The sequence below is a fragment of the Rutidosis leptorrhynchoides genome, chromosome 9 (assembly GCF_046630445.1).
Source record: "Rutidosis leptorrhynchoides isolate AG116_Rl617_1_P2 chromosome 9, CSIRO_AGI_Rlap_v1, whole genome shotgun sequence".
NCBI classification, from domain to species: Eukaryota; Viridiplantae; Streptophyta; class Magnoliopsida; order Asterales; family Asteraceae; genus Rutidosis; species Rutidosis leptorrhynchoides.
In genome coordinates this window covers 63,059,493-63,131,581 of record NC_092341.1, presented here as the reverse complement: position 1 = coordinate 63,131,581, position 72,089 = coordinate 63,059,493, and positions in this window count along the sequence as shown.

Genomic DNA, 72,089 nt, shown 5'->3' with positions numbered 1-72,089 from the left:
AAATGTCTTTACAACGATAATCGTTACATATATGTCTCGTTTAAAAATCATTAAGTTAGTAGTCTTGTTTTTACATATGTAGTTCATTGTTAATATACTTAATGATATGTTTACTTATCATAGTATCATGTTAACTATATATATATATCCATATATATGTCATCATATAGTTTTTACAAGTTTTAACGTTCGTGAATCACCGGTCAACTTGGGTGGTCAATTGTCTATATGAAACATATTTCAATTAATCAAGTCTTAACAAGTTTGATTGCTTAACATGTTGGAAACATTTAATCATGTAAATATCAATCTCAATTAATATATATAAACATGGAAAAGTTTGGGTCACTACAGAATGGTAATGGGAAAACATTACCATGGATTTCATCACTAAATTGCCAAGGACTGCAAGTGGTTTTGATACTATTTGGGTAATAGTTGATCGTCTCACCAAATCAGCACACTTCCTGCCAATAAGAGAAGATGACAAGATGGAGAAGTTAGCACGACTGTATTTGAAGGAAGTCGTCTCCAGACATGGAATACCAATCTCTATTATCTCTGATAGGGATGTCAGATTTATTTCAAGATTCTGGCAGACATTACAGCAAGCATTAGGAACTCGTCTAGACATGAGTACTGTCTATCATCCACAAACTGATGGGCAGAGTGAAAGGATGATACAAACACTTGAAGACATGCTACGAGCATGTGTTATTGATTTCAAAAACAGTTGGGATCGACACCTACCGTTAACAGAATTTTCCTACAACAACAGTTATCATTCTAGTATTGAGATGGCGCCGTTTGAGGCACTTTATGGTAGAAAGTGCAGGTCTCCGATTTGTTGGAATGAAGTGGGGGATAGACAGATTACGGGTTCGGAGATAATACAAGAAACTACCGAGAAAATCATCCAAATTCAACAAAGATTGAAAATCGCCCAGAGTCGACAAAAGAGCTATGCGGACAGTAAAAGAAAAGATATAGAGTTTGAAATTGGAGAAATGGTCATGTTTAAGGTTTCACCTTGGAAAGGCGTTGTTCGATTTGGTAAATGGGGAAAACTAAATCCAAGGTACATTGGACCATTCAAGATTATAGATCGTGTCGGACCAGTAGCTTACCAACTGGAGCTACCTCAACAACTCGCGGCTGTACATAACACTTTCCACGTCTCAAATTTTAAGAAATGTTTTGCTAAAGAAGATCTTGTAGTGACCCGAACTTTTCCATGTTTATATATATTAATTGAGATTGATATTTACATGATTAAATGTTTCTAACATGTTAAGCAATCAAACTTGTTAAGACTTGATTAATTGAACTATGTTTCATATAGACAATTGACCACCCAAGTTGACCGGGGATTCACGAACGTTAAAACTTGTAAAAACTATATGATGACATATATATGGATATATATATAGTTAACATGATACTATGATAAGTAAACATATCATTAAGTATATTAACAATGAACTACATATGTAAAAACAAGACTACTAACTTAATGATTTTTAAACGAGACATATATGTAACGATTATCGTTGTAAAGACATTTAATGTATATATATCATATTAAGAGATATTCATACATGATAATATCATGATAATATAATAATTTAAAATCTCAATTGATATTATAAACATTGGGCTAACAACATTTAACAAGATCGTTAACCTAAAGGTTTCAAAACAACACTTACATGTAACGACTAACGATGACTTAACGACTCAGTTAAAATGTATATACATGTAGTGTTTTAATATGTATTTATATACTTTTGAAAGACTTCAATACACTTATCAAAATACTTCTACTTAACAAAAATGCTTACAATTACATCCTCGTTCAGTTTCATCAACAATTCTACTCGTATGCACCCGTATTCGTACTCGTACAATACACGGCTTTTAGATGTATGTACTATTGGTATATACACTCCAATGATCAGCTCTTAGCAACCCATGTGAGTCACCTAACATATGTGGGAACCATCATTTGGCAACTAGCATGAAATATCTCATAAAATTACAAAAATATGAGTAATCATTCATGACTTATTTACATGAAAAAAAAATTACATATCCTTTATATCTAATCCATACACCAACGACCAAAAACACCTACAAACACTTTCATTCTTCAATTTTCTTCATCTAATTGATCTCTCTCAAGTTCTATCTTCAAGTTCTAAGTGTTCTTCATAAATTCCAAAAGTTCTAGTTTCATAAAATCAAGAATACTTTCAAGTTTGCTAGCTCACTTCCAATCTTGTAAGGTGATCATTCAACCTCAAGAAATCTTTGTTTCTTACAGTAGGTTATCATTCTAATACAAGGTAATAATCATATTCAAACTTTGGTTCAATTTCTATAACTATAACAATCTTATTTCAAGTGATGATCTTACTTGAACTTGTTTTCGTGTCATGATTCTGCTTCAAGAACTTCGAGCCATCCAAGGATCCATTGAAGCTAGATCCACTTTTCTCTTTTCCAGTAGGTTTATCCAAGCAACTTAAGGTGGTAATGATGTTCATAACATCATTTGATTCATACATATAAAGCTATCTTATTCGAAGGTTTAAAATTGTAATCACTAGAACATAGTTTAGTTAATTCTAAACTTGTTCGCAAATAAAAGTTAATCCTTCTAACTTGACTTTTAAAATCAACTAAACACATGTTCTATATCTATATGATATGCTAACTTAATGATTTAAAACCTGGAAACACGAAAAACACCGTAAAACCGGATTTACGCCGTCGTAGTAATACCGCGGGCTGTTTTGGGTTAGTTAACTAAAAACTATGATAAACTTTGATTTAAAAGTTGTTATTCTGAGAAAATGATTTTTATTATGAACATGAAACTATATCCAAAAATTATGGTTAAACTCAAAGTGGAAGTATGTTTTCTAAAATGGTCATCTAGACGTCGTTCTTTCGACTGAAATGACTACCTTTACAAAAAATGACTAGTAACTTATTTTTCCGACTATAAACCTATACTTTCTCTGTTTATATTCATAAAATAGAGTTCAATATGAAACCATAGCAATTTGATTCACTCAAAACGGATTTAAAATGAAGAAGTTATGGGTAAAACAAGATTGGATAATTTTTCTCATTTTAGCTACGTGAAAATTGGTAACAAATCTATTCCAACCATAACTTAATCAACTTGAATTGTATATTATGTAATCTTGAGATACCATAGACACGTATACAATGTTTCGACCTATCATGTCGACACATCTATATATATTTCGGAACAACCATAAACACTCTATATGTGAATGTTGGAGTTAGCTATACAGGGTTGAGGTTGATTCCAAAATATATATAGTTTGAGTTGTGATCAATACTAAGATACGTATACACTGGGTCGTGGATTGATTCAAGATAATATTTATCGATTTATTTCTGTACATCTAACTGTGGACAACTAGTTGTAGGTTACTAACGACGACAACTGACTTAATAAATTTAAAACATCAAAATATATTAAAAGTGTTGTAAATATATTTTGAACATACTTTGATATATATGTATATATTGTTATAGGTTCGTGAATCAACCAGTGGCCAAGTCTTACTTCCCGACGAAGTAAAAATATGTGAAAGTGAGTTATAGTCCCACTTTTAAAATCTAATATTTTTAGGATGAGAATACATGCAGGTTTTATAAATGATTTACAAAATAGACACAAGTACGTGAAACTACATTCTATTGTTGAATTATCGAAATCGAATATGCCCCTTTTTATTAAGTCTGGTAATCTAAGAATTAGGGAACAGACACCCTAATTGACGCGAATCCTAATGATAGATCTATCGGGCCCAACAAGCCCCATCCAAAGTACCGGATGCTTTAGTACTTCGAAATTTATATCATATCCGAAGGGTGTCCCGGAATGATGGGGATATTCTTATATATGCATCTTGTTAATGTCGGTTACCAGGTGTTCACCATATGAATGATTTTTATCTCTATGTATGGGATGTGTATTGAAATATGAAATCTTGTGGTCTATTATTTTTATTTGATATATATAGGTTAAACCTATAACTCACCAACATTTTTTGTTGACGTTTTAAGCATGTTTATTCTCAGGTGATTATTAAGAGCTTCCGCTATCGCATACTTAAATAAGGATGAGATTTGGAGTCCATGCTTGTATGATATTGTGTAAAAACTGCATTCAAGAAACTTATTTTGTTGTAACATATTTGTATTGTAAACCATTATGTAATGGTCGTGTGTAAACAGGATATTTTAGATTATCATTATTTGATAATCTACGTAAAGCTTTTTAAACCTTTATTGATGAAATAAAGGTTATGGTTTATTTTAAAAAGAATGCAGTCTTTGAAAAACGTCTCATATAGAGGTCAAAACCTCGCAACGAAATCAATTAATATGGAACGTTTTTAATCAATAAGAACGGGACATTTCAGTTGGTATCCGAGCGTTGGTCTTAGAGAACCAGAATTTTGCATTAGTGTGTCTTATCGAGTTTGTTAGGATGCATTAGTAAGTCTGGACTTCGACCGTGTTTACTTGAAAAATGATTGCTTAACAAATTTTGTTGGAAACTATATATTTTTAACATGTGAATATTAAGTGATATATTAATCTCTTAACGTGTTTGATGTTATGTGATAGATGTCTACCTCTAGAACAAGTCCCATTGACTCACCTAATAATAATGAAGAGTCAAATGTAAATTGGAATGATTCGTGGACTGATTCACAAGTTCCCGAAGAGGAACCGGAAGAAGAGTCGGAACCGGAAGAAGAATCGGAACCGGAAGAAGAATCGGAACCGGATGAAGAAATAGAACTGGTGGGGGAAATAATAAAACGGTTAAGTAAAAGAAAATCCTCAACCAACCGACCAAGGTTAATTATGGTCAATGGTGTTTCCGCCAAGGAAGCAAAATATTGGGAGGATTACCAATTCTCCGATGAATCTGATTCCGACGAGAATTCCGATGATGTTATAGAAATTACCCCAACTGAATTTAAAAAGGCAAAAGAAAATAATAAGGGAAAGGGCATAAAAATAGAGAAATCTAATTCCAACCCCGATGAACTTTATATGTATCGTCAACCCCCGAAGTCCTTAAGTTGTAACAATGACCCGGGAACCTCTAAACCACCAGGTTTTTCTAAACCAATGTGGAAAATGACGGCTCGTATTAGGGGAACATCATATATCCCTAGAAATTTGGCAAAACGAACCAAAACCGAAGAAGAAGAAACAAGTGAGTCGAAATAAGATAGTTGTATTCGTGTGGTGTAATATATGTAATATAGTGTGCTTATGCTTTATGATATATGTAAAAATTGCTTGTATTAATAAGTATTTTTTTTTTATGAATCTAACTCTTGTCTATTTTACAGTATAAAAACACAAAATGGATAGACAACCCAATATTTTAAGAGACCTACCCGGAGACATGATTGATGAAATCTTGTCTAGAGTCGGTCAGAATTCTTCGGCACAACTATTTAAGGCGAGATCAGTTTGTAAGACATTCGAGGAACGTTCCAAGAATGCCTTGGTTTATAAAAGGCTTTCGTTCGGAAGATGGGGGATATCACATTGGGAAATCCATAAGTTACGATGTGTTTACTTTGACGCATATATTTCGGGGAACCCAAATGCTATTTTACGCAACGGGTTAAGAAATTATTTTGACTCAGTATATCCGAATATAGGACTTCGTGATTTAGAAAAAGCGGCTAACATGCAACATAAAGAAGCATGTTATGCTTACGGGTTAGTAATGTTCGCTTCTCACCAAAGTGAGAACAAGAACATCGGGCTACAACTATTAAATAAAACATTCCCACAAGTGACGGAGTCGGTAATTGGGGTAAGAAATGAGGTTTTTAGGTTATTACGAGACTGTTGGTCATTACGTAACCCTCGTCCCTTTGACGACATTACAACACGCTGTCTTATCAACGGCCATAACGGTTATGTTCCACAAGACCAAGGATGGGAAGTAGTCCTAGTAAAACCAGAATGCATGACTTGTTTCTGGACGTATGAATTACGTGTCTTTATTGCCTTTGCTGAACGACTTGTGTACTAGCTAGAATTATCTTCACAACTATCTTGTATCAAAGTTATTGTGTGCTATATTTCATGCTTTATGTAAAATAAGCGGTATTGTAAGTTTGTAAAATATTGTATAAAAGTTTGAATGCGAAATATTATTACAATCAGTTTTTCATATAGAATTGTAGTAGTTGAATTGTATATTAGCTACTAAGTATGAACTTAACGGGTAGGTACTATCCGAATTTAAACTTATAAAACGCTAATATGAAGAAAAAGCTTTTATAAATGAGTTCATATTATGCTACGAAATACTATTAACTACTCTTAATATTTTGTATGATTAACTTGTTCCATTTGACTATTTTGAAGGAAATGGCACCGACTACTCGACACACCGTGAATATGAATGAAGAGGAATTCCGTACTTTTCTAGCTTCAAACATAGCCGCAGTACAGGCTACACTACATACCAACAATAACCTTGGATCTGGCAGAACAGGAAATCGTGTAGGATGCACCTACAAAGAATTCACTGCCTGCAAACCTTTAGAATTTGATGGAATCGAAGGACCGATCGGATTGAAACGGTGGACCGAGAAGGTCGAATCGGTGTTTGCCATAAGTAAGTGTACTGAAGAGGACAAAGTGAAGTACGCTACGCATACCTTCACAGGTTCTGCGTTAACATGGTGGAATACCTATCTAGAGCAAGTGGGACAAGATGATGCGTACGCACTAGCGTGGTCAGCATTCAAGCACTTGATGAACGAGAAGTACCGTCCCAGAACCGAGGTCAATAAGCTCAAGACAGAACTTAGAGGGTTACGAACCCAAGGATTTGATATTACCACGTACGAAAGACGATTCACAGAATTGTGCCTATTGTGTCCGGGAGCATTCGAAGATGAGGAAGAGAAGATCGATGCGTTTGTGAAAGGATTACCGGAAAGAATCCAAGAAGATATAAGTTCACACGAGCCTGCCTCCATACAACAGGCATGTAGAATGGCTCACAAACTAGTGAACCAGATTGAAGAAAGAATTAAAGAACAGACTGCTGAAGAGGCCAATGTGAAGCAAGTCAAAAGAAAGTGGGAGGAAAATGGTGATAAGAATCACCAATACAACAACAACAGCAATTACAACAATAATCGCAACAATTATCCCAACAATCGCAACATCAATCGCAACTACAACAAACGGCCCAACAACAACAACAACAACAACAGCAACTACAACAATCATCCCAACAATAATAATAACCGCAACAACAACAACAATCAGAAGCAGCTATGCCAAAGGTGTGAAAAGTATCACTCGGGGTTCTGCACCAAATTTTGCAACAAGTGTAAAAGAAATGGTCATAGCGCGGCGAAGTGTGAGGTCTACGGACCAGGGGTTAATAGAACGAAAGGAACAAATGGTGTCGGAACGAGTAATGGCGGAGCAAGTAGTGTCGGAGCAAGTTATGCCAATGTAGTTTGTTATAAATGTGGAAAACCGGGCCACATTATTAGAAATTGCCCGAACCAGGAGAACACGAATGGACAAGGCCGCGGAAGAGTTTTCAATATTAATGCGGCAGAGGCACAGGAAGACCCGGAGCTTGTTACGGGTACGTTTCTTATTGACAATAAATCTGCTTACGTTTTATTTGATTCGGGTGCGGATAGAAGCTATATGAGTAGAGATTTTTGTGCTAAATTAAGTTGTCCATTGACGCCTTTGGATAGTAAATTTTTACTCGAATTAGCAAATGGTAAATTAATTTCAGCAGATAATATATGTCGGAATCGAGAAATTAAACTGGTTAGCGAAACATTTAAGATTGATTTGATACCAGTAGAGTTAGGGAGTTTTGATGTGATAATCGGTATGGACTGGTTGAAAGAAGTGAAAGCAGAGATCGTTTGTTACAAAAATGCAATTCGCATTATACGAGAAAAAGGAAAACCCTTAATGGTGTACGGAGAAAAGGGCAACACGAAGCTACATCTTATTAGTAATTTGAAGGCACAAAAACTAATAAGAAAAGGTTGCTATGCTGTTCTAGCACACGTCGAGAAAGTACAAACTGAAGAAAAGAGCATCAATGATGTTCCCATTGCAAAAGAATTTCCCGATGTATTTCCGAAAGAATTACCGGGATTACCCCCACATCGATCCGTAGAATTTCAAATAGATCTTGTACCAGGAGCTGCACCAATAGCTCGTGCTCCTTACAGACTCGCACCCAGCGATATGAAAGAACTGCAAAGCCAATTACAAGAACTTTTAGAGCGTGGTTTCATTCGACCAAGCACATCACCGTGGGGAGCTCCTGTTTTGTTTGTCAAGAAGAAAGATGGTACATTCAGGTTGTGTATCGACTACCGAGAGTTGAACAAACTTACCATCAAGAACCACTACCCACTACCGAGAATCAACGACTTATTTGATCAACTACAAGGCTCATCTGTTTATTCAAAGATTGACTTACGTTTCGGGTATCATCAAATGCGGGTGAAAGAAGATGATATTCCAAAGACTGCTTTCAGAACACGTTACGGTCATTACGAGTTTATGGTCATGCCGTTTGGTTTAACTAATGCACCAGCTGTGTTCATGGACCTTATGAACCGAGTGTGTGGAGCATACCTTGACAAGTTTGTCATTGTTTTCATTGATGACATACTTATTTACTCAAAGAATGACCAAGAACACGGTGAACATTTGAGAAAGGTGTTAGAAGTATTGAGGAAGGAAGAATTGCACGCTAAGTTTTCAAAGTGTGCATTTTGGTTGGAAGAAGTTCAATTCCTCGGTCACATAGTGAACAAAGAAGGTATTAAGGTGGATCCGGCAAAGATAGAAACTGTTGAAAAGTGGGAAACCCCGAAAACTCCGAAACACATACGCCAGTTTTTAGGACTAGCTGGTTACTACAGAAGGTTCATCCAAGAGTTTTCCAGAATAGCAAAACCCTTGACTGCATTAACGCATAAAGGGAAGAAATTTGAATGGAATGATGAACAAGAGAAAGCGTTTCAGTTATTGAAGAAAAAGCTAACTACGGCACCTATATTGTCATTGCCTGAAGGGAATGATGATTTTGTGATTTATTGTGACGCATCAAAGCAAGGTCTCGGTTGTGTATTAATGCAACGAACGAAGGTGATTGCTTATGCTTCTAGACAATTGAAGATTCACGAACAAAATTATACGACGCATGATTTGGAATTAGGCGCGGTTGTTTTTGCATTAAAGACTTGGAGGCACAACTTATATGGGGTCAAAAGTATTATATATACCGACCACAAAAGTCTTCAACACATATTTAATCAGAAACAACTGAATATGAGGCAGCGTAGGTGGATTGAATTATTGAATGATTACGACTTTGAGATTCGTTACCACCCGGGGAAGGCAAATGTGGTAGCCGATGCCTTGAGCAGGAAGGACAAAGAACCCATTCGAGTAAAATCTATGAATATAATGATTCATAATAACATTACTACTCAAATAAAGGAGGCGCAACAAGGAGTTTTAAAAGAGGGAAATTTAAAGGATGAAATACCCAAAGGATCGGAGAAGCATGTTAATATTCGGGAAGACGGAACCCGGTATAGGGCTGAAAGGATTTGGGTACCAAAATTTGGAGATATGAGAGAAATGGTACTTAGAGAAGCTCATAAAACCAGATACTCAATACATCCTGGAACGGGGAAGATGTACAAGGATCTCAAGAAACATTTTTGGTGGCCGGGTATGAAAGCCGATGTTGCTAAATACGTAGGAGAATGTTTGACGTGTTCTAAGGTCAAAGCTGAGCATCAGAAACCATCAGGTCTACTTCAACAACCCGAAATCCCGGAATGGAAATGGGAAAACATTACCATGGATTTCATCACTAAATTGCCAAGGACTGTAAGTGGTTTTGATACTATTTGGGTAATAGTTGATCGTCTCACCAAATCAGCACACTTCCTACCAATAAGAGAAGATGACAAGATGGAGAAGTTAGCACGACTGTATTTGAAGGAAGTCATCTCCAGACATGGAATACCAATCTCTATTATCTCTGATAGGGATGGTAGATTTATTTCAAGATTCTGGCAGACATTACAGCAAGCATTAGGAACTCGTCTAGACATGAGTACTGCCTATCATCCACAAACTGATGGGCAGAGTGAAAGGATGATACAAACGCTTGAAGACATGCTACGAGCATGTGTTATTGATTTCGGAAACAGTTGGGATCGACATCTACCGTTAGCAGAATTTTCCTACAACAACAGCTACCATTCAAGCATTGAGATGGCGCCGTTTGAAGCACTTTATGGTAGAAAGTGCAGGTCTCCGATTTGTTGGAGTGAAGTGGGGGATAGACAGATTACGGGTCCGGAGATTATACAAGAAACTACCGAGAAGATCATCCAAATTCAACAACGGTTGAAAACCGCCCAAAGTCGACAAAAGAGCTACGCTGACATTAAAAGAAAAGATATAGAATTTGAAATTGGAGAGATGGTCATGCTTAAAGTTGCACCTTGGAAAGGCGTTGTTCGATTTGGTAAACGAGGGAAATTAAATCCAAGGTATATTGGACCATTCAAGATTATTGATCGTGTCGGACCAGTAGCTTACCGACTTGAGTTACCTCAACAACTCGCGGCTGTACATAACACTTTCCACGTCTCGAATTTGAAGAAATTTTTTGCTAAAGAAGATCTCACTATTCCGTTAGATGAAATCCAAATCAACGAAAAACTTCAATTCATCGAAGAACCCGTCGAAATAATGGATCGTGAGGTTAAAAGACTTAAGCAAAACAAGATACCAATTGTTAAGGTTCGATGGAATGCTCGTAGAGGACCCGAGTTCACCTGGGAGCGTGAAGATCAGATGAAGAAGAAATACCCGCATCTATTTCCAGAAGATTCGTCAACACCTCCAACAGCTTAAAATTTCGGGACGAAATTTATTTAACGGGTAGGTACTGTAGTGACCCGAACTTTTCCATGTTGATATATATTAATTGAGATTGATATTTACATGATTAAATGTTTCCAACATGTTAAGCAATCAAACTTGTTAAGACTTGATTAATTGAAATTGGTTTCATATGGACAATTGACCACCCAAGTTGACCGGTGATTCACGAACGTTAAAACTTGTAAAAACTATATGATGACATATATATGGATATATATATATATAGTTAACATAATATTATGATAAGTAAACATATCATTAAGTATATTAACAATGAACTACATATGTAAAAGCAAGACTACTAACTTAATGATTTTGAAACGAGACATATATGTAACGATTATCGTTGTAACGACATTTAATGTATATATATATATCATATTAAGAGATATTCATACATCATATTATCATGATAACATAATAATTTAAAATCTCATTTGATATTATAAACATTGGGTTAACAACATTTAACAAGATCGTTAACCTAAAGGTTTCAAAACAACACTTACATGTAACGACTAACGATGACTTAACGACTCAGTTAAAATGTATATACATGTAGTGTTTTAATATGTATTCATACACTTTTGAAAGACTTCAAGACACTTATCAAAATACTTCTACTTAACAAAAATGCTTACAATTACATCCTCGTTCAGTTTCATCAACAATTCTACTCGTATGCACCCGTATTCGTACTCGTACAATACACAGCTTTTAGATGTATGTACTATTGGTATATACACTCCAATGATCAGCTCTTAGCAGCCCATGTGAGTCACCTAACATATATGGGAACCATCATTAGGCAACTAGCATGAAATATCTCATAAAATTACAAAAATATGAGTAATCATTCATGACTTATTTACATGAAAACAAAATTACATATCCTTTATATCTAATCCATACACCAACGACCAAAAACACCTACAAACACTTTCATTCTTCAATTTTCTTCATCTAATCGATCTCTCTCAAGTTCTATCTTCAAGTTCTAAGTGTTCTTCATAAATTCCAAAAGTTCTAGTTTCATAAAATCAAGAATACTTTCAAGTTTGCTAGCTCACTTCCAATCTTGTAAGGTGATCATCCAACCTCAAGAAATCTTTGTTTCTTACAGTAGGTTATCATTCTAATACAAGGTAATAATCATATTCAAACTTTGGTTCAATTTCTATAACTATAACAATCTTATTTCAAGTGATGATCTTACTTGAACTTGTTTTCGTGTCATTATTCTGCTTCAAGAACTTCGAGCCATCCAAGGATCCATTGAAGCTAGATCCACTTTTCTCTTTTCCAGTAGGTTTATCCAAGCCACTTAAGGTAGTAATGATGTTCATAACATCATTCGATTCATACATATAAAGCTATCTTATTCGAAGGTTTAAACTTGTAATCACTAGAACATAGTTTAGTTAATTCTAAACTTGTTCGCAAATAAAAGTTAATCCTTCTAACTTGACTTTTAAAATCAACTAAACACATGTTCTATATCTATATGATATGCTAAATTAATGATTTAAAACCTGGAAACACGAAAAACACCGTAAAACCGGATTTACGCCGTCGTAGTAACACCGCGGGCTGTTTTGGGTTAGTTAACTAAAAACTATGATAAACTTTGATTTAAAAGTTGTTATTCTGAGAAAATGATTTTTATTATGAACATGAAACTATATCCAAAAATTATGGTTAAACTCAAAGTGGAAGTATGTTTTCTAAAATGGTCATCTAGACGTCGTTCTTTCGACTGAAATGACTACCTTTACAAAAAAACGACTTGTAACTTATTTTTCTGACTATAAACCTATACATTTTCTGTTTAGATTCATAAAATAAAGTTCAATATGAAACCATAGCAATTTGATTCACTCAAAACGGATTTAAAATGAAGAAGTTATGGGTAAAACAAGATTGGATAATTTTTCTCATTTTAGCTACGTGAAAATTGGTAACAAATCTATTCCAACCATAACTTAATCAACTTGAATTGTATATTATGTAATCTTGAGATACCATAGACACGTATACAATGTTTCGACCTATCATGTCGACACATCTATATATATTTCGGAACAACCATAGACACTCTATATGTGAATGTTGGAGTTAGCTATACAGGGTTGAGGTTGATTCCAAAATATATATAGTTTGAGTTGTGATCAATACTGAGATACGTATACACTGGGTCGTGGATTGATTCAAGATAATATTTATCGATTTATTTCTGTACATCTAACTGTGGACAACTAGTTGTAGGTTACTAACGACGACAGCTGACTTAATAAATTTAAAACATCAAAATATATTAAAAGTGTTGTAAATATATTTTGAACATACTTTGATATATATGTATATATTGTTATAGGTTCGTGAATCAACCAGTGGCCAAGTCTTACTTCCCGACGAAGTAAAAATATGTGAAAGTGAGTTATAGTCCCACTTTTAAAATCTAATATTTTTGGGATGAGAATACATGCAGGTTTTATAAATGATTTACAAAATAGACACAAGTACGTGAAACTACATTCTATGGTTGAATTATCGAAATCGAATATGTCCCTTTTTATTAAGTCTGGTAATCTAAGAATTAGGGAACAGACACCCTAATTGACGCGAATCCTAATGATAGATCTATAGGGCCCAACAAGCCCCATCTAAAGTACCGAATGCTTTAGTACTTCGAAATTTATATCATATCCGAAGGGTGTCCCGGAATGATGGGGATATTCTTATATATGCATCTTGTTAATGTCGGTTACCAGGTGTTCACCATATGAATGATTTTTATCTCTATGTATGGGATGTGTATTGAAATATGAAATCTTGTGGTCTATTATTTTTATTTGATATATATAGGTTAAACCTATAACTCACCAACATTTTTTGTTGACGTTTTAAGCATGTTTATTCTCAGGTGATTATTAAGAGCTTCCGCTGTCGCATACTTAAATAAGGACGAGATTTGGAGTCCATGCTTGTATGATATTGTGTAAAAACTGCATTCAAGAAACTTATTTTGTTGTAACATATTTGTATTGTAAACCATTATGTAATGGTCGTGTGTAAACAGGATATTTTAGATTATCATTATTTGATAATCTACGTAAAGCTTTTTAAACCTTTATTGATGAAATAAAGGTTATGGTTTGTTTTAAAAAGAATGCAGTCTTTGAAAAATGTCTCATATAGAGGTCAAAACCTCGCAACGAAATCAATTAATATGGAACGTTTTTAATCAATAAGAATGGGACATTTCAGTTGGTATCCGAGCGTTGGTCTTAGAGAACCATAATTTTGCATTAGTGTGTCTTATCGAGTTTGTTAGGATGCATTAGTAAGTCTGGACTTCGACCGTGTTTACTTGAAAAATGATTGCTTAACAAATTTTGTTGGAAACTATATATTTTTAACATGTGAATATTATGTGATATATTAATCTCTTAACGTGTTTGATATTATGTGATAGATGTCTACCTCTAGAACAAGTCCCATTGACTCACCTAATAATAATGAAGAGTCAAATGTAAATTGGAATGATTCGTGGACTGATTCACAAGTTCCCGAAGAGGAACCGGAAGAAGAGTCGGAACCGGAAGAAGAATCGGAACCGGAAGAAGAATCGGAACCGGATGAAGAAATAGAACCGGTGGGGGAAATAATAAAACGGTTAAGTAAAAGAAAATCCTCAACCAACCGACCAAGGTTAATTATGGTCAATGGTGTTTCCGCCAAGGAAGAAAAATATTGGGAGGATTACCAATTCTCCGATGAATCGGATTCCGACGAGAATTCCGATGATGTTATAGAAATTACCCCAACTGAATTTAAAAAGGCAAAAGAAAATAATAAGGGAAAGGGCATAAAAATAGAGAAATCTAATTCCAACCCCGATGAACTTTATATGTATCGTCAACCCCCGAAGTCCTTAAGTTGTAACAATGACCCGGGAACCTCTAAACCACCAGGTTTTTCTAAACCAATGTGGAAAATGACGGCTCTAAACCACCAGATCTCACTATTCCATTGGACGAAATCCAAATCAATGAAAAACTTCAATTCATTGAAGAACCCGTCGAAATAATGGATCGTGAGGTTAAGAGACTTAAACAAAACAAGATACCGATTGTTAAGGTTCGATGGAATGCTCGTAGAGGATCTGAGTTCACCTGGGAGCATGAAGATCAGATGAGGAAGAAATACCCGAATCTATTTCCAGAAGATTCGTCAACGCTTTCGATAGCTTAAAATTTCGGGACAAAATTTATTTAACGGGTAGGTAATGTAGTGACCCGAACATTTCCATGTTTATATATATTAAATGAAATTGATATTTACATGATTAAGTGTTTCTAACATGTTAAGCAATCAAACTTGTTAAGACTTGATTAATTGGAATAGGTTTCATATAGACAAATGACCACCCAAGTTGACCGGTGATTCACGAACGTTAAAACTTGTAAAAACTTTACAATGACATATATATGGTTATATATATAATTAACATGATTTTATTATAAGTATGTATCTCATTAGGTATTTTAACAATGAGTTATATACATAAAAATGAGACTATTAAATTAAGAAACTCGAAAACGATATATATAACGATTATCGTTATAACAACGTCTTACTAGGTACATATGAATCATATTAAGATATTGATACACTTGGTTATTTATGTTAAATGATAAGTGAATATATCATTAAGTGTATTAACAATGAACTACATATGTAAAAATAAGACTACTAACTTAATGATTTCGAAACGAGACATATATGTATCGATTATCGTTGTAACGACATTTAACTGTATATATATCATACTAAGATATATTATATATCATAATATCATGATAATATAACAATTTAACATCTCATTTGATATAATAAACATTGGGTTAACAACATTTAACAAGATCGTTAACCTAAAGGTTTCAAAACAACACTTACATGTAACGACTAACGATGACTTAACGACTCAGTTAAAATGTATATACATGTAGTGTTTTAATATGTATTCATACACTTTTGAAAGACTTCAATACACTTATCAAAATACTTCTACTTAACAAAAATGCTTACAATTACATCCTCGTTCAGTTTCATCAACAATTCTACTCGTATGCACCCGTATTCTTACCCGTACAATACACAGCTTTTAGATGTATGTACTATTGGTATATACACTCCAATGATCAGATCTTAGCAGCCCATGTGAGTCACCTAACACATGTGGGAACCATCATTTGGCAACTAGCATGAAATATCTCATAAAATTACAAAAATATGAGTAATCATTCATGACTTATTTACATGAAAACAAAATTACATATCCTTTATATCTAATCCATACACCAACGACCAAAAACACCTAAAAACACTTTAATTCTTCAATTTTCTTCATCTAATTGATCTCTCTCAAGTTCTATCTTCATGTTCTAAGTGTTCTTCATAAATTCTACAAGTTCTAGTTTCATAAAATCAAGAATACTTCCAAGTTTGCTAGCTTACTTCCAATCTTGTAGAGTGATCATCCAAATTCAAGAAATCTTTCTTATTTACAGTAAGATATCTTTCTAATACAAGTTAATACTCATATTCAAACTTTGATTCAATTTCTATAACTATAACAATCTTATTTCGAGTGAAAATCTTACTTGAACTGTTTTCGTGTCATGATTCTGCTTCAAGAACTTTCAAGCCATCCAAGGATCCTTTGAAGCTAGATTCATTTTTCTCATTTCCAGTAGCTTTATCCAGAAAACTTGAGGTAGTAATGATGTTCATAACATCATTCGATTCATACATATAAAGCTATCTTATTCGAAGGTTTAAACTTGTAATCACTAGAACATAGTTTAGTTAATTCTAAACTTGTTCGCAAACAAAAGTTAATCCTTCTAACTTGACTTTTAAAATTAGCTAAACACATGTTCTATATCTATATTATATGCTAACTTAATTATTTAAAACCTGGAAACACGATGAACACCATAAAATCGGATATACGCCGTCGTAGTAAAACCGGGGGCTGTTTTGGTTTGGATAATTAAAAACTATGATAAACTTTGATTAAAAAGTTGTTCTTTTGAGAAAATGATTTTTCTTATGAACATGAAACTATATCCAAAAATCATGGTTAAACTCAAAGTGGAAGTATGTTTTCTAAAATGGTCATCTAGACGTCGTTCTTTCGACTGAAATGACTACCTTTACAAAAATGACTTGTAACTTATATTTCCAACTATAAACCTATACTTTTTCTGTTTATATTCATAAAATACATTTCAATATGAAACCATAGCAATTTGATTCACTCAAAACGGATTTAAAATGAAGAAGTTATGGGTAAAACAAGATTGGATAATTTTTCTTGTTGTAGCTACGTGAAAATTGGTAACAAATCTATATTAATCATATCCTAGCTAACTTATATTGTATTATACATGTATTCTAATATATTATGTAATCTTGGGATACCATAGACACGTATGCAAATGTTTTGACATATCATATCGACCCATGTGTATATATTATTTGGAACAACCATATACACTCTATATGTAGTAATGTGGGAGTTAGCTATACAGGGTTGAGGTTGATTCCAAAAATATATATACTTTGAGTTGTGATCTAGCCTGAGACATGTATACACTGGGTCGTGGATTGATTCAAGATAATATATATCGATTTATTTCTTTACATTCAACTGTGGACAACTAGTTGTAGGTTACTAACGAGGACAGCTGACTTAATACACTCAAATCTTTAAACATAATAAAAATGGTTGTAATTATATTTTTATCATACTTTGATATATATGTACATATTTGTTATAGGTTCGTGAATCGACCAGTGGCCAATTCTTACTTCCCGACGAAGTAAAAATCTGTGAAAGTGAGTTATAGTCCCACTTTTAAAATCTAATATTTTTGGGATGAGAATACATGCTGGTTTTATAAATGAATTACAAAATAGACACAAGTACGTGAAACTACATTCTATGGTTGAATTATCGAAATCGAATATTCCCCTTTTTATTAAAGTCTGGTAATCTAAGAATTAGGGAACAGACACCCTAATTGACGCGAATCCTAAAGATAGATCTATTGGGCCTAACAAACCCCATCCAAAGTACCGGATTCTTTAGTACTTCGAAATTTATATCATGTCTGAAGGAGGATCCCGGAATGATGGGGATATTCTTATATATGCATCTTGTTAATGTCGGTTACCAGGTGTTCACCATATGAATGATTTTTATCTCTATGTATGGGATGTGTATTGAAATATGAAATCTTGTGGTCTATTGTTACGATTTGATATATATAGGTTAAACCTATAACTCACCAACATTTTTTTGTTGACGTTTTAAGCATGTTTATTCTCAAGTGATTATTAAGAGCTTCCGCTGTCGCATACTTAAATAAGGACAAGATTTGGAGTCCATGCTTGCATGATATTGTGTAAAAACTGCATTCAAGAAACTTATTTCGTTGCAACATATTTGTATTGTAAACCATTATGTAATAGTCGTGTGTAAACAGGATATTTTAGATTATCATTATTTGATAATCTACGTAAAGCTTTTTAAACCTTTATTGATGAAATAAAGGTTATGGTTTGTTTTAAAATGAATGCAGTCTTTGAAAAACGTCTCATATAGAGGTCAAAACCTCGCAACGAAATCAATTAATATGGAACGTTTTTAATCAACAAGAATGGGACATTTCAGGGGTGATTGTCGGTTCGGACGAGCGGATAAATAAAATCTAGAATTTGATGTAGTATATAATCGTGATGAGATACTCTTGAAATGAGAGAGAAAATGGTGTTTCGGACAGGTTCGCCAGTAAGTGCTTCAGGTTCTTCGCCAATAGGGTAATGTGGTGGATGGAAAGGATCGCCTTCTTCTTGTCTCCAATGATTGAGGAGGCTACGAACCCACCCCAATTCATCCAAAATAGATGATGGCTGATTGGTTGATCCATTCCAATCACACTGCTTTCGGAGCTTGAGTGGGATTCCATATCGGAATTCGAGGGACTTGAACTAATGAAGAATTCCATTTTGTTCAATTGAATAAAGGATTTTTCGATATGAAATGATTTTCTGGCTATCAGGTGGTATTCTAATTACATAGAATATCTATATCTATAGCGCAAAAGATTTCGTAGATTACGGAGGAATTTACGGGATATGTCAGGCAAAGTTTACAGTAACAGATACGCTAAGATATGAATTTTGTCTATACACTATTCATGCAATGAATGTAGTAAGACGTGTCTAGACTAAGAATGATAAGCAGGCAATTTCCGACAAAAATGATAAGCAAAACTTTTGACATGCAGACACGATCGAAGTCTATAGTCACTAATGCATCCTAACGACTATCAGTTAGACACATTAATTCAGACCTGGTTCGCTAAGACCGCCGCTCTGATACCAACTGAAAGGACCCGTTCATATACATTATAAACGATTCACAATAGTTGATTACATCGCGAGGTATTTGACCTCTATATGATACATTTTACAAACATTGCATTTGTTTTTAAAAGACAAACTTTCTTTGCATCTAAAGTTGACGGCATGCATACCATTTCATAATACATCCAACTATAATTGACTTAATAATAATCTTGATGAACTCAATGACTCGAATGCAACGTCATTCGAAATATACCATGAATGAGCTAATGCACAGAGGAAGATTTCTTTAATACTTGAGAATAAACATGCTTTAAAGTGTCAATCAAAAGGTTGGTGAGTTCATTAGTTTATCATAATCCATCAATTCCATAATTTTAATAGAACACAAGATTTAAATTCCATCTTTCATAAACATAATCTCGTATCAGGCATTTCGCATGGCTTAGAGATAAAAGTCATTCATACGAACTATAAACACCTGGTAATGGACCTTAACAAAATGCATCTAGAATATCCCCCGCATACCGGCATTTCGCACGGTCATGCAAAAAACATACAATCAGGCCACCCTTTTAAATATGATGGCTGTGTAGACCTCACAAACAGATCATATCTTTTAAAGTTGGCGGTTGTATACCTATTTCGAAGTATTAAAGCAGTTCAAATTCTCTGACTGGGGCTTATTAGTGCCCATAGATCTATCTTTAGGATTCGCGTCAATTTGGGGCTCAGTTCCCAAATTCTCAGATTACCAGACTAAAAGTGGTGATATCCGGTGACCTCATTACTCAATCGTAAAATGTTTTTAAGTACTTATGTCTATTTCGTCAAACATTTATAAAAGTTGCGCATGTATTCTCAGTCCCAAAAATATATTGTTAAAGCATTTAAAAAGGGAGTAATGAAACTCACAATACTGTATTTTGTAGTAAAAATACATATGACGTCATTGAACAAGTGCAAGGTTGGTCTTGGATTCACGAACCTATATTAATTATATATATTTATATGTTTGATTAATATCTGTCTAACAATTTATGTCAAGTCGTAGTGTATCACAATCCTAATGCTCGAGACTAAATATGCAAAAGTCTAACAAAAGTCATATTGACCAAAATGTCTTCCAAAATTTATACATGATTATTATATAGTTTAAATATAGTCATTTTATATATTTAAATCTTTTTAACAGATTTTTTTAAAGTAAATGATATAGTTCTTTTATTAATAAATAAAATTTTATATTAAAATTTATATAATAAAAATATACTTTTATATAACTTAAGTAATAAAATTATAAAGTTCATTTAATATCATAAAAATAATATGATAGGTATTATTAATGTAATTTTATTATACGTAGTAAAATATCTTTGTATCACATATTTATTTGATAAAATAATATTGATAATAATAATAATAAGTAGAAGTTGTATTATTTTGTAATAATTATTATTATTCTACTAATAAAAATAACAATAATTATATTTTCTAAAAATGATAAAATGATAATTTTATTAATAATAGTACTAAAATGATAATAATAATGATGTTTCATATTAACAATGATATTTTTATTAAAAATAATAATTTTAGTAAAAATGATAGTTTTAATATTAATAATACTTTTAATAATAATAATAGTAAAATAATGAAAATGATATTTTTTCCTTTAAATCAATATCTTACAATATCTTAATTTCATCATGATACTCATACTCATTATTTCCTAATCGCTTCGTTTATTAGCTTTTAGTCGTCTTTTATATCGCGATCATATTAATAATAATAATAGTAATCATAATAATTAGATGTTACTAATATTAGTTTTAATTATAATAATACTAATAATAATAATATTAATGATAATACTAATAACTATTTGAATGATGATGATGATAATAATAATAATAATAATAATAATAATAATAATAATAATAATAATAATAATAATAATAATAATAATAATAATAATAATAATAATAATACTAATTATAATACTAATTATAACCTTAACGATAATAACGATAATAATAATAATAAAAATAACAATAATATCTTTTATTAATAACGACAATGATAATAATAAAAATAATAATAATAATAATAATAATAATAATAATAATAATAATAATAATAATAATAATAATAATAATAATAATAATTAGGTCATAACGACAATAATAACGACGATAATAATAATCATTTTTACAAAAATTCAATTGACTATAACTTCTAAACCGTTCATTGAAACCATTCGATATCTAAATGAAAAGTTCTCAATTTTTTGCTAGCTTTCCAACGACATGCATATCATATACCTTATCTTAATAGCATATGTATTTAATTCAAGATTCGACATAACCTATCTAACGACAATAACGAACGTATAAGCATGCATAATCCTATATACTCGAGTACTAGTCAGGGATACACTAATAATATATCAAAGTTAAGTTATGAGGGCTCACGTATCAATATTGAGGTTCAATATTGCAGGAAAAGTACGTAGACGCAACTGGGATGATAAACACTAGTTTGACTCACGAGCAATACTCCCGAACCATACCCATAACCTCCATAGCTATAACCCATAATTTCCTTAGCTCTATCCCGCTCGAAAAACAATTTTGAAATCACTCGGACAGTACTCCGTCGTACTATTTTATGTATACTAATAATATCTTGAAATAATATGGAGTAAATATATATATGTAAATCGATTGAGAGAGTTTAGAGAAATATATTTTCAAGTTTCTATGAAATAATGAAACCTATTGAATTCTATTTATAATAGATTTTTGAATTATTAAAGTGAATTATTAAAGTATGAATTATTAAAGTGAATTGCTAAAGTGAATTATTAAAGTATGAATTATTAAAGTGAATTATTAAAGTATGAATTATTAAAGTGAATTATTAAAGTATGAATTATTAAAGTGAATTATTAAAGTTAAAGTAAAGTAAAAATAAAGTAAAGGTAAAGTTTAAGTATAGTAAAAGTATAAAACTATGTACGTATAATACGCCTATAAATATATATAATATTAATTTAAATCGTTATATATATTTAATAAAATAAAATATAAATATCGTTATCTTTATCATATTGGTTAAGTAATGAGTTGTCAAAAGTGGTTCTAGATATTTATAAAAGTTATATACGTTTTAATAATAAAGTTCTTTTTAAACTGAAAACGTTTTTGTACGTTTGAAACTAAATCAAATAAATATGATAATTTTGTTTTCTAAAACTAAATATATTTAAGAATCATTTTGTTTAAAGGTTAAAATAATGGAAATCGTTATATCATAAAATGTTTTAGAAAAGTAGAATCATATATATTCATAATAGGTTTTAAGTTTTTAAATTACAGTCTGTTGGTGAAGCATAGGATAAAGTCCAAAGGTTAAATAAACGTATGAAATCATCTTAAAGAAAAATGTCGAGTTACTTAACTTATCGATATCCAACATCTAAGTTATTTACACTCCACGTTCTTACTTATAAATCACTTTACCATTTTCCGAATGTTGTCAAAAAGAATAGATTTCTTAAATCACAGTAGACCTCATATCACAATGTATCTGATAAATCAATCATTTGATATTATCTTCTAATTCCATCGATAAACATATTGAAACAAATACGTTCGTGTAAAGTATTATACGTTTAATACTTTATTAATATTCTCAAGTTATAATATATATATATATACATATATACATATCTATTTATATATAACGGTTCGTGAATCATTAGAATTTGGTCGAGGTTATAATGAATGTATGAACACAGTTTAAAATTCTTGAGATTTAACTTAACAAACTTTGCTTATCGTGTCGGAATAATATAAAGATAAAGTTTAAATTTGGTTGGAAATTTCCGGGTTGTCACACTTATAGGGGTGCTATTTATTTTACGTTAAGTTAGTTACCGGGTGCCCACGGATAAGCATATACTTTATCATACAGATTTAAGATACTGTTTTGAATACGAAATCTCGTGGTCGACATTACATTACTGATTACAAACAAACTATAGCTCACCAACATTCATGTTGACTTTTTAAGCATGCATTTCTCAGGTGCTTAGACGTTGTTGCTTCCGCTGTTAGACTTGATGTTATAGTCTTGGTGTTATAGACTTGCTGTTACAGACTCGCTGTGTTAGACTTCCACTGCATTGTCTAGAGATGTCTCAATCATGGAACTTTAACTTTGCATTCACAACTTATGTTACATTTTGAACAATGGTTTTGTAATGACCTTTGTGTCACGTACTTATGTTAATGTTTTCTATTTGTTGAAGCACGTTATCTTTGTAAAACGTTTGATGTTGGTAAATACGTCATCTTTTGTAAAACATTTGACATTGGTAAAGACGTCATCTTTTGTAAAACATTTGACGTTGGTAAAGACGTCATCTTTTGTAAAACATTTGATGTTGGTAAAGACGTTATCTTTTCATGAATGCAAAATTTGTTTTAAAACAGCATATAGTGTTATACCGTGTAATGGACCTGTTGTTGATGATCCGTACACCTTGATTTTGTACGGGGCGTCACATTTGGTATCAGAGTATTGATTGTAGGGAATTAGGTTGCATTAGTGTGTCTTGACCAAGTCGAGTAGGATTCACTAATAGGAATAATCTATAACTTACTCGTTTACTTGTTTACTTGTTTACTTGTTTCTGCAAAACTTCTGCATGCTACTGTTATTTATTATTGCATGTTACTGCTTATTACTACTGCATGATACTGGTTACCCGATACTATTGCATGACACTACTATCTACTACAGTTTTGTGTACTGCAATAGACTACCTAGGTTATTGTTGATGCTGTTTCTAGCTACATGTCTGCTATTCACTGTACCGACTTGAAAAATTTATCTTTCCTAGTTTAGATGTTTTTCTGAACCCTTTTCCCACTCGTCTAACCCTAAGAACTAGTAATGTAATCCACCTGTTACTACCGTTCCACCGTTTCAGAGATCGAAACATTACTTCACGTAATTTAGGAATAGTACCCCTCGGATTACATGCCCACTAAAGTTGATCCTCGAGGAGGAGATATGTGAGGACCTGTCGGAGTAACCGCACCTCGCCCCACCCCCCGAGCTCACCCTAATTAGCCACATACAACGTATGAACATTAGAAGGTTGTTCAGTTTCCACAAGTTGACCTTTATCCCGTACGCTTTCATGACCGTCACTTATCTCTTTCATTCTTCACCACTACTCGACGATCTAACGATACTTCTGGACTTAGGTCCCTAACACTCTTAGGCATTGAAGAAGTCGGGAAGGCATCTCCTTTCACAAGGTCAGAGTGTCTTCTACTAATGCTCAGCCATACCCAAAGACTTGGGAGTCGCCTCAAGACATATCGTATTACTACTTGCTACACGTGCAATTCGACACGAGACCCAGATTGAAATTCTAGAAAGGAACCTAACGACATTACCTGAACCCAAACATTTTGAAGAAAATTTTCAGACATTTAGGCATTGATGTATGACCTATGGAACCTACGCACCCACACCGAGAAGCTGTGAGATTAATTATGTAGATTTTGTTTTGAGATAGCATAGATAAAGCACCGTTAGATGAAATTGAGTAGAACTTTAAGTGATCACGTTACAATGACCATATGGAGTGATATTAGAATGAACGTACGATTTAGTACAATATAATGACACCCGACCAGCGTGATTATATTGAAGTAAATCAAGCAGAAGTTCCAATGTTACTACATAAGTAATATGAAGTGATTCAACGAAAATTTTGGTAGGAACCACTTAAGTATACGCATTATGGTCTGTTAGAGGTAGGGAAAGAATAACCACGTAGCCCAGATACTGTACAAGAAGGGCCTTGATTGCAGAATTGATAACCCAAAAATTTGTTATAGATATAGACACCCTGGACACTTAAGGAAAAATTTCTCAAATAGAAAAAACTTTGGACTTACTTGCAGTAGAGCAATCGTTATCTCAGGTATGGAGACTAGCATGGATCCTGATTTTAGTTAGGGTACGTTTCGTCACAATGTTTTATTGTCTCGAAGTTGTTTAATACTTTTTTTTTGAACGGCAAGATTGCATCAGTCCGGACCGAAGCCTAGTCATCATTTGCACACACACACGTTCGGGCAGGAAACCTGAACCATGATCACAGGGATCCGAACCCTTAAACCATCCCGAGGGGCAGGCGGGCCGGACCTTAGTCCCGGATCGGGTTGGTAAAACCTTCCCTTTGGGCTGACCTCAATGGAGTCTATTTCATTCCATGTTTAATTTAGTCATTCAGAAGCCAGGTTCGAACCCTGGACCTCTTGCCCGGCGAGGGTGTTAAACACCATCGCGATACCACTCAGGAAAATGCCTCGATGGTTGAAGTTGTTTAATACTAGAGCGATAGAAACCATATATTTAAGAACCTTAGTGTTATGACTAATAAGTCATTAACAACTATGAGAGTTAAGTATTCTATAGGACAAGCTAATGGTAAGCTGGCAGAGATAGTGGAATAATTTAAGGTAGTACCTTAAAATTAACAGGTGGGTCATCTGGAGATGACCTCATGTCAACAAAACTTGGAAGTTTTAAAGTGGTAGTTGGAAAAGATTAGTTACCAACGCACAAGCAGATGTTATCTGAGAAGATTGATAGAATTCTTCACGGTAGTATAATAATATTTGGTTGGAATGAACCTTAAGATTAACCTAACACCCATCAATTTGGGAAAGCTTGATGTAAAAGTTGGAATGTAACACCCCGTTTTTCAGTTACGCATTATTTTGGACGTCATTTGAATTACGAGGCATGTAAGCGTATATTTAGATCCCAAATAAAGTTTGAGTTAATGTTTTAAAACCTTACCATTGGATAGTACACCTCATTACGTTTCCAATGATATTTGATTCATCAAAAATGGAGTTACGGTTTGAAAAGATAGAACTTGAGAGAGATCAATTAGATGTTCTAGTCTTAGTGCATTTGGACGCCGTCAGCTGCAAAATTTTAAAGTTTTAAAATTAGGGTGTTTGAGTTTTTTCACTTGGGGGTCGATTTTGAGCCACTAAAACTGACCCAATGCTTATCTCTATCCTCATTTCACCTCTTCCACCCATTTTCATCTAGAAAGAGAGCTCCGTTTGAGGAAGAAGATGAGTATTTCGGGTCAAGTCACGAGTGTTAAAGTTGTTCACCTCGTTCATTGCTACGTTGTGATAGTATTGGTAAGTTTTAACTCCGAAATTCATTATTTGATTTTGATATTCAAATTAGGGTTTGAGCTTGATTTTGTTAGAAACCATTGAATAGTTGTGAAATGAGTTTGTTATGGTTAGTAGATGGGTTTTGACCCGTTGTTGGCGGGTTAGGGTTTGATGACGAATTTGGTTATGGTTTTGGGTATAATCACTAATTTATAAATGTGTTAGTGTATAGATATTCATAAGAACTTGTGTACTAGTAAAAATGGGTATTGACCTTGATTTATGTCGAATTATGTTTTGAGTCAAGAATTGGCGAGTCAAGTATGTAAATACTTGATTTAGGTGGTATTTGGTGTTTTGGAAATATAATCATTAGCCGTTAGTGATCTTGGGCGTTTTTGAGATTTATGTCAAAATGGATAAATTTAAATGGGTCGGAATTACCACCCGTAGTGGTAACTGGTGAAGTCCACTTTAGGTGTCTAAATGGGTGGTTTGTGAAGGTGAGTAGAAGAACTTGGTTAAGGGTGTTGGAGTCGAATTCTCTCGTAGAGAATATATGTTGATTGTTTGTATATTTATATGCGTATTATAGGTAAAAGGTTTGCTCGGTTACGTTTGGAGGCGATTTACATACATGACTTATGCGGGCATTTTGAGGTGAGTGGAATAATTATGCGTGTATGTATATAATGTTTTTATTTGTGTGGAATGCGATGTGGGTTTAAAGTTCGTGTGTACGATATCACATTGTATAGGCATGTGGTATGGGTTTAAAGTTCACGTGTATGATACCATATCATTATGTGTGCGTGGGCGAGAAGTGTGGGTTTAAGGTTTGTGTGTACGATACCACATTTCACGTGACGGTTGGGTTAAACTTCGCGTGTACGATACCACTCAGGGGTTAGTGTCATACTTTGTTGTACACTAACGAATGTTACGAACACCGATGGGAAATTTGAGTACCATTCCCTTTGTACGATTAGTTAACCATGGTTATGTGTTGTAGTGTAGCATATTATATTATTCGAGTTATATATGCTATTGTTGTGCTAGTTTGTGGTCTTGAAGATTTAGCGTTATACTTTGCAATGGTACGCTATATATATTGCTAGCGTGTATGCGGTAATTGTGTAAGTGATTGCAAGTAAGTAGATTATATATGTATATGTATAATTATTGCATTCACTAAGCTTTATGCTTACCCCTCTCGTTGTTTACCTTTTTACAGGTATTGTATTATGAAGCTAGCTAGTTGTTAGACTAGACGTGTAGGAGCGCTTGGGCTCGATGGGGTAGCTATTGGATATTTGGGTGTGGATTGGGGATTTGGTAGTCCCCGTGATTATGCTCTTGGTATTGGGTTGGGTTATTCAGTCTTAACCCATATATTATGATGTAAACACTTTTATTTAATGTTTTGGTTGTTGTAAGACTTGAATTGGGTGTTACAAAGTGTTTGGTTGTTGATTTTAAGTGTTAAGTGTGTTTAGAAATGAAATGGGACTGATCAGGTATCCTGGACGCCGTCCAGATTGGTTGGACGTCGTCCAGTATAACGTGGGTGGGATTTTCTGTCACAGTCAACTTTAGTTCAATTGGACGCCGTCCTAAACCCTTGGACGTCGTCCTGGTCTTTGTAACTGGACGCCGTCCAGATGGTATGTTTAAAAAAAATTAAGTCGCATTTTTAGTAAAACGAAGTTGGGTCATTACAAGTGGTATCAGAGCATAGTTTAAGGGAATTAGGTGACCTTGCAATAGGTGCCTAGTCTTAGACTTATTGTCGGTTATGCATTATATGCGGGACTTGTAGGAATACGGGTCAGACTGAGATTTGAAAGTGCCTAATGTAAGTAGGTGAACCTGGACATTGTTAGTGATAGTCACCTAGGTTGTAGGTTGACTTGTTGTTGCGGTGTACTTGTGTACATTTATTATTATATTGTATATATGTGCATATATACAGGTATCTATTTGGTGCGGTGTCCTACGGACGAATCTATTGGAGAGATTTGGATGTTGGCGGTTTTGAGTGATCAAGTTCACGGTAAGGACTTTGGTCAATCGGGTACTAGGAGTTATCGCGTGTTATCTTGTGTGAATGTTGCGTCAGTCCGAGTAAATTACTTTGCGTGACCATGTGAAAATGGTAAGGTACGCATTTGTAATAGTGACTGATCACCATTATTATGAAAGTGTATCTTGACACCAAGCATGACATGACGAGTACCGAATGGAGGAAACGTGGCATGGTTGGGGTAGATTCGGGATGAATTAGGAATCTTTTATTGGTTCCTAGGATATAGTTGTCTCGGGTAATGTGCTTGTAGTCACATCGGGTTTGTTGCGAGTCGGGAAGTGACACGGTAGATCCGGTTAGTTAAGTGAGTGAGCAAACTCACGAGTTTCGGCGCGTACTTAGACACCCTAAGTAGTGGGTGCACTATTGAGATTGTCATTGGCTGTAGTTACTCATCGTGACTAGGATGACCGATTAGTGAGTGTGTATGTGACGAAGACTTAAATCCCGTAATGGAACGTAGCAAGTCTAATGATTGTAGAATTGGGTCACACTCCGTTGAGTGTGTGGTTAGAGAATCACGTAAGGATTTTAGTTATGAGTCGTCTTGGAATTTGTGAATCGAGGAGTCTATGGGTCATTAAACTCATGGGAGTGAGATTCGTATGACAATGGTCATGTTAGTGTGATGGTTTATAGGGTAACATTCCTAACGGAATATCCCTCGTTGTAGTGGATGTGTCGATGTGCGTAAGGGTGTAAGACTTGGTGTTCCAAGCACCTCTTAGTGTTAGACGGAAGGTTTCGTTAGGCTATATCGTTTGGCCTTGTGGAAATTGCGGGTAGCGTGTGATCAGTAGAAACTTTCGATAAGACAATGAACCGTAAGGTTTTTCGGGATGGTATGACTTCGGGTCATCATTGTGAAGAGGTAGGCGACATCGAGTGTATGGAGCCCAAATACCGAGTTTCTAAGATTCGGCAGATCGTGGAGGGAGTTGCATGATACGGTGTCAGGTGCCTTCTTATACCCGCTAGTGTAATATTCAACTCTGGGGATGGTGTGATCACTTTGTGCTTAGGGTGCCCATGCGATACCCTTGGAAGCAGCGGAGATTGTAATAGTGATCGACGGGTGATAGTAATTCGACGGTGGCGAAAGTTGAAGTTTAAGAACATTGTGGTAAATACTTCTTATGAATTGGCGGATGAGCACATCTTATTACTCTTAAGTGATAGATGGGTGAAGATGACCGGTGAGTCGGTGATGGAGTTCATGGAAGGTTAGGCCGAATGTTATGCTAAAGTGTTGATGTTGCGGTCGATGCGATTATTGTGTCGGATTGGTCACTCTTCTTCATGAGAGTGGGCAATTGTTGATAAGGGTTCGTTGCATGGAAGGTCGGGTGATCTCGACTGAGATGCACGACTGATTAAGCAGAGTGGAATATGCCTAGTCATAGAGGCGTATGTGAGATTTTCGTGGAGTCGCTTTGCGAGCGATGAAGGGTTGTTACTTGAGATTGTAGTATGAAGGTGCAATGTCGTCGCATGTACGACATTTCAAGTGAATGTGTGTGTCGGCTCTGAGAGCCTGAAGTGAATTCGTGGTGATTTGGGTATATGACCTACGATGAGAAGGGACATGTGTTTCGTGAAATGGTAACTCCGCAGGATGTTATCATCTTGGCGGTGAGAATATGGAACTAAAACCTTAGTGGGGGAGTTTTTACTGATGTTTGAGGAAGCTCTGGTGGTGATAGAACAAGTGAAGTGTAAACTTTTTATGTAAGGTGGTCGTGTAGCACCAAGGTGTGGTATGAGACCAAGTGCGAAGTTAGAGATCACGGAGGTGAGAGAATGAAGTTGTTGTTGCAGGTGCTCTCATAATGTAAAATCTGGGTTGCTATGAAACTCGAATAGTACTATTGAGTAAGTACAAGTTAGATATTGTGGTGGTTGATGCATTTTTCCCTGTCGGGAAACGTGATCATGGAAATTGTCAAGTGGATTATTCCACTTTATGGATGATTGTGAGGCTGGGAGTGTCGGTTTTGATTGTCTTACATCGAGGAACGCAGTTGTGGTCTGTTTGCGAAAGTGTGTTCCCTAGTGATGAGACCCGTTAGTTGCATTGAAGTGTCGAGGCCATCCTTAACGGACGGTCTAGGTCGAAAGATTCACCCGGTGTTGGTGGATATTTTGAGGGTCGCGTGATGAATTGCAAATTGTTGTGTTGGTAATTCACGGTCGACGGGATTCTGGTATACGAATAGTGTCATGATAGTACTAGGAAGCTGTATTGTATGAATGTGTTGTAAGGTTTAGGGGAGAAACCCTATGACGATGTGTTGATGTTTCGTCTAACTCGTGGTGTATTATTATCGTCCTGGATTAATCCAGTGACGTATAGTCATCTGCGGATCAATCAGTGGGAAGGTGGTACTTCTAAAGTGTTATTATGGGGTTACCAAAATTTCTTCGTTGAAGAATGACCTGGGTATGGAGTCGGAGGAAGTTGGTTCTTGGTCTAGAAAATATTCATGAATGACCGGTTGAGTAGTACGTTTAGGAACCGATGGAGTATGGAGTTTTAAGGAAGCATGAATCCTTCTCAATTTGGATTAATGCAAGTCATGGTTCACGACGTAGTGGATTTAGTAGATCACGTTGGGTGATGTAGTTATTGATTTAGCTTGTTGCGAGTTGTAGCCGAGAGAACTTGAAGGGATATGTGGTGTTTTTCGTATTTCCTAAATGGAAATTCTAGACGTTGAGTGTATGAGATATCGCTTGGTGCGGTAGTGCACGCTAGTGATTATTAGCATGTGGTGAGATCTTCGGATTTGCAGAAGATATTATGGATGTCGGGCTTGATTGTGTTCCGTAGGATCGTGAGGCTTGACGACGATGATTGTCAGTAAATTATTCTGCTTTTAGGACGATTGTGAAGTGTATGGTACGAGTTTGGATACTCAGCATAAGAGCAACAGTTGCGGTTGTTTTGTCTCGTGGGTTGATTATCTGATATCGTTGAGAATGATGGAATGATAAGGCCATTGGAAGAATATTATGAAGTTTTCACGGTGTAGTACTTCCGAGTGAGTGGTGGAAATCTTGGTCGAATGGAAGTGTGAAGTACGGTTGTTGTAAAATGATTGCGTTAGTGTACGAAGCGAAAATTCGGATTCGTGATTACTACATGTGTGACTCCGCGTTGGAGGCAGAAACGTTCGAGGGAGAAGTGTTTAACTTCTAGTGTAGGCGCGGATCATGAGGACGTGATCCAATTTAAGTGGGGGATAGTTGTATCACCCCGTTTTTCAGTTACGCGTTATTTTGGACGTCATTCGAATTACGAGGCATGTAAGCGTATATTTGGATCCCAAATAAAGTTTGATTTAATGTTTTAAAACCTTACCATTGGATAGTACACCTCATTACGTTTCCAATGATATTTGATTCATCAAAAACGGAGTTACGGTTTGAGAGTGATGACCAAAACAAAATGTTGTTTCAGTCCTAATGCATTTGGACGCCGTCCAGCCTTTTTGGACGCCGTCCAAATGGACTGACAGGCCAGCTACGAAATTTTAAAGTTTTAAAATGAGGTGTTTGAGTCTTTTCACTTGGGGGTCGGTTTTGACTCAAAACTGACCCAATGCTTATCTCTATCCTCATTTCACCTCTTCCACCCATTTCCATCTAGAGAGAGAGCTCCATTTGAGGAAGAAGATGAGTGATTCGGGTCAAGTCGCAAGTGTTAAAGTTGTTCACCTCGTTCATGGCTATGTTGTGATAATATTGGTAAGTTCTAACTCCGAAATTCATTTTTTGATTTTGATATTCAAATTAGGGTTTGAGCTTGATTTTGTTAGAAACCCTTGAATAGTTGTGAAATGGGTTTGTTGTGGTTAGTAGATGGGTTTTGACCCGTTATTGGCGGGTTAGTGTTTGATGACGAATTTGGTCATGGTTTTGGGTATAATCACTAATTTATAAATGTGTTAGTGTATAGATGTTCATAAGAACTTGTGTACTAGTCAAAATGGGTATTGACCTTGATTTGTGTCAAATTATGTTTTGAGTCAAGAATTGGCGAGTCAAGTATGTAAATACTTGATTTAGGTGGTATTTGGTGTTTTGGAAATATAATCATTAGCCGTTAGTGATCTTGGGCATTTTTGAGATTTATGTCAAAATGGATAAATTTGAATGGGTCGAAATTATCACCAGTAGTGGTAATTGGTGAAGTCCACTTTAGGTGTCTAAATGGGCGGTTTGTGAAGGTGATTAGAAACACTTGGTTAAGGGTTTTGGAGTCGAATTCTCTCGTAGAGAATGTATGTTGATTGTTTGTATATCTATATGCGTATTATAGGTAAAAGGTTTGCTCGGTTACGTTTGGAGGCGATTTACATACATGACTTGTGCGGGCATTTTGAGGTGAGTGGAATAATTATGCTTGTATGTATATAATGTTTTTATTTGTGTGGAATGCAATGTGGGTTTAAAGTTCGCGTGTACGATACCACATTGTATAGGCATGTAGTATAGGTTTAAAGTTCGCGTGTACGATACCATATCATTATGTGTGCGTGGGCGTGAAGTGTGGGTTTAAGGTTCGCGTGTACGATACCACATTTCACGTGACGGGTGGGTTAAAGTTCGCGTGTACGATACCACTCAGGGGTTAGTGTCATACTTTGTTGTACACTAACGGATGTTACGAACACCGATGGGAAATTCGAGTACCATTCCCTTTATACGATTTGTTAACCATGGTTATGTGTTGTAGTGTAGCATATTATATTATTCGAGTTATATATGCTATTGTTGTGCTAGCTTGTGGTCTTGAAGATTTAGCGTTATACTTTGCAATGGTATGCTATATATATTGCTAGCGTGTATGCGGTAATTGTGTAAGTGATTGCAAGTAAGTAGATTATATATGTATATGTATAATTATTGCATTCACTAAGCTTTATGCTTACCCCTCTCGTTGTTTACCTTTTTACAGGTATTGTATTATGAAGCTAGCTAGTTGTTAGACTAGACGTGTAGGAGCGCTTGGGCTCGATGGGGTAGCTATTGGATATTTGGGCGTGGATTGGGGATTTGGTAGTCCCCGTGATTATGCTCTTGGTATTGGGTTGGGTTATTGAGTCTTAACCCGTATATTGTGATGTAAACACTTTTATTTAACGTTTTGGTTGTTGTAAAACTTGAATTGGGTGTTACAAAGTGTTTGGTTGTTGATTTTAAGTGTTAAGTGTGTTTAGAAATGAAATGGGACTGATCAGGTATCCTGGACGTCGTCCAGATTGGTTAGACGCCGTCCAGTATAACGTGGGTTGGGATTTTTCTGTCACAGTCAACTTTAGTTCAATTGGACGCCGTCCTAAACCCTTGGACGCCGTCCTGGTCTTTGTAACTGGATGCCGTCCAGATGGTATGTTTAAAAAAAAAATTAAGTCGCGTTTTTAGTAAAATGAAGTTGGGTCGTTACTTGGAATGGACTTTAGGATTAACCTAATACTCATAAAGTTAGGAAGCTTTGATGTAATAGTTGGAATGGGCTGGCTTTCAAGGATGAAAGCGAAAGTTATTTATAGTGAGAAGATTATTCGTATACCTCGCAAGAATGGTGAGCCATTAATAGTTTACGGGGAGAGAAGTAGCCCGAAGCTGAACCTTATTAGTTACATGAAGGCACAAAAGGTCATGAGAAAAGGGCGTTTTACTATTTTGGCTCATGTGAAGAAATTGGAGACTGAGGGAATATTGCTCAAGAACGCTCGAACATTCTCGTCTCTCGATTCGAGGTTAAAGAGACCGAACTTCGATATTTCGCCGGAAGAATTTGGGTACCTAGTTGTGAGGATTTACGAGGCCTTATTCTAGATGAGGCCCATAAGTCACGGTATTCGATTCATCCCGGAGCTGGTAAGATGTACCACGATCTCAAGGAACAATATTGGTGGCCGAACCTTAAAAAGGACATTGCTACTTATGTTGGGAAGTGTCTGACTTGTTTCAAGGTCAAACCCGAACACCAAAAGCCATCTGGGTTACTTCAATAACCCAAAACCCCACAATGGAAATAGGAAGGAATAACAATGGATCTCATCACGAAGCTACCGAAAATGGTAGGCGGTTATGACCCTATCTGGGTTATTGTTGACCGTTTCACCAAAACTGCTCACTTTCTAGCCATGAAGGAAACCGATACAATGGACAAACTTGCACAACGATACAGGAAATTGTATCCCGTCATTTCATCAATTCAAATTCTATATTAAAGACTACCCAAGAATCTTATTTGACACTCATTCTTACGCGACTCTAAATCCTAACTTATTCCGAGCGATTTCTTATTTGATAATAATCACACCATCATCCTTCTTACTTTGATATTAGTCATACCAATTCATAATTTTCTAAAATCAATAGGTGGTTAATTCTCATCCTCATACTCTCCCATTCGTATCTCACTTATAAGCAACAGCTTCACACTTAAGCATTTTTGGTTGAAGGACTTATGCCCTACTAATAGTCATCAACCACATTTAAATTCAATAGTTTTCATTACCTCGTGACATTGTTGCTCAAATATCACCTGAAATTTTCAAAAATCTTTTACTTGATCTTCATCAATCTTTTTCCAACTTGTAACCTCCGAAATATGAAAATTTTGTTTGCCAAAATTTTACACACACTATTTTACTGTACGATCCTCTCAAAGTTTTATAAAAATAAATTTATTTTATTGTCATTCGTACAAATTTTAGAAACTGTATATGTTATATATAATAAAGTAAATAATTACTTATTTTTTAATAGTACATATGAAATTTTACTTTCACTTTTACAAATTAATTCTTTTATTCAAAAGATATTTTACTTAGAATAGTACATGTTGTACATAACTCTAGTTTACTAAGAACTTCGTTTCTTTTCTTACATTGTTACCTTATACGATTTCCATAAAATTTTCGTTGCTTGTCATATAAAATTTTTCGTGTTATTCGTATCCAAGTCATCATGAAGACTTTACAACCGTCGCAATCAAGAGATTTATGTGGGTGTGTGTGTGATAAAGGCACTTACTGCCACGTCATACAGGGCTTTAAACCATTCAAGATTATTGCGTTACCCCAAGGATCTTATTTGCCACACCTGTTGGAACGATGCTCTTTCTTACATAACTCTAAGTCCTGACTTATTCCAAGAGATTCTCATTTAGTGATATTAACACCACCAGTATTCCGACTTTAATATTAGTCATAACATGTTTGGCATTATGCAAAGTCAAGAAGCGATTAACTTCTCATCCTCATGCTCTATCCTTCATACCTCACTTTTTAGCAACGGCTTCGCACGTGAACATTTTTGGCCCAAAGACTTCTGTACTGATAATTATCCAAACTACATTTAATTCATTAGTTTTCATTACCTAGTAACATGTCACCCGATGATTCAAGGATTTTTCACCCGATCTTTTTCAACTCGTAACCTCTGAATTACGAAAAACTATGTTTATCAAAATTTTTACACGTTGTTTATTTGTGCGGTCCTCACGAGATTTATGGACAAATGAATGTAATTAAAATTTTCTAGCACTTATGCGATTTATAAAATCATATATGTATGTATATAATTAAGTTAACAAGTTTACCGTTACTTATTTTGGTTAGTACATACTAAGTGATACCTTCAAATTCTTTAAAATCTCTCCTTTATTGAGTTGTTTAACTTAAGTCAAATAGTTTTGTGCAAAATGGTACACGTTGTACATACTTCTAAATTTACTAAGAACTTCATTCCGTTTATGTTGTCACATCAAATGTTTAAAGGTTTTTCAAAACTTCCTTGGTTGATTTTATTAAAGGTTTTTGTATTAGACTACACCATGTATGTATCACATTTCTTCTCGCCCTCCGTTAGGGATGAAGATTACCAATAAGATCTTTGTTAAAAACTCTTGAGCCACTTTGAATGGAAGTTTTATAAAAAATTTTAGGAAGTTTTTACGCTCATAAAATGTTCCTTTTAAGGTTAGACATGGCAAAATCACGGGCCGATAAATCAGTTTTCTGAGGTACACTCAGTGGTCACCCCATTGTAAGGAAAGACACTAGGTGGGTTTCTACTCTCAATATTTCACGGCTAATCGCAACACCCTCGTAAACATCATCTCTATGATTCAGTATATTGAGGTACAAGAAATCATTTTTGAGATTCTTTTCACTTGGAGTAAACCATTCTTTATGACCAAGGGTTCACGTATCTTCTCATCCGCGCATCCCCTTAAGCATAAGGATAAATTCAGATCAACTCGCTCATTGTACGAAGAGTTCACTCTCGTTCAAAGATCACACCTTGCGTGCAATTTTCTTTCAGAAATGTAATGTAAATTACTTTAAAAATTTATGAGTCTTGCTATCCTCTTGGAAGGGACTGCTTAAAACATCTATAATACTGATGTGGTTACTCTATATATTCCTTCCTTCGTTGATTGCAACTATATGTTGTTCTAGTCGATGTTAACCATAACTTCAACATGTAACTGAAAGGATATAGTTACATTATGGAACTGTGCTTTCATCCCATCCAAGGATAAGTTCACATACAGTATGTTGTGATCGCCATGTTTTCCATTCTATCTGTCAGCTTTATATTGCGACATGAGCGCTCAATATTTTAGATGAGTTTGGTAACATTCATGATTCATTTTATGCATCCAGCTTATTGGAGATGCCTGTAATGCTAAAAACATCATCTTTCCTTTTGTGGATATATATTCAGATGACATATTCATGGTAACAAGAAACGAAATCAATTTTTTGAACTTAAGGTCAAGAGACTTAATTAATGGCATATACCTATTCTTACTTTTATTCGCCCAAGTACCTTTCAAGGTAAATAGCTCACTTCTGAGCCCACGAGTCTCTCAGAACTTTGATACGCTCCTTCTTCTTCAAATTCGGTACCATTGATGGTCACTCCTCAAAATTTCAGGACGGAATTTTCTTTAACTGGTGGGTAATGTAACGACCCAACTTTTTCGAATTAAATTTTTGTGCTCTATACTTTCACGAAATTGCGCATTTATGCATACTGTGTTAGATTATATTCTGGGATCATTGTGTAGTGAACCGAACTTTTCCATGTTTATATATATTAAATGAAATTGTTATTTACATGATTAAGTATTCCCAACATGTTAAGCAATCAAACTTGTTAAGACTTGATTAATTGAAATAGGTTTCATATGGACAATTGACCACCCAAGTTGACCGGTGATTCACGAACGTTAAAACTTGTAAAAACTATATGATGACATATATATGGATATATATATATATATAGTTAACATAATATTATGATAAGTAAACATATCATTAAGTATATTAACAATGAACTACATATGTAAAAGCAAGACTACTAACTTAATGATTTTGAAACGAGACATATATGTAACGATTATCGTTGTAACGACATTTAATGTATATATATATATCATATTAAGAGATATTCATACATCATATTATCATGATAATATAATAATTTAAAATCTCATTTGATATTATAAACATTGGGTTAACAACATTTAACAAGATCGTTAACCTAAAGGTTTCAAAACAACACTTACATGTAACGACTAACGATGACTTAACGACTCAGTTAAAATGTATATACATGTAGTGTTTTAATATGTATTCATACACTTTTGAAAGACTTCAAAACACTTATCAAAATACTTCTACTTAACAAAAATGCTTACAATTACATCCTCGTTCAGTTTCATCAACAATTCTACTCGTATGCACCCGTATTCGTACTCGTACAATACACAGCTTTTAGATGTATGTACTATTGGTATATACACTCCAATTATCAGCTCTTAGCAGCCCATGTGAGTCACCTAACACATGTGGGAACCATCATTTGGCAACTAGCATGAAATATCTCATAAAATTACAAAAATATGAGTAATCATTCATGACTTATTCACATGAAAACAAAATTACATATCCTTTATATCTAATCCATGCACCAACAACCAAAAACACCTACAAACACTTTCATTCTTCAATTTTCTTCATCTAATTGATCTCTCTCAACTTCTATCTTCATGTTCTAAGTGTTCTTCATAAATTCTACAAGTTCTAGTTTCATAAAATCAAGAATACTTCCAAGTTTGCTAGCTTACTTCCAATCTTGTAGAGTGATCATCCAACCTCAAGAAATATTTCTTATTTACAGTAAGATATCTTTCTAATATAAGGTAATACTCATATTCAAACTTTGATTCAATTTCTATAACTATAACAATCTTATTTCGAGTGGAAATGTTACTTGAACTTGTTTTTCGTGTCATAATTCTGCTTCAAGAACTTTCAAGCCATCAAAGGATCCTTTGAAGCTAGATCCATTTTTCTCATTTCCAGTAGCTTTATCTAGAAAACTTGAGGTAGTAATGATGTTCATAACATCATTCGATTCATACATATAAAGCTATCTTATTCGAAGGTTTAAACTTGTAATCACTAGAACATAGTTTAGTTAATTCTAAACTTGTTAGCAAACAAAAGTTAATCCTTCTAACTTGACTTTTAAAATCAACTAAACACATGTTCTATATCTATATGATATGCTAACTTAATGATTTAAAACCTGGAAACACGAAGAACACTGTAAAACCGGACATACGCCGTTGTAGTAACACCGCGGGCTGTTTTGGGTTAGTTAATTAAAAACTTTGATAAACTTTGATTTAAAAGTTGTTCTTCTGGAAAAATGATTTTTCTTATGAACATGAAACTATATCCAAAAATCATGGTTAAACTCAAAGTGGAAGTTTGTTTTCTAAAATGGTCATCTAGACGTCGTTCTTTCGACTGAAATGACTACCTTTACAAAAATGACTTGTAACTTATATTTCTAACTATAAACCTATACTTTTTCTGTTTAGATTCATAAAATAGAGTTCAATATGAAACCATAGCAATTTGATTCACTCAAAACGGATTTAAAATGAAGAAGTTATGGGTAAAACAAGATTGGATAATTTTTCTTGTTGTAGCAACGTGAAAATTGGTAACAAATCTATATTAATCATATCCTAGCTAACTTATATTGTATTATACATGTATTCTAATATATTATGTAATCTTGGGATACCATAGACACGTATGCAAATGTTTTGACATATCATATCGACCCATGTGTATATATTATTTGGAACAACCATAGACACTCTATATGCAGTAATGTGGGAGTTAGCTATACAGGGTTGAGGTTGATTCCAAAAATATATATACTTTGAGTTGTGATCTAGCCTGAGACGTGTATACACTGGGTCATGGATTGATTCAAGATAATATATATCAATTTTTTTTCTGTACATCTAACTTTAGACAACTAGTTGTAGGTTACTAACGAGGACAGCTGACTTAATGAACTTAAAACATCAAAATGTATTAAAAGTGTTCTAAATATATTTTGAACATACTTTGATATATATGTACATATTTGTTATAGGTTCGTGAATCGACCAGTGGCCAAGTCTTACTTCCCGACGAAGTAAAAATCTGTGAAAGTGAGTTATAGTCCCACTTTTAAAATCTAATATTTTGGGATGAGAATACATGCATGTTTTATAAATGATTTACAAAATAGACACAAGTACGTGAAACTACATTCTATGGTTGAATTATCGAAATCGAATATGCCCCTTTTTATTAAGTCTGGTAATCTAAGAATTAGGGAACAGACACCCTAATTGACGCGAATCCTAAAGATAGATCTATTGGGCCTAACAAACCCCATCCAAAGTACCGGATGCTTTAGTACTTCAAAATTTATATCATATTCCAAAGGGTGTCCCGGAATGATGGGGATATTCTTATATATGCATCTTGTTAATGTCGGTTACCAGGTGTTCACCATATGAATGATTTTTATCTCTATGTATGGGATGTATATTGAAATATGAAATCTTGTGGTCTATTGTTACGATTTGATATATATAGGTTAAACCTATAACTCACCAACATTTTTTTGTTAACGTTTAAAGCATGTTTATTCTCAGGTGATTATTAAGAGCTTCCGCTGTCGCATACTTAAATAAGGACAAGATTTGGAGTCCATGCTTGTATGATATTGTGTAAAAACTGCATTCAAGAAACTTATTTCGTTGTAACATATTTGTATTGTAAACCATTATGTAATAGTCGTGTGTAAACATGATATTTTAGATTATCATTATTTGATAATCTACGTAAAGCTTTTTAAACCTTTAATGATGAAATAAAGGTTATGGTTTGTTTTAAAATGAATGCAGTCTTTGAAAAACGTCTCATATAGAGGTCAAAACCTCGCAACGAAATCAATTAATATGGAACGTTTTTAATCAATAAGAATGGGACATTTCAGTTGGTATCCGAGCGTTGGTCTTAGAGAACCAGAATTTTGCATTAGTGTGTCTTATCGAGTTTGTTAGGATGCATTAGTGAGTCTGGACTTCGACCGTGTTTACTTGAAAAAATGATTGCTTAACAAATTTTGTTGGAAACTATATATTTTTAACATGTGAATATTATGTGATATATTAATCTCTTAACGCGTTTGATATTATGTGATAGATGTCTACCTCTAGAACAAGTCCCATTGACTCACCTAATAATAATGAAGAGTCAAATGTAAATTGGAATGATTCGTGGACTGATTCACAAGTTTCCGAAGAGGAACCGGAAGAAGAGTCGGAACCGGAAGAAGAATCGGAACCGGAAGAAGAATCGGAACCGAAAGAAGAAATAGAACCAGTGGGGGAAATAATAAAATGGTTAAGTAGAAGAAAATCCTCAACCAACCAACCAAAGTTAATTATGGTCAATGGTGTTTCCGCCAAGGAATCAAAGTATTGGGAGGATTACCAATTCTCCGATGAATCGGATCCCGACAAGAATTCCGATGATGTTATAGAAATTACCCCAACACAATTTAATAAGGCAAAAGAGAACAATAAGGGAAAGGGCATAAAAATAGAGAAATTTGATTCCAAACCCGATGAACTTTATATGTATCGTCAACACCCGTATTTCTTAAGTTGTGACAATAACCCGGGAACCTCTAAACCACCAGGTTTTTCTAAACCAATGTGGAAAACGACGTCTCGTATTAGGGGAACATCATATATCCCTAGAAACTTGGCAAAACGAACCAAAACCGAAGAAGAAGAAACGAGCGAGTCAGAATAAGATAGTTGTATTCGTGTGGTGTAATATATGTAATATAGTGTGCTTATGCTTTATGATATATATACAAAAATTGCTTGTATTAATAAGTATTTTTTTTATGAATCTAACTCTTGTCTATTTTATAGTATAAAAACACAAAATGGATAGACAACCCAATATTTTAAGAGACCTACCCGGAGACATGATTAATGAAATCTTGTCTAGAGTCGGTCAGAATTCCTCGGCACAACTATTTAAGGCGAGATCAGTTTGTAAGACATTCGAAGAACGTTCCAAGAATGCCTTGGTTTATAAAAGGCTTTCGTTCGAAAGATGGGGGATATCATATTGGGAAATCCATAAGTTACGATGTGTTTACTTTGACGCATATATTGCGGGGAACCCAAATGCTATTTTACGCAACGGGTTAAGAAATTATTTTGACTCAATATATCCGAATATAGGACTTCGTGATTTAGAAAAAGCGGCTAACATGCAACATAAAGAAGCATGTTATGCTTATGGGTTAGTAATGTTCGCTTCTCACCAAAGTGAGAACAAGAACATCGGACTACAACTATTAAACAAAACGTTCCCACAAGTGACGGAGTCGGTAATTGGGGTAAGAAATGAGGTTTTTAGGTTATTACGAGACTCTTGGTCATTACGTAACCTTCATCCTTTTGACGACGTTACAACACATTGTCTTACTATCGGTCACAACGATTATGTTCCACAAAACCAAGGATGGGAAGTGGTATTAGTAAAACCAGAATGCATGACTTATTTTTGGACGTATGAATTACGTGTCTTTATTGCCTTTGCTGAACGCCTTATTTATTAACTAGAATTATCTTCGCAACTACTTTGTATCAAAGTTTTATGTGCTATATTTCATGCTATATGTAAAATAGCGGTATTGTAAGTTTGCAAGTTATTGTATAAAGGTTTGAATATGTTATATATATATTTTTTTTTTGTGATTAGTTTTTCATATAGAATTGTAGTAGTTGAAATGGTATGTTAGCTACTAAGTATGAACTTAACGGGTAGGTACTACCCGAATTAAAGAGTATAAAACGCTAATATGAAGAAAGACCTTTTATAAATAAGTTCATATTACGCTACAAAATACTATTGACTACTCTTGATATTCTATATGATTAACTCGTTTCATTTGACTATTTTGAAGGAAATGGCACCGACTACTCGACACACCTTGAATATGAGCGAAGAGGAATTTCGTGCCTTTCTTGCTTCAAACATAGCCGCAGTACAGGCTGCGCTACATACCAACAATAACCTTGGATCTAGCAGTACAGGAAATCGTGTAAGATGCACCTACAAAGAATTCACTGCCTGCAAACCTTTGGAATTTGATGGAACCGAAGGACCGATCGGATTGAAACGGTGGACCGAGAAGGTCGAATCGGTGTTTGCCATAAGTAAGTGTACTGAAGAGGACAAAGTGTAGTACGCTACGCATACCTTCATAGGTTCTGCGTTAACATGGTGGAATACCTATCTAGAGCAAGTGGAACAAGATTATGCTTACGCACTACCGTGGTCAGCATTCAAGCACTTGATGAACGAGAAGTACCGTCCCAGAACCGAGGTCAATAAGCTCAAGACAGAACTTAGAGGGTTACGAACCCTAGGATTTGATATTACCACGTACGAAAGATGATTCACAAAATTGTGCCTATTGTGTCCGGGAGCGTTCGAAGATGAGGAAGAGAAGATCGACGCGTTTGTGAAAGGATTACCGGAAAGAATCCAAGAAGATATAAGTTCACACGAGCCCGCCTCCATACAACAAACATGTAGAATGGCTCACAAACTAGTGAACCAGATTGAAGAAAGAATTAAAGAACAGACTGCTAAAGAGGCCAATGTGAAGCAAGTCAAAAGAAAGTGGGAGGAAAACGGTGATAAGAATCACCAATACAACAACAACAGCAATTACAACAATAATCGCAACAACTATCCCAACAATCGCAACATCATTCGCAACTACAACAAACGGCCCAACAACAACAACAACAACAACAACAACAACAACAACAACAACAACAACAACAACAACAACAACAACAACAACAACAACAACAACAACAACAACAACAACAACAACAACAACAACAACAACAACAACAACAACAACAACAACAACAACAACAATAACAACTACAACAATCATTCCAACAACAATAATAACCAAAACAACAACAACAATCAGAAGCAGCTATGCCAAAGGTGTGAAAAGTATCACTCGGGGTTCTGCACCAAATTTTGAAACAAGTGTAAAAGAAATGGTCATAGCACGGCGAAGTGTGAGGTCTACAGACCAGGGGTTAACAGAACGAAAGGAACAAATGGTGTCGGAACGAGTAATGGCGGAGCAAGTAGTGTCGGAGCAAGTTATGCCAATGTAGTTTGTTATAAATGTGGAAAATCGGGCCACATTATTAGAAATTTCCCGAACCAGGAGAACACGAATGGACAAGGCCGTGGAAGAGTTTTCAATATTAATGCGGCAGAGGCACAGGAAGACCCGGAGCTTGTTACGGGTACGTTTCTTATTGATAATAAATCTGCTTACGTTTTATTTGATTCGGGTGCGGATAGAAGCTATATGAGTAGAGATTTTTGTGCTAAATTAAGTTGTCCATTGACGCCTTTGGATAGTAAATTTTTACTCGAATTAGCAAATGGTAAATTAATTTCAGCAGATAATATATGTCGGAATCGAGAAATTAAACTGGTTAGCGAAACATTTAAGATTGACTTGATACCAGTAGAGTTAGGGAGTTTTGATGTGATAATCGGTATGGACTGGTTGAAAGAAGTGAAAGCAGAGATCGTTTGTTACAAAAATGCAATTCGCATTATACGAGAAAAAGGAAAATCCTTAATGGTGTACGGAGAAAATGGCAACACGAAGCTACATCTTATTAGTAATTTGAAGGCACAAAAACTAATAAGAAAAGGTTGTTATGCTGTTCTAGCACACGTCGAGAAAGTACAAACTGAAGAAAAGAGCATCAATGATGTTCCCGTCGCAAAAGAATTTCCCGATGTATTTCCGAAAGAATTACCGGGATTACCCCCACATCGATCCGTTGAATTTCAAATAGATCTTGTACCAGGAGCTGCACCAATAGCTCGTGCTCCTTACAGACTCGCACCCAGCGAGATGAAAGAACTGCAAAGCCAATTACAAGAACTTTTAGAGCGTGGTTTCATTCGACCAAGCACATCACCGTGGGGAGCTCCTGTTTTGTTTGTCAAGAAGAAAGATGGTACATTCAGGTTGTGTATCGACTACCGAGAGTTGAACAAACTTACCATCAAGAACCGCTACCCACTACCAAGAATCGACGACTTATTTGATCAACTACAAGGCTCGTCTGTTTATTCAAAGATTGACTTACGTTCCGGGTATCATCAAATGCGGGTGAAAGAAGATGGTATTCCAAAGACTGCTTTCAGAACACGTTACGGTCATTACGAGTTTATGGTCATGCCGTTTGGTTTAACTAATGCACCAGCTGTGTTCATGGACCTTATGAACCGAGTGTGTGGACCATACCTTGACAAGTTTGTCATTGTTTTCATTGATGACATACTTATTTACTCAAAGAATAACCAAGAACACGGTGAACATTTGAGAAAGGTGTTAGAAGTATTGAGGAAGGAAGAATTGTACGCTAAGTTTTCAAAGTGTGCATTTTGGTTGGAAGAAGTCCAATTCCTCAGTCACATAGTGAATAAAGAAGGTATTAAGGTGGATCCGGCAAAGATAGAAACTGTTGAAATGTGGGAAACCCCAAAAACTCCGAAACACATACGCCAGTTTTTAGGACTAGCTGGTTACTACAGAAGGTTCATCCAAGACTTTTCCAGAATAGCAAAACCCTTGACTGCATTAACGCATAAAGGGAAGAAATTTGAATGGAAGGATGAACAAGAGAAAGCGTTCCAGTTATTGAAGAAAAAGCTAACTACGGCACCTATATTGTCATAGCCTAAAGGGAATGATGATTTTGTGATTTATTGTAACGCATCAAAGCAAGGCCTCGGTTATGTATTAATGCAACGAATGAAGGTGATTGCTTATGCCTCTAGATAATTGAAGATTCACGAACAAAATTATACGGCGCATGATTTGGAATTAGGCGCGGTTGTTTTTGCATTAAAGACTTGGAGGCACTACTTATATGGGGTCAAAAGTATTATATATACCGACCACAAAAGTCTTCAACACATATTTAATCAGAAACAACTGAATATGAGGCAGCGTAGGTGGATTGAATTATTGAATGATTACGACTTTGAGATTCGTTACCACCCGGGGAAGGCAAATGTGGTAGCCGACGCCTTGAGCAGGAAGTACAGAGAACCCATTCGAGTAAAATCTATGAATATAATGATTCACAATAACCTTACTACTCAAATAAAGGAGGCGCAACAAGGAGTTTTAAAAGAGGGAAATTTAAAGGATGAAATACCCAAAGGATCGGAGAAGCATCTTAATATTCGGGAAGACGGAACCCGGTATAGGGCTGAAAGGATTTGGGTACTAAAATTTGGAGATATAAGAGAAATGGTACTTAGAGAAGCTCATAAAGCCAGATACTCAATACATCCTGGAACGGGGAAGATGTACAAGGATCTCAAGAAACATTTTTGATGGCCGGGTATGAAAGCCGATGTTGCTAAATACGTAGGAGAATGTTTGACGTGTTCTAAGGTCAAAGCTGAGCATCAGAAACCATCAGGTCTACTTCAACAACCCGAAATCCCAGAATGGTAATGGGAAAACATTACCATGGATTTCATCACTAAATTGCCAAGGACTGCAAGTGGTTTTGATACTATTTGGGTAATAGTTGATCGTCTCACCAAATCAGTACACTTCCTGCCAATAAGAGAAGATGACAAGATGGAGAAGTTAGCACGACTGTATTTGAAGGAAGTCGTCTCCAGACATGGAATACCAATCTCTATTATCTCTGATAGGGATGGCAGATTTATTTCAAGATTCTGGCAGACATTACAGCAAGCATTAGGAACTCGTCTAGACATGAGTACTACCTATCATCCACAAACTGATGGGCAGAGCGAAAGGACGATACAAACGCTTGAAGACATGCTACGAGCATGTGTTATTGATTTCAGAAACAGTTGGGATCGACATCTACCGTTAGCAGAATTTTCCTACAACAACAGCTACCATTCAAGTATTGAGATGGCGCCATTTGAAGCACTTTATGGTAGAAAGTGCAGGTCTCCAATTTGTTGGAGTGAAGTGGGGGATAGACAGATTATGGGTCCGGAGATAATACAAGAAACTACCGAGAAGATCATCCAAATTCAACAACGGTTGAAAACCGCCCAAAGTCGACAAAAGAGCTACGCCGACATTAAAAGAAAAGATATAGAATTTGAAATTGGAGAGATGGTCATGCTTAAGGTTGCACCTTGGAAAGGCGTTGTTCGATTTGGTAAACGAGGTAAATTAAATCCAAGGTATATTGGACCATTCAAGATTATTGATCGTGTCGGACCAGTAGCTTACCGACTTGAGTTACCTCAACAACTCGCGATTGTACATAACACTTTCCACGTCTCGAATTTGAAGAAATGTTTTGCTAAAAAAGATCACACTATTCCATTAGACGAAATCAAAATCAACGAAAAACTTCAATTCATCGAAGAACCCGTCGAAATAATGGATCGTGAGGTTAAAAGACTTAAACAAAACAAGATACCAATTGTTAAGGTTCGATGTAATGCTCGTAGAGGACCCGAGTTCACCTGGGAACGAGAAGATCAGATGAATAAGAAATACCCGCACTTATTTGCAGAAGATACGTCAACACCTCCAACTGCTTAAAATTTCGGGACGAAATTTATTTAACGGGTAGGTACTGTAGTGACCCGAACTTTTCCATGTTTATATATATTAAATGAAATTGTTATTTACATAATTAAGTGTTTCCAACATGTTAAGCAATCAAACTTGTTAAGACTTGATTAATTGAAATAGGTTTCATATAGACAATTGACCACCCAAGTTGACCGGTGATTCACGAACGTTAAAACTTGTAAAAACTATATGATGACATATATATGGATATATATATATATATATATATATTTAACATGATATTATGATAAGTAAACATATCATTAAGTATATTAATAATGAACTACATATGTAAAAGCAAGACTACTAACTTAATGATTTTGAAACGAGACATATATGTAACGATTATCGCTGTAACGACATTTAATGTATATATATCATATTAAGAGATATTCATACATCATATTATCATGATAATATAATAATTTAAAATCTCATTTTATATTATAAACATTGGGTTAACAACATTTAACAAGATCGTTAACCTAAAGGTTTCAAAACAACACTTACATGTAACGACTAACGATGACTTAACGACTCAGTTAAAATGTATATACATGTAGTGTTTTAATATGTATTCATACACTTTTGAAAGACTTAAAAACACTTATCAAAATATTTCTACTCAACAAAAATGCTTACAATTAGATCCTCGTTCAGTTTCATCAACAATTCTACTCGTATGCACCCGTATTCATACTCGTACAATACACAGCTTTTAGATGTATGTACTATTGGTATATACACTCCAATGATCAGCTCTTAGCAGCCCATGTGAGTCACCTAACACATGTGGGAACCATCATTTGGCAACTAGCATGAAATATCTCATAAAATTACAAAAATATGAGTAATCATTCATGACTTATTTACATGAAAACAAAATTACATATTCTTTATATCTAATCCATACACCAACGACCAAAAACACCTACAAACACTTTCATTCTTCAATTTTCTTCATCTTATTGATCTCTCTCAAGTTCTATCTTCATGTTCTAAGTGTTCTTCATAAATTCTACAAGTTCTAGTTTCATAAAATCAAGAATACTTCCAAGTTTGCTAGCTTACTTCCAATCTTGTAGAGTGATCATCCAACCTCAAGAAATCTTTCTTATTTACAGTAAGATATCTTTCTAATATAAGGTAATACTCATATTCAAACTTTGATTCAATTTCTATAACTATAACAATCTTATTTCGAGTGGAAATGTTACTTGAACTTGTTTTTCGTGTCATAATTCTGCTTCAAGAACTTTCAAGCCATCAAAGGATCCTTTGAAGCTAGATCAATTTTTCTCATTTCCAGTAGCTTTATCCAGAAAACTTGAGGTATTAATGATGTTCATAACATCATTCGATTCATACATATAAAGCTATCTTATTCGAAGGTTTAAACTTGTAATCACTAGAACATAGTTTAGTTAATTCTAAACTTGTTCGCAAACAAAAGTTAATCCTTCTAACTTGACTTTTAAAATCAACTAAACACATGTTCTATATCTATATGATATGCTAACTTAATGATTTAAAACCTGGAAACACGAAGAACACTGTAAAATCGAACATACGCCGTTGTAGTAACACCGCGGGCTGTTTTGGGTTAGTTAATTAAAAACTTTGATAAACTTTGATTTAAAAGTTGTTCTTCTGGAAAAATGATTTTTCTTATGAACATGAAACTATATCCAAAAATCATGGTTAAACTCAAAGTGGAAGTTTGTTTTCTAAAATGGTCATCTAGACGTCGTTCTTTCGACTGAAATGACTACCTTTACAAAAATGACTTGTAACTTATATTTTTGACTATAAACCTATACTTTTTCTGTTTAGATTCATAAAATAGAGTTCAATATGAAACCATAGCAATTTGATTCACTCAAAACGGATTTAAAATGAAGAAGTTATGGGTAAAACAAGATTGGATAATTTTTCTTGTTGTAGCAACGTGAAAATTGGTAACAAATCTATATTAATCATATCCTAGCTAACTTATATTGTATTATACATGTATTCTAATATATTATGTAATCTTGGGATACCATAGACACGTATGCAAATGTTTTGACATATCATATCGACCCATGTGTATATATTATTTGGAACAACCATAGACACTCTATATGCAGTAATGTGGGAGTTAGCTATACAGGGTTGAGGTTGATTCCAAAAATATATATACTTTGAGTTGTGATCTAGCCTGAGACGTGTATACACTGGGTCATGGATTGATTCAAGATAATATATATCAATTTTTTTTCTGTACATCTAACTTTGGACAACTAGTTGTAGGTTACTAACGAGGACAGCTGACTTAATGAACTTAAAACATCAAAATGTATTAAAAGTGTTCTAAATATATTTTGAACATACTTTGATATATATGTACATATTTGTTATAGGTTCGTGAATCGACCAGTGGCCAAGTCTTACTTCCCGACGAAGTAAAAATCTGTGAAAGTGAGTTATAGTCCCACTTTTAAAATCTAATATTTTGGGATGAGAATACATGCATGTTTTATAAATGATTTACAAAATAGACACAAGTACGTGAAACTACATTCTATGGTTGAATTATCGAAATCGAATATGCCCCTTTTTATTAAGTCTGGTAATCTAAGAATTAGGGAACAGACACCCTAATTGACGCGAATCCTAAAGATAGATCTATTGGGCCTAACAAACCCCATCCAAAGTACCGGATGCTTTAGTACTTCAAAATTTATATCATATTCCAAAGGGTGTCCCGGAATGATGGGGATATTCTTATATATGCATCTTGTTAATGTCGGTTACCAGGTGTTCACCATATGAATGATTTTTATCTCTATGTATGGGATGTATATTGAAATATGAAATCTTGTGGTCTATTGTTACGATTTGATATATATAGGTTAAACCTATAACTCACCAACATTTTTTTGTTAACGTTTAAAGCATGTTTATTCTCAGGTGATTATTAAGAGCTTCCGCTGTCGCATACTTAAATAAGGACAAGATTTGGAGTCCATGCTTGTATGATATTGTGTAAAAACTGCATTCAAGAAACTTATTTCGTTGTAACATATTTGTATTGTAAACCATTATGTAATAGTCGTGTGTAAACAGGATATTTTAGATTATCATTATTTGATAATCTACGTAAAGCTTTTTAAACCTTTATTGATGAAATAAAGGTTATGGTTTTTTTTAAAATGAATGCAGTCTTTGAAAAACGTCTCATATAGAGGTCAAAACCTCGCAACGAAATCAATTTATATGGAACGTTTTTAATAATAAGAACGGGACATTTCACATTGTTCGTGTTAATTACTTTCGTTAATACCTTACAACGTGCTATTAAGTGTTTAATCACTTAACTTGATCCTCGAATGCTTTTACGACCGTTAGTGTCACTTGTCGTTTGAAATGAGCTATGTACTTGCTACACGTTTAACTTTGGTCATTATTGGAATATTTTCATGACCCGTCCTAATCCATCTGGACTAATACATTACATTTGGTTACATTGCGAGGTACTTGACCTCTATATGATACATTTTACAAACATTGCATTCGTTTTTGAAAAGACAATCTTTCATTACATCGAAAGTTGACGGCATGCATACCATTTCATAATATATCCAACTATAATTGACTTAATAATAATCTTGATGAACTCAACGACTCGAATGCAACGTCTTTTGAGATATGTCATGAATGACTCCAAGTAATATCTCTAATATGAGCAAATGCACAGTGGAAGATTTTCTTAATACCTGAGAATAAACATGCTTTAAAGTGTCAACCAAAAGGTTGGTGAGTTCATTAGTTTATCATAATCATTCATTTTCATCATTTTAATAGACCACAAGATTTTCATTTCTCATAAATACACATCTCATATCAGGCATTTCGCAAACTGCATAGAGATAAAAATCATTCATATGGATTGAACACCTGGTAACCGACCTTAACAAGATGCATATAGAATATCCCCCAGTATACAGTGCGCAGCGAATATACTAAATAATACCTCGAAGTACTAAAGCATCCATACCCTGGATGGGGCTTGTTGGGCCCGATAGATCTACCTTTAGGATTCACGTCAATTAGGGGCCATTTCCCTAATTCTTAGGTTACCAGACTTGAAGGGGCGATATTCGGTTTAATAATCCAACCATATAATGTAGTTTTAAGTACTTGTGTCTATTTCGTAAAACATTTATAAAAGCAGCGCATGTATTTTCAGTCCCAAAAATATATATTGCAAAAGCATTTAAAAAGGGAGTAAATGAAACTCACCATATTGTATTTTATAGTAAAAATACATATGACGACATTGACAAGTGTAGGGTTGGCCTTGGATTCACGAACCTATATCAATTATATATATATATATATATATATATATATATATATATATATATATATATATATATATATATATATATATATATATATATATATATATATATATATATATATATATATTAACACATATAATTGAAATCACACAAAATTATGTATTATTCTTAGTGATATAATTATTAGATTTAATAATTTATAGGTTTACTTAATAATTTAGTTAGATATATCTACTTTATATACTTTAGATAGATAATTATTATTTATTATAAAAATACTAATATAATTATGTTATATGTATTAAATAAATTTTTAAATACCTATCATTTGTTTTGTTAAAATAATAATTAACATAATGATAATAATAATAATATTAATAATTCATTTTAAATTGTAACTTAATCATTTTCATAATAATATTAGTATCTCCATTCTTTATATTTGTAATTATATTAATAATGTTAATTAATAATAATGTTAATCAAAATAATGATAGTTAAGATATATAAAAATAATGATAATGATAATAATAATGACAAATAAAAAAATATGATTATTTTAAAAAAATAACAGTTTTAATAATAATGATACTAATAATAATAATTTTAATAATAATGATTATAATAATAATGATAATCATATTAATAATAATAATAATAATAATAATAATAACAATAATAATTAATATTAATAATAATAATAATAATAATAATAATAATAATAATAATAATAATAATAATAATAATAATAATAATAATAATAAATAGAATTATATCATTATCATTATCATGTTTATATCTTAACATCTTTCTAACTTCATCTAAATTTCATAATATTATCTTTTATCAATACTTATAATTATACTTATGTTTATATCATTCTATAATTTAAATCATGCTTATTATTATATTTTATCAATTCATACTTACACATATTCATAATCATAATCATATTCATTTTCATTTTTCATACATATTTATACATATAACTATATTTGTATGTAATCGAAATTCAAGTTATAATAATAACAATAGTATTAATAATACTTAATAATAATTATAATAATAACAACATATCAATAAAGATAATAATTATATCAGTAATTCAATTAAATTATAAATTAATTATAATTTAATCATAACCCTAACAAAGTTTTAACCAAATAATAATGATAATAATAAAATAATAATAATAATAATAATAAAATAATAATAATAAAATAATAATAATAATAATAATAATAATAATAATAATAATAACAACAACAACAACAATAATAATAATCTACCTAATAAAGAAGGGAACTTCGTCTGTTGGCGGCTCAGTTGGATCGAAGATAGCAGAACAAAACATGCAGAAAGAAGATCTCAGTTCAAGTGCTCTTCAATTCATTACCCAAATAATTGATCAATGTTTATTAGACCATCGATTCATCGTCGTCATCGTTTGATATCATCCTCAGTCTTTATCTTCATCGTTAATCGTCATCCTCAATCGATTGACTAAGTAATCGGTTCCTCAATCGATCCAGTAAGTAATCCGTTCATTGAAATTCTCTTACTTTCTTTAATCCCTCTATATTTTATGTATTCTTATTTGATTTGAACAAAATCATTAATTAATGATGTTCTTGGTGGGTTTGAGGATGGTAATTGAAAAAGAAAAAAAATGATGATAGTTCGTAGTGTTCGAATGGTAAGTCAAAACAGATACACAGCAGTAGCAATTATCGGTCCTAATTGGTAGTAGTAGGTGTTTGATTGTTATGTCAAAACAGAACAACAATAGTAGTAATATAACTGAATGGGTTCGATCAGGTAAAGTTTGCTTGTGGTAATAGAATGGTGTTAATGGTCCTCGAATAACAACGCATCACATAGCAGCTACAGGTGCATCAGATTTGTGTTGATAGTGGTTTTCATGAAACTGCAACTGGGTTTTAGTTTTCTGATCTCAGGTCTGCAGTAACAGGTTCAAGTTCGAGTAATAAAAAAATAATAAAAGTGTTTGGTTTGATTGTACTCTATCAATCAAGAATCAAACAATAATAGTTCTAACAATGATCATGAATAAGCAACAACAATCTAATGTATAATTGGTCTGATCGAAATAGGTACCAGCAGCAGGAGCAGCAACGATTTGTAAAGACTTTGCAGCAGGTATGCATCAATAGTTGCTTTCGTTTGATTAAACGGAATGTTAGGGTGGTTCGGTGGGGATGTAGGGTTGTTCTAGGGTGGTGTAGCAACCAAAACTTTATGGCGTTTGAGTTTTTATGTTCAACAGAAAACAGACCACATGATGTGTTTGGTTCGTTAACAGAGGAAGTGATCACAGCAGCAATAAAACAATAATAACAACGATAGTGGTGGAGATGGAGGCTGTCATAACAGTAGCAAAACATGATGGAGGCCGATGGAAATGGTCACGGTGGTGGAGGTGAGGTGACTTGGGTCCAACAGGAACACAATTTTAGAAGGGATAGTGGATGGATGGTGATCAATTGGTGGGTTAATGTGTGGTGCAAATAGAAGAAACTAACCGACTATAACTGCAGTGAGTCGAACAAGGTGGATGTTTAAAGAGTGGTTGTTTCGACTTCATAAGTGACCAAGTGACCAAGTGTTTATGTATTTTGGGTTTTTAATTTGATAGCGAAACAGAGAAAGAGGTTGATGACTCTTACTTGAAGATTAGTTAGAATAACATATAACATAAATGGTGGTGTTGAAAGGTGATTCTAATTGAGAACACAATTATGTAAGAGAGATGAGAGATGAGAGAGAGAGAGAGAGAGAGAGAGATGAATAAGGAGTTGATTAAGGTGATGTCAAAATGAGGAAGGTGTCGGGTTGATTGAAGATAAAGAAGAATCAAATGGTGATGATGTGTTTGTTCTTTGAAATGGGTTGGTTAGTATAAGTGATGCATAAGTATATGTATTTATATAATTAAAGCGTTTGGTTGATTCAGAAACAAGTGTACCGAATATAATCAAGTGGGGTTTTTGGTGTTCCAATTCACAATCAATCAATAATGTAATTTAAAGATCAAACATTTTAACAACTGTATAGCTTTATGTAATTTGGAATCTTATGATTTTAAAGGTGCAGTAGATATTTAGAATTTAATATACTAATCACATGTTAAAGTTATGTACAGAAAAGCCATCATAAATTTGTTTGATTGTCTGACGGAATGAAATATTATGGTTTGGATTTCGTGCACCTTTATTAATCAGTGGTGAATAAAAGTCTTTTAGAAAAGTCCTAAATTTTCATATTAATTATCTTTATTTATTTTAGTCATTATGGTAAAAGAATTCAGTCATTAACTGTTTAAATAAAATTTACATTAATTATAACCCCAAGCAAAATATAAAAAGTTTTAAAATTCATCAAATAGTTCCTAAATATATATTTTTTTAGTAAGCCTATAATTTATACAAATCATTTTCGGATCACTGTTTATTTTAAAATCATGTAAGTTCCTTCTTAACTCGTTTACTATCAATCGAATTACAATTGAGTGTTACCATCGTTTACTAAATAACTTCGAAATCACAAAATATATATTCTATATACTTTATATATATGTATGTGTTTTAAATAATAATTTTCATAATATCATATTTTTATTTTATTTTACATAATTAATTTTAATAACAACAACATATAATATTTCAAATTATATTTTTTCAATTATTATTTATATATATATGTATATATACACACATATCCATTTACAATTAATTGTTCGTGAATCGTCAAAAATGGTCGAAGGGTAATTGCATATATGAAAACAGTTCAAACTTTTTGAGACTCAGCCTTACAGACTTTGCTTATCGTGTCGAGATCATTTAAAGTTAAAGTTTAAATTGGGTCGAAAATTTCCGGGTCGTCACAGTACCTACCCGTTAAAGAAATTTCGTCCCCGAAATTTGATAGAGATCATCATGGTTGACAATAAGTATGTTTCCATGAAAAATATGAGTTGGTAAATAGAGTTTTATCATCATTGAGTAATATAGATAAAACAATTTGTTTAATCGAAGAGTACGAGTGAAGCTGTCACAAAAGATTGAGATAGAGATTTAACTTTTGACGTAGTCGGGGTTGAATTCCGGAATTCAAGGAATTTAAAGGAAATCTTCGTAATAAGATTTGGTTCTTCGATGGTTAAGGAAATCAGGATCATCTTTGGTTAAATGTGATAATCTGTTTTTGATTGTTCTGTCGGATATTTCACTATAAATCTACCCTCTTCATTTCCTTTATATTATGGAGTTCCATCCTTTTGTTTTCTCTTCCCGACTTTAAGTCAAGCGAATAATGGTCCAGAATTCGTATATATGAATTTTGGAATGAACATAGTTAATGTTCTAAGAAAGATTGTAATGGCACGATCTTGATTAGTTAAATTACCCGAATTCAGGAGAAAAGATAGAACTATCAAGAAAATATGTTCTTGATATGGTTATAGATTAGATAGAATGTAAGAGTCATGTAACATGGCACATGATGACGTTATGATCTGTGAATCATCACGTTCCATTAGAAACTCAGCATAACTTACTGTAATATAATCACGTTGATCAAGTGTCATTATATTATAATGAAAGATACGATAATATCTTAGAATTTCAAATATCGATAGTTGATGAAGAAGATTTGTTCGTAAAGGTTTAGAGTCAGGAGTAAGGTATTCGTTAATGACTTCAATAGATACTGAATCATTTGGATTCTTTGAAGGCAAGTTTATTCTTTGTGATTTATCCACGGCTTCCTTCATAGTTTCGCATAATCCGCTTTTCGGTACTAAATTTTCTATTGAGTGTTTCCAACACTCCATTCTTTATCATCATACTTTTGACTGTTACGGTCGTTTACAGTTTTTGCTGCTTTATCAGTATTTTCAAAATTTGGAGTATTGATTCGTAGACTGGGTGCTTTTCAGAATTTCAGAATTGAAGATCGTAATTCTAGGAGATAGATGTTATATGTATACATATAACTGTTGACATAGAAACGCTGCGAGATTCTAAATACATATTGCTAATTCTCAGTATTTGGAACAGCAATTCTTGTTACCAGATGCGAATGAGTAGATGATAGGGTTTCAGTGAATATAATAACCTTTCAGAAAGTCAAAGATCAATGAAGTTGCTGGTAATTTTACTGGTAAGGTGGTGGGATATAAACGGTTCTTCGGTAACGATGACGAAGGGCAAACTTATATATCGAAGTTATAATAAAGCTAATTCGAATGAAAGTCGAAGTTGGTTTGCTGAAGCTGTGACAAAATTGGCTACTTTGGAAAGGGATTGCAAAATTATTTTCAGTAATAACAACGTTAAAGGAATTAGCACAGATACGTCCGAGTGTTTACAGGTGCATAACTGTATGCATCAATCTTTTCTTCCATAGATGAAGTGCGGTTGGTTCATCCTTTCAATTGAGGTGTCTTCAAGAATCATGAAAGGTTTGAACGCAGATTGTAATCGTCAAGATACAAATGAGGTTTAAGATGAAATCAAGTGGTAAACTTGAAGAAATGTTTAGTTTCAGATGTTATAATCAATATTTTAATTCATTTTAATTGCCCAATGTTGGTAATTTACAGTTAGTAGTCCACAGATAGCAATTCAATAATTCATATATAGTTTAATATATAATATTCGAATTAATTAATACGTATCGTGACCCATTGTATACATGTCTCAGACTCGATCACAACTCAAAGTATATATATTATTGTAGAATCAACCTCAACCCTGTATAGCTAACTCAAACATTACTGCATATAGAGTGTCTATGGTTATTCCAAATAATATATATAGATGCGTCAATATGATATGTCAAAACCTTGTATACGTGTCCCGATATTTAAAGTGCGTACAATAAATAACAGAAATTAAATGACGATAAATAAAATTGCAAGAATATAAATTGCAATAATTAAATTGCGATAAATAAAATGTAATCAATTAGCTAGGAACAGTTAGCTAGAAACAGTTAGCGGGGATTCTTAACAAAATTTCTCATAGTTAATTTGTTTGTTTCTAACAAATTTTATTTTGTCCAATGTTTTCTTCATTATGCCACTTGTTGGATTCTAGTAAATAAAAATCCAAATATGAAATTGGATGAAAATGGTTATTCTGCGGTGAACGGATACGTATATTGGTGGTTGTAAGTAGGATAGTGAATGATTGTTGAATCAGCTTCGAATAATGTACAGTGTAATTTATTAATGTGAAATCTAAATATTCCTCAGGTATTACCTACCCGTTAAAATATTTTCACCATTAACAGCTTGTACAAAAGAATTTTTAATTACAATCTTTATGAAAACATATATACATATATATTTTCTTCACATGTAATTATGGATTTAATGAGTTAATATAACATTAAACTCATTTGCTTTTCGATTAGAATTAGAGTACATAATCTCTAAAAAATTAGAGATTACATAATCATCATGTCGAACGAAGATAAATAATATAGAACGTCACGTAGAACGACGATTATACTCGAGGTACAGAATGAGATGTTGAGGCATGGGATGCGGATATTGCTATTGTTAGTGGTACCGGTATTGATGTGGGTGGTACTGTTGGTGCTGGTGATGTTGCTGAAGCTGGTAAGTTTTGCACCATATTCTCCAAATTGATTACTCGAGCGAGAAGCTCGTTGACTTCTTCCATTATTCCGGCATGATTGTCGGTCGGAACGAGCGGATGAATAAGGTTTAGAATTGTGGATAGAATATAATCGTGTCGAGCTACTCTAGAAATGAGGCTGAAAATGGTGTTTTGGATAGGTCCGCTGGTAATTGCTTCAGGTTCTTCGCCAAGAGGTGATTTCGGTTGATGGAAAGGATCACCTTCTTCTTGTCTCCATTGATTAAGTCGACTACAAACCCATCAGATGGATTGGGGATAGCTGATTGGTTAATTCGTTCTGGTGACGCTACTGAGATGACCCGTCCTAATCCATAAGAACGAATACAATAACATATGATTACATCGCGAGGTATTTGACCTCTATATGATACATTTTACAAATATTGCATTCGTTTTAAAAGACAATTTTTCATTACATCGAAAGTTGACAGGCATGCATACCATTTCGTAATATCCATCTATAAATGATCTAATCTGTCATTTACTTAATCATAATCTTTACTAAACTCAATGACTTGAATGCAACCTCTTTTGAAATATGCCATGAATGATTCCAAGTAATATCTTTAAAATGAGCTAATGCACAGCGGAAGATTTCTTTAATACCTGAGAATAAACATGCTTTAAAGTGTCAACCAAAAGGTTGGTGAGTTCATTAGTTTATCATAATCATTCATTTCCATCATTTTAATAAACCACAAGAATTTTATTTCCATTTCTCATAAGTATACTGAAATGTCCCGTTCTTATTGATTAAAAACGTTCCATATTAATTGATTTCGTTGCGAGGTTTTGACCTCTATATGAGAAGTTTTTCAAAGACTGCATTCATTTTAAAACAAACCATAACCTTTATTTCATCAATAAAGGTTTAAAAAGCTTTACGTAGATTATCAAATAATGATAATCTAAAATATCCTGTTTACACACGACCATTACATAATGGTTTACAATACAAATATGTTACAACAAAATAAGTTTCTTGAATGCAGTTTTTACACAATATCATACAAGCATGGACTCCAAATCTCGTCCTTATTTAAGTATGCGACAGCGGAAGCTCTTAATAATCACCTGAGAATAAACATGCTTAAAACGTCAACAATAATGTTGGTGAGTTATAGGTTTAACCTATATATATCAAATCATAATAATAGACCACAAGATTTCATATTTCAATACACATCCCATACATAGAGATAAAAATCATTCATATGGTGAACACCTAGTAACCGACATTAACAAGATGCATATATAAGAATATCCCCATCATTCCGGGACACCCTTCGGATATGATATAAATTTCGAAGTACTAAAGCATCCGGTACTTTGAATGGGGCTTGTTGGGCCCGATAGATCTATCTTTAGGATTCGCGTCAATTAGGGTGTCTGTTCCCTAATTCTTAGATTACCAGACTTAATAAAAAGGGGCATATTCGATTTTGATAATTCAACCATAGAATGTAGTTTCACGTACTTGTGTCTATTTTGTAAATCATTTATAAAACCTGCATGTATTCTCATCCCAAAAATATTAGATTTTAAAAGTGGGACTATAACTCACTTTCACATATTTTTACTTCGTCGGGAAGTAAGACTTGGCCACTGGTTGATTCACGAACCTATAACAATATATACATATATATCAAAGTATGTTCAAAATATATTTACAACACTTTTAATATATTTTGATGTTTTAAGTTTATTAAGTCAGCTGTCCTCGTTAGTAACCTACAACTAGTTGTCCACAGTTAGATGTACAGAAATAAATCGATAAATATTATCTTGAATCAATCCACGACCCAGTGTATACGTATCTCAGTATTGATCACAACTCAAACTATATATATTTTGGAATCAACCTCAACCCTGTATAGCTAACTCCAACATTCACATATAGAGTGTCTATGGTTGTTCCGAAATATATATAGATGTGTCGACATGATAGGTCGAAACATTGTATACGTGTCTATGGTATCTCAAGATTACATAATATACAATACAAGTTGATTAAGTTATGGTTGGAATAGATTTGTTACCAATTTTCACGTAGCTAAAATGAGAAAAATTATCCAATCTTGTTTTACCCATAACTTCTTCATTTTAAATCCGTTTTGAGTGAATCAAATTGCTATGGTTTCATATTGAACTCTATTTTATGAATCTAAACAGAAAAGTATAGGTTTATAGTCGTAAAAATAAGTTACAAGTCGTTTTTGTAAAGGTAGTCATTTCAGTCGAAAGAACGACGTCTAGATGACCATTTTAGAAAACATACTTCCACTTTGAGTTTAACCATAATTTTTGGATATAGTTTCATGTTCATAATAAAAATCATTTTCTCAGAATAACAACTTTTAAATCAAAGTTTATCATAGTTTTTAATTAACTAACCCAAAACAGCCCGCGGTGTTACTACGACGGCGTAAATCCGGTTTTACGGTGTTTTTCGTGTTTCCAGGTTTTAAATCATTAAGTTAGCATATCATATAGATATAGAACATGTGTTCAGTTAATTTTAAAAGTCAAGTTAGAAGGATTAACTTTTGTTTGCGAACAAGTTTAGAATTAACTAAACTATGTTCTAGTGATTACAAGTTTAAACCTTCGAATAAGATAGCTTTATATGTATGAATCGAATGATGTTATGAACATAATTACTACATTAAGTTCCTTGGATAAACCTACTGGAAAAGATAAAAATAGATCTAGCTTCAACGGATCCTTGGATGGCTCAAAGTTCTTGAAGCAGAATCATGACACGAAAACAAGGTCAAGTAAGATCATCACTTGAAATAAGATTGTTATAGTTATAGAAATTGAACCAAAGTTTGAATATGATTATTAACTTGTATAAGAATGATAACCTACTGTAAGAAACAAAGATTTCTTGAGGTTGGATGATCACCTTACAAGATTGGAAGTGAGCTAGCAAACTTGAAAGTATTCTTGATTTTATGTAACTAGAACTTGTAAAATATATGAAGAACACTTAGAACTTGAAGATAGAACTTGAGAGAGATCAATTAGATGAAGAAAATTGAAGAATGAAAGTGTTTGTAGGTGTTTTTGGTCGTTGGTGTATGGATTAGATATAAAGGATATGTAATTTTGTTGTCATGTAAATAAGTCATGAATGATTACTCATATTTTTGTAATTTTATGAGATATTTCATGCTAGTTTCCAAATGATGGTTCCCACATGTGTTAGGTGACTCACATGGGCTGCTAAGAGCTGATCATTGGAGTGTATATACCAATAGTACATACATCTAAGAGCTGTGTATTGTACGAGTACGAATACGGGTGCATACGAGTAGAATTGTTGATGAAACTGAACGAGGATGTAATTGTAAGCATTTTTGTTAAGTAGAAGTATTTTGATAAGTGTATTGAAGTCTTTAAAAAGTGTATGAATACATATTAAAACACTACATGTATATACATTTTAACTGAGTCGTTAAGTCATCGTTAGTCGTTACATGTAAATGTTGTTTTGACACCTTTAGGTTAACGATCTTGTTGAATATTGTTAACCCATTGTTTATTATAACAAATGAGATGTTAAATTATTATATTATCATGATATTATGATATATAATATATCTTAGTATGATGTATATACAGTTAAATGTTGTTACAACGATAATCGTTACATATATGTCTCATTTCGAAATCATTAAGTTAGTAGTCTTGTTTTTACATATGTAGTTCATTGTTAATATACTTAATGATATGTTTACTTATCATAATATCATGTTAACTATATATATATCCATATATATATCATCATATAGTTTTTACAAGTTTTAACGTTCGTGAATCACCGGTCAACTTGGGTGGTCAATTGTCTATATGAAACCTATTTCAATTAATCAAGTCTTAACAATTTTGATTGCTTAACATGTTGGAAACATTTAATCATGTAAATATCAATCTCAATTAATATATATAAACATGGAAAAGTTCGGGTCACTACAGTACCTACCCGTTAAATAAATTTCGTCCCGAAATTTTAAGCTGTTGAAGGTGTTGACGAATCTTCTGGAAATAGATGCGGGTATTTCTTCTTCATCTGATCTTCACGCTCCCAGGTGAACTCGGGTCCTCTACGAGCATTCCATCGAACCTTAACAATTGGTATCTTGTTTTGCTTAAGTCTTTTAACCTCACGATCCATTATTTCGACGGGTTCTTCGATGAATTGAAGTTTTTCGTTGATTTGGATTTCATCTAACGGAATAGTGAGATCTTCTTTAGCAAAACATTTCTTCAAATTCGAGACGTGGAAAGTGTTATGTACAGCCGCGAGTTGTTGAGGTAACTCAAGTCGGTAAGCTACTGGTCCGACACGATCAATAATCTTGAATGGTCCAATATACCTTGGATTTAATTTCCCTCGTTTACCAAATCGAACAACGCCTTTCCAAGGTGCAACTTTAAGCATGACCATCTCTCCAATTTCAAATTCTATATCTTTTCTTTTAATGTCAGCGTAGCTCTTTTGTCGACTTTGGGCGGTTTTCAACCGTTGTTGAATTTGGATGATCTTCTCGGTAGTTTCTTGTATAATATCCGGACCCGTAATCTGTCTATCCCCCACTTCACTCCAACAAATCGGAGACCTGCACTTTCTACCATAAAGTGCTTCAAAAGGCGCCATCTCAATGCTTGAATGGTAGCTGTTGTTGTAGGAAAATTCTGCTAATGGTAGATGTCGATCCCAACTGTTTCTGAAATCAATAACACATGCTAGTAGCATGTCTTCAAGCGTTTGTATCGTCCTTTCGCTCTGCCCATCAGTTTGTGGATGATAGGCAGTACTCATGTCTAGACGAGTTCCTAATGCTTGCTGTAATGTCTGCCAGAATCTTGAAATAAATCTGCCATCCCTATCAGAGATAATAGAGATTGGTATTCCATGTCTGGAGACGATTTCCTTCAAATACATTCGTGCTAACTTCTCCATCTTGTCATCTTCTCTTATTGGCAGGAAGTGTGCTGATTTGGTGAGACGATCAACTATTACCCAAATAGTATCAAAACCACTTGCAGTCCTTGGCAATTTAGTGATGAAATCCATGATAATGTTTTCCCATTTCCATTCCGGGATTTCGGGTTGTTGAAGTAGACCTGATGGTTTCTGATGCTCAGCTTTGACCTTAGAACACGTCAAACATTCTCCTACGTATTTAGCAACATCGGCTTTCATACCCGGCCACCAAAAATGTTTCTTGAGATCCTTGTACATCTTCCCCGTTCCTGGATGTATTGAGTATCTGGTTTTATGAGCTTCTCTAAGTATCATTTCTCTCATATCTCCAAATTTTGGTACCCAAATCCTTTCAGCCCTATACCGGGTTCCGTCTTCCCGAATATTAAGATGCTTCTCCGATCCTTTGGGTATTTCATCCTTTAAATTTCCCTCTTTTAAAACTCCTTGTTGCGCCTCTTTTATTTGAGAAGTAAGGTTATTATGAATCATTATATTCATAGATTTTACTCGAATGGGTTCTCTGTCCTTCCTGCTCAAGGCATCGGCTACCACATTTGCCTTCCCCGGGTGGTAACGAATCTCAAAGTCGTAATCATTCAATAATTCAATCCACCTACGCTGCCTCATATTCAGTTGTTTCTGATTAAATATGTGTTGAAGACTTTTGTGGTCGGTATATATAATACTTTTGACCCCATATAAGTAGTGCCTCCAAGTCTTTAATGCAAAAACAACCGCGCCTAATTCCAAATCCTGCGTCGTATAATTTTGTTCGTGAATCTTCAATTGTCTAGACGCATAAGCAATCACCTTCGTTCGTTGCATTAATACACAACCGAGACCTTGCTTTGATGCGTCACAATAAATCACAAAATCATCATTCCCTTCAGGCAATGACAATATAGGTGCCGTAGTTAGCTTTTTCTTCAATAATTGAAACGCTTTCTCTTGTTCATCATTCCATTCAAATTTCTTCCCTTTATGCGTTAATGCAGTCAAGGGTTTTGCTATTCTGGAAAAGTCTTGGATGAACCTTCTGTAGTAACCAGCTAGTCCTAAAAACTGGCGTATGTGTTTCGGAGTTTTCGGGGTCTCCCACTTTTCAACAGTTTCTATCTTTGCCGGATCCACCTTAATACCTTCTTTGTTCACTATGTGACCGAGGAATTGAACTTCTTCCAACCAAAATGCACACTTTGAAAACTTAGCGTACAATTCTTCCTTCCTCAATACTTCTAACACCTTTCTCAAATGTTCACCGTGTTCTTGGTCATTCTTTGAGTAAATAAGTATGTCATCAATGAAAACAATGACAAACTTGTCAAGGTATGGTCCACACACCCGGTTCATAAGGTCCATGAACACAGCTGGTGCATTAGTTAAACCAAACGGCATGACCATAAACTCGTAATGACCGTAACGTGTTCTGAAAGCAGTCTTTGGAATATCATCTTCTTTCACCCGCATTTGATGATACCCGGAACGTAAGTCAATCTTTGAATAAACAGACGAGCCTTGTAGTTGATCAAATAAGTCGTCGATTCTCGGTAGTGGGTAGCGGTTCTTGATGGTAAGTTTGTTCAACTCTCGGTAGTCGATACACAACCTGAATGTACCATCTTTCTTCTTGACAAACAAAACAGGAGCTCCCCACAGTGATGTGCTTGGTCGAATGAAACCACGCTCTAAAAGTTCTTGTAATTGGCTTTGCAGTTCTTTCATCTCGTTGGGTGCGAGTCTGTAAGGAGCACGAGCTATTGGTGCAGCTCCTGGTACAAGATCTATTTGAAATTCAACGGATCGATGTGGGGGTAATCCCGGTAATTCTTTCGGAAATACATCGGGAAATTCTTTTGCAATGGGAACATCATTGATGCTCTTTTCTTCAGTTTGTACTTTCTCGACGTGTGCTAGAACAGCATAGCAACCTTTTCTTATTAGTTTTTGTGCCTTCAAATTACTAATAAGATGTAGCTTCGTGTTGCCCTTTTCTCCGTACACCATTAAGGGTTTTCCTTTTTCTCGTATAATGCGAATTGCATTTTTGTAACAAACGATCTCTGCTTTCACTTCTTTCAACCAGTCCATACCGATTATCACATCAAAACTCCCTAACTCTACTGGTATCAAATCAATCTTAAATGTTTCGCTAACCAGTTTAATTTCTCGATTCCGACATATATTATCTGCTGAAATTAATTTACCATTTGCTAATTCGAGTAAAAATTTACTATCCAAAGGCGTCAATGGACAACTTAATTTAGCACAAAAATCTCTACTCATATAGCTTCTATCCGCACCCGAATCAAATAAAACGTAAGCAGATTTATTGTCAATAAGAAACGTACCCGTAACAAGCTCCGGGTCTTCCTGTGCCTCTACCGCATTAATATTGAAAACTCTTCCACGGCCTTGTCCATTCGTGTTCTCCTGGTTCGGGCAATTTCTAATAATGTGGCCCGGTTTTCCACATTTATAACAAACTACATTGGCATAACTTGCTTCGACACTACTTGCTCCGCCATTACTCGTTCCGACACCATTTGTTCCTTTCGTTCTATTAACCCCTGGTCCGTAGACCTCACACTTCACCGCGCTATGACCATTTCTTTTACACTTGTTGCAAAATTTGGTGCAGAACCCCGAGTGATACTTTTCACACCTTTGGCATAGCTGCTTCTGATTGTTGTTGTTGTTGCGGTTATTATTGTTGTTGGGATGATTGTTGTAGTTGCTGTTGTTGTTGTTGTTGTTGTTGTTGGGCCGTTTGTTGTAGTTGCGATTGATGTTGCGATTGTTGGGATAATTGTTGCGATTATTGTTGTAATTACTGTTGTTGTTGTATTGGTGATTCTTATCACCGTTTTCCTCCCACTTTCTTTTAACTTGCTTCACATTGGCTTCTTCAGCAGTCTGTTCTTTAATTCTTTCTTCAATCTGGTTCACTAGTTTGATAGCCATTCTACATGCCTGTTGTATGGAGGTGGGCTCGTGTGAACTTATATCTTCTTGGATTCTTTCTTGTAATCCTTTCACAAACGCGTCGATCTTCTCTTCCTCATCTTCGAATGCTCCCGGACACAATAGGCATAATTCTGTGAATCGTCTTTCGTACGTGGTAATATCAAATCCTTGGGTTCGTAACCCTCTAAGTTCTGTCTTGAGCTTATTGACCTCGGTTCTGGGACGGTACTTCTCGTTCATCAAGTGCTTGAATGCTGACCACGGTAGTGCGTACGCATCGTCTTGTCCCACTTGCTCTAGATAGGTATTCCACCATGTTAACGCAGAACCTGTGAAGGTATGCGTAGCGTACTTCACTTTGTCCTCTTCAGTACACTTACTTATGGCAAACACCGATTCAACCTTCTCGTTCCACCGTTTCAATCCGATCGGTCCTTCGGTTCCATCAAATTCCAAAGGTTTACAGGCAGTGAATTCTTTGTAGGTGCATCCTACACGATTTCCTGTACTGCTAGATCCAAGGTTATTGTTGGTATGTAGCGCAGCCTGTACTGCGGCTATGTTTGAAGCTAGAAAAGTACGGAATTCCTCTTCATTCATATTCACGGTGTGTCGAGTAGTCGGTGCCATTTCCTTCAAAATAGTCAAATGGAACAAGTTAATCATACAGAATATTAAGAGTAGTTAATAGTATTTCGTAGCATAATATGAACTCATTTATAAAAGCTTTTTCTTCATATTAGCGTTTTATAAGTTTAAATTCGGGTAGTACCTACCCGTTAAGTTCATACTTAGTAGCTAATATACAATTCAACTACTACAATTCTATATGAAAAACTGATTATAATAATATTTCGCGTTCAAACTTTTATACAATATTTTACAAACTTACAATACCGCTTATTTTACATAAAGCATGAAATATAGCACACAATAACTTTGATACAAGATAGTTGTGAAGATAATTCTAGCTAGTACACAAGTCGTTCAGCAAAGGCAATAAAGACACGTAATTCATACGTCCAGAAACAAGTCATGCATTCTGGTTTTACTAGGACTACTTCCCATCCTTGGTCTTGTGGAACATAACCGTTATGGCCGTTGATAAGACAGCGTGTTGTAACGTCGTCAAAGGGACGAGGGTTACGTAATGTCCAACAGTCCCGTAACAATCTAAAAACCTCATTTCTTACCCCAATTACCGACTCCGTCACTTGTGGGAACGTTTTGTTTAATAGTTGTAGCCCGATGTTCTTGTTCTCACTTTGGTGAGAAGCGAACATTACTAACCCGTAAGCATAACATGCTTCTTTATGTTGCATGTTAGCCGCTTTTTCTAAATCACGAAGTCCTATATTCGGATATACTGAGTCAAAATAATTTCTTAACCCGTTGCGTAAAATAGCATTTGGGTTCCCCGCAATATATGCGTCAAAGTAAACACATCGTAACTTATGGATTTCCCAATGTGATATCCCCCATCTTCCGAATGAAAGCCTTTTATAAACTAAGGCATTCTTGGAACGTTCTTCGAATGTCTTACAAATTGATCTCGCCTTAAATAGTTGTGTCGAAGAATTCTGACCGACTCTGGACAAGATTTCATCAATCATGTCTCCGGGTAGGTCTCTTAAAATATTGGGTTGTCTATCCATTTTGTGTTTTTATACTGTAAAATAGACAAGAGTTAGATTCATAAAAAAAATACTTATTAATACAAGCAATTTTTACATATATCATAAAGCATAAGCACACTATATTACATATATTACACCACACGAATACAACTATCTTATTCCGACTCGCTTGTTTCTTCTTCTTCGGTTTTGGATCGTTTTGCCAAGTTTCTAGGGATATATGATGTTCCCCTAATACGAGCCGTCGTTTTCCACATTGGTTTAGAAAAACCTGGTGGTTTAGAGGTTCCCGGGTCATTGTTACAACTTAAGGACTTCGGGGGTTGACGATACATATAAAGTTCATCGGGGTTGGAATTAGATTTCTCTATTTTTATGCCCTTTCCCTTATTATTTTCTTTTGCCTTTTTAAATTCAGTTGGGGTAATTTCTATAACATCATCGGAATTCTCGTTGGAATCCGATTCATCGGAGAATTGGTAATCCTCCCAATATTTTGCTTCCTTGGCGGAAACACCATTGACCATAATTAACCTTGGTCGGTTGGTTGAGGATTTTCTTTTACTTAACCGTTTTATTATTTCCCCCACCGGTTCTATTTCTTCATCCGGTTCCGATTCTTCTTTCGGTTCCGATTCTTCTTCCGGTTCCGACTCTTCTTCCGGTTCCTCTTCGGGAACTTGTGAATCAGTCCACGAATCATTCCAATTTACATTTGACTCTTCATTATTATTAGGTGAGTCAATGAGACTTGTTCTAGAGGTAGACATCTATCACATAATATCAAACGCGTTAAGAGATTAATATATCACATAATATTCACATTTAAAAATATATAGTTTCCAACAAAATTTGTTAAGCAATCATTTTTCAAGTAAACACGGTCGAAGTCCAGACTCACTAATGCATCCTAAAAAACTCGATAAGACACATAATGCAAAATTCTGGTTCTCTAAGACCAACGCTCGGATACCAACTGAAATGTCCCGTTCTTATTGATTAAAAACGTTCCATATTAATTGATTTCGTTGCGAGGTTTTGACCTCTATATGAGAAGTTTTTCAAAGACTGCATTCATTTTAAAACAAACCATAACCTTTATTTCATCAATAAAGGTTTAAAAAAGCTTTACGTAGATTATCAAATAATGATAATCTAAAATATCCTGTTTACACACGACCATTACATAATGGTTTACAATACAAATATGTTACAACAAAATAAGTTTCTTGAATGCAGTTTTTACACAATATCATACAAGCATGGACTCCAAATCTCGTCCTTATTTAAGTATGCGAAAGCGGAAGCTCTTAATAATCACCTGAGAATAAACATGCTTAAAACGTCAACAATAATGTTGGTGAGTTATAGGTTTAACCTATATATATCAAATCATAATAATAGACCACAAGATTTTATATTTCAATACACATCCCATACATAGAGATAAAAATCATTCATATGGTGAACACCTGGTAACCGACATTAACAAGATGCATATATAAGAATATCCCCATCATTCCGGGACACCCTTCGGATATGATATAAATTTCGAAGTACTAAAGCATCCAGTACTTTGGATGGGGCTTGTTGGGCCCGATAGATCTATCTTTAGGATTCGCGTCAATTAGGGTGTCTGTTCCCTAATTCTTAGATTACCAGACTTAATAAAAAGGGGCATATTCGATTTCGATAATTCAACCATAGAATGTAGTTTCACGTACTTGTGTCTATTTTGTAAATCATTTATAAAACCTGCTTGTATTCTCATCCCAAAAATATTAGATTTTAAAAGTGGGACTATAACTCACTTTCACATATTTTTACTTCGTCGGGAAGTAAGACTTGGCCACTGGTTGATTCACGAACCTATAACAATATATACATATATATCAAAGTATGTTCAAAATATATTTACAACACTTTTAATATATTTTGATGTTTTAAGTTTATTAAGTCAGCTGTCCTCGTTAGTAACCTACAACTAGTTGTCCACAGTTAGATGTACAGAAATAAATCGATAAATATTATTTTGAATCAATCCACGACCCAGTGTATACGTATCTCAGTATTGATCACAACTCAAACTATATATATTTTGGAATCAACCTCAACCCTGTATAGCTAACTCCAACATTCACATATAGAGTGTCTATGATTGTTCCGAAATATATATAGATGTGTCGACATGATAGGTCGAAACATTGTATACGTGTCTATGGTATCTCAATATTACATAATATACAATACAAGTTGATTAAGTTATGGTTGGAATAGATTTGTTACCAATTTTCACGTAGCTAAAATGAGAAAAATTATCCAATCTTGTTTTACCCATAACTTCTTCATTTTAAATCCGTTTTGAGTGAATCAAATTGCTATGGTTTCATATTGAACTCTATTTTATGAATCTAAACAGAAAAGTATAGGTTTATAGTCGGAAAAATAAGTTACAAGTCGTTTTTGTAAAGGTAGTCATTTCAGTCGAAAGAACGACGTCTAGATGACCATTTTAGAAAACATACTTCCACTTTGAGTTTAACCATAATTTTTGGATATAGTTTCATGTTCATAATAAAAATCATTTTCTCAGAATAACAACTTTTAAATCAAAGTTTATCATAGTTTTTAATTAACTAACCCAAAACAGCCCGCGGTGTTACTACGACGGCGTAAATCCGGTTTTACGGTGTTTTTCGTGTTTCCAGGTTTTAAATTATTAAGTTAGCATATCATATAGATATAGAACATGTGTTTAGTTGATTTTAAAAGTCAAGTTGGAAGGATTAACTTTTGTTTGCGAACAAGTTTAGAATTAACTAAACTATGTTCTAGTGATTACAAGTTTAAACCTTCGAATAAGATAGCTTTATATGTATGAATTGAATGATGTTATGAACATCATTACTACCTTAAGTTCCTTGGATAAACCTACTGGAAAAGAGAAAAATAGATCTAGCTTCAACGGATCCTTGGATGGCTCGAAGTTCTTGAAGCAGAATCATGACACGAAAACAAGTTCAAGTAAGATCATCACTTGAAATAAGATTGTTATAGTTATAGAAATTGAACCAAAGTTTGAATATGATTATTACCTTGTATAAGAATGATAACCTACTGTAATAAACAAAGATTTCTTGAGGTTGGATGATCACCTTACAAGATTGGAAGTGAGCTAGCAAACTTGAAAGTATTCTTGATTTTATGTAACTAGAACTTGTAAAATATATGAAGAACACTTAGAACTTGAAGATAGAACTTAAGAGAGATCAATTATATGAAGAAAATTGAAGAATGAAAGTGTTTGTAGGTGTTTTTGGTCGTTGGTGTATGGATTAGATATAAAGGATATGTAATTTTGTTGTCATGTAAATAAGTCATGAATGATTACTCATATTTTTGTAATTTTATGAGATATTTCATGCTAGTTGCCAAATGATGGTTCCCACATGTGTTAGGTGACTCACATGGGCTGCTAAGAGCTGATCATTGGAGTGTATATACCAATAGTACATACATCTAAGAGCTGTGT